Consider the following 71,433-nt stretch of genomic DNA (forward strand, 5'->3'; position numbering starts at 1 on the left):
GGTTTAACTTTGGCATAACGCCCACTCTGATATTGCGATAAAGTTTATCATCAATCCATGGTCCTTGTTCATCATGTTTGTTCACCTTCACAGGTCCCTTCTGTCATGCAGTGCATACACTCTTTCTGTTTTGTATCATGTTATTTCATAGATACACACACCTTGCCCCAGTGTGTGTTTAATGAATAGGCTGAAAAGTTGCATTTTTAATGCTCTTAGTGTTTCATATTGACTGTGTTATTAAACATTGCACTTACTCGCTTTCCTCTAAAACTGTGCGACGCATTCACCGCCAGCTGTGCCGTTGCTTTTCTTTGTTTTGTTTTCCTCTTCGTGCATTTTTGGCCCATATGTCCTCTCTCTCTCACACACACACATGCATACACGATTACAAAGTGAGGAAAAAAGACCCTACTGTGTACAGCAGAGCATTTGCTTGCTTCAGCTGTCTAACTTTGAAGATGATGTCAGAATGTGACAATCACCACTCTATCTACCAGCTTGTTTCATAACAGGTGTTATACATACAAAGAGAAAGTGTGTGTGTGCTTATCAGTGTGTAAGTGTGTGTGTGTGTGTGTGTGTGTGTGTGTGCATTTGCCTTTCAGCCTGGCTGTGTTTTGGACTGCAGACCACAAACAACCCTGAGGTCTGAGGATTGTTATCTCATTGGCGCAATTATCACACTTGCAGGCAGATAGACACACAGAAACACACACGCACGCCACTTTCACCCCATTACTTCGAACCACACCCACTGGACGGGTGTGTATCTGAAGGGGCTGTGTGAGTGTGTTTTGGAGGAATGGAGGGTGGATGTAGGGCAGATTGTACTGATGGCTGGGGCACCCCCGTGACAAGTGTCCTAAATCGGGGCAGTCAGGCATGATCGTGCCATTGTGAATCGACTTGTCAGGATCGCTTAGAGACAACAATGGAGCGGACAGACGAGAGGCGAGTGTGTGTGTTTTATCGCATGTTGGATTAAGGAAAAATTAAAATGTGCGTTCGTGGCCAGTTGCAGTGTTGGGAAGTGATGGCAGGAGGGGAGGGGCTGTAGCGAATGTAGCGGGTGTGCGCACGTGTGTTTGTGTGTGGGTCTGTGTGGTGGGCCCTATTGAAAGGCCCTTCCTTCTGCTCTATTTACCCAGGTGAATGGGGAAGCTGGACCAAGGCTGGGCGGGAAAACATGTCATTTTGTGCCAAGCAAATTTGTGTGTGCGCCTCTGTGTGTGTGAGGAAGCAGGTGGGGAGGGGATACTTGTTACTGTAGTTAAGTAGAAGTTGTCAAGACAAAAAGTTAGCCACACCATGACCCTACACCCTCAATCCCTAACCCAAACAGACCGCTCCAAGCACACGCACGCACACACACGGGGACGCACATAAACCATTGTAAACATAGCAGTTTCTACATATTCTTGGATTCATAGCGTCAAAAAATTGCTTTCAAGTTTCTAAAGCGTATCATTTTTTTAGTCACGCCTTACTTTGTGTGTGTTCACATGTGTCTGTGTCTGTGTAATGAAAAAAAACCTAGACAGAGCCAGTGTGAAAGCAGACAAAATGGGCTCTAAGAGGAAGTGTCTGCCGTGTGTGCGAGTATGGCATGTTTTTTTTGGTGGGGGGCAGGAGGGGGTGTTGCTGGGAAGTCGATAACCTGCTGTCAGGCTGAGAAATTTGACCACACTCCAGCACCAGAAGCCTGCGAGGATGTCAGCGTTTGTGCGTCTGCGTGTGTATGTGTGTGTGTGTGGTTACCTATAAAGGCCCTGTTTGATACAAAGATTCGAGATCACGCTTGTCTCCAGTGTGACGGATTGTTATGAAAATTACAAAGAGAGACAGGAGCGTGGCACAGACCTGAGCGCAGAGTATAAATGGTAGCTGTGTGTGACTCCCTGATATGAATGATTGGAAATCGACACCAATTACAGTTTGCAACTTGCAAATGTGACACTAAATTCAAATATCTGCTGTGCTGTAGTGTTATTTATTGTTTACAAGGCATTCTTTCTCTCCTGTTTATTCAAAATTTCACGTCCGTTGACAGCAAAATTACATTTATTTATACACTTTACATGTTATGAAATATAGCTACAGTGGGTTAAATGACAAGTTGCTGACTGGGATGATGTCATTTCACTAATGTAATGAACTATTTAATATATTAAAGTTGAAACAACCATGGACTTTGTTTTGATTTCACATAGTATTAGACCAAATATTAGAGTGATTAATTAAATCAAACAACTTAAGCTCGTTAGCTGATCCATAAGTGAATCCACAAGTGAAGTCCTATTTCAAATTTAAACTTCATGAGCCTACAGTTTCATCATTTCCGTAAATAAACTGCCCACCTCTCTGTTGCCATCTATTTATTTATTTACTCGACTCTTTCAGTCTTTTATCTAATGGCCTAACGTCTGTTTCTTGCTCTTTGACCTCGTTGGCACTGCTTTAGCAGTACTGACCCACTTTTTCAAATGTTTACAGTTATTGTTTTTGGCTATCTGCAGCAGGCACATTGGCCTATACATTTTTTGCTCCTGAAAAAAAACAACAAACAAACAAACGGCCTAACGAATGGCAGCCAAATCTGGGAAGACAGCGACTTGCAGACGAGTCTAATCACCTCAGCAGCACTCCCCATCTCTCTCTCTCTCTGCCTCGCTCACTCTCGTACCCGACTATCTCTTCACCCTCAGTCTCTCTTTCCACGTGGCAGCGACTATCTGCTCAATCTGTGTGTTCTGGTTGCATCTGAACATATGCATGTATGTGCGTTTCGTGATTGTGAGCGCGCTCGTATCATAGAGCATCCATGCCCGTGTGTTATGGTCCTCACATCCTCACCTTTGACCCAGCTTATCCAGGCGGTACTCCTTGGTGACCGATTAAAGTTGCACTAGTCAAGTTTCCTTTTTGAAAATGTAACATGTCATTTTCAAATTAATGTTCATTGTATATGAAATGAATAAACACCAAGGGCGTTGTGAAAGTAAGACACAAAATACAAAATTTTTGGATGTGAAATTTTAGAATAACATAAGTACACACTCAAAGTTTTTGATTTTTTTGAGAAAAATAAAAATCTCAAATTGACCCCGGAGTTGAAGCTGTGTTAAGGCCACTTTCGTACATGCCAGTGGGGCACATGCACGACTTTTCACTACCGGTGCACTATTTGAACAAAGAGCGGACTTGTTGCCAAATGCAGTGATCTGATTGGTCAGATCAGTTTATTCGCAGGTGAAAAATAATGGAAAAAAAATGGCATAAATTTGTTTTGTGAAATGACTTGGCCAGTGTGAACTGTTTCATTTAGAATAGGTGGGTCCATTGTTGTTTAGGTTGCCACAAATGGAACAGTAATTTCCAAATTGAACGTCATGTTGTATCAAACAGAATATGAAACTATCAAGTGAGACTGCACACTCATTAAGAAAGTGTTTGCTGAGGTCATAAATCAAGTTAGAAGTCGGGTCATTTTCCCATCAATCAGACTTCTTTTAGCAACCTGAAAAGTCACCCACCTTTGACCAGTAGGAGGAATGCAGATTTAAGGCACACTAGCTTCATTTTTCAGACCCAGAGGCTGCATCCACATTTTATATACAGTCTGTGCATATTTGGGACAAAATTGTCCCGTTAAAATGAAGTTATTAATTCATTTATGTGTCTACACATGGATTGTTTTAATATTTTCTATGCCTTATGCGTGCTAGTAAATTGTCGGATCTCTGCTGACCTTCTCCAAACAAATAACCACTAAATAACCTGCTTTAAAGGCCTTTTTCACAAACTACATTGTGACATTTTACATACAGGTTTCAGTAATTCTAGGAACTCCTATTTCAACTTCATGGAGCTTGTTTTTTGCTCTCTCTCCCCCCCTCCATTTTTCTCCTCTTCTCTGTACCATGGATGGGGGCGGTAGTTATCAGGCCCAGCCAGCACAGCCCTGCCCTTCTACCTGACCACTGCCAGCGGGGAGCGGCTGCTCTTGCCTGAATATCTCCGACCACAACAGCAACAAGGGAATGAGGAAATCAGGCTAGAGTAATCTATGCAGACCCAGAGCACGCTGGCCAGCATGTGAACTAGTGGCATGTGTGTGTTTTTGTGCATATGCACGCGCACGTTCAGGAGCCCGCCATTTCTGCAACATCCTGCTATAAATCTATTGTGACACACAAACCGAATTTATGAGCCAATCTGCTTGCGACAGACATGTTTGATTTGAAAAGGGAAAGGAGGATGGAATAAAAAAAACACTAGCACTGAGAGTAAACTTCTGCTTTGACTTTTAGAGCTAAATACCTTATAAAAATATAAAAGTGTGACTCAGTGGCAGGTGAAACTCTTAAAAATGCAAATATAATTCTAAAATATGACTTTATAATTACCCAATAAAAACAGACCATGGAAAAAGGGTATAACTAGAGGTTGCTTTACTTGACCTAAACAGAACCAGGCAGAAACAAGAGCAACATTATGACAGCAGCTTTTGCCCCTGTGACCCACATAAACAGCCAATGAGAGCCTCTTTGAGCTTAAATGAATGTAGGTGCACATGCAATGATTTACAAGCCACTTTTGCATTTTTCACAAATGAAGCTCCTCTTCTGTTTTACATGATTTAAACTACATAAAACTCTGTTTCTCTGTGTGAGGGGACAGCAACCCTGACGTGAACCGAAATGAACTCGGAAAAAAATAAAATAAATAATTATTCACTATCAACAAAAGCGCACTGCAGTCCAGTATTTTGATGATGTTGTGCATTACCACAACCTCTTCTGATAGTCAGCGCTGCTCTGATAACAGTCACAAGTGGACACTCAGTTTTTCATTTATTGAAATAAGCAGATGAACGTAAAGCCTGGTTTGTTTGTTTTATTAGTTTAGTCAATGAGGTCTGTTGAATGGTGAAGCGGGGACTGCAAAAAGAGTAAAGATACGTTGTGTCTTGGATCTCTCATCCCAGTATATATTGGGTTTTTTTATTATCAGTAAACCACTACCATTCAGTATACACACAAGCAGCTGCCTTCTCACTCAGTGGAAGCAGGTGTCTGTGAATCCTGTGGGGTTTGGGGTTTGGGCTTTTTTCTGGTGGGGAGGTCTAGTAGAAGATGGTGAAATTCCCAGGGTGAAAGTCTGCTTCGTGCTATAGCCTCTTTCCACAAGACACCCCCACCCACACACACACACACATAAAACCACACACTCTACATTTGCTGACAGGAATTGTCAAACCCGTCGTTCAAATTCAAGCAGCCCTCATCAGGCCTTTGCTGTCATTTCTTTGCTGTCTTTTCGGGGTTTTTTTTTTTTTTACACCACTGTTGTTACAATAGCTAAAAACCACAACATTGTGAACATGTGGATGGACTAAGCATGCTTACGCCCACAAAGAAACTATTTCTGTTTGCCCCTGTCTTAAATATCACAGTTCCTGTTAGATATGTCCGTCTTGATGACTGCCATTTCTGTTTATGAATCCCTCTGAGACTGCCACTTGAGAGATGGGAATCTATATTTAAGGGCAGTGTGGTGGATCAGGGTGAGGTTGGGAGGGGGGTGCAGGTGGCTGAAGGTGTTGTGGGGGATGTGAGAACGTGTGGATGGGGAGGGGGTGTAAATATAGCTCCTGGTCTGAGTCTGGGCCCCTTAGCTTGCTAAGGCCTCACAGGAAAGAAAGTCTCCTCAAGAGACTGAATGTGGAGCTCATACTTACATGCGTTTTTTGGCGAGCAGCGACGAGTAATAGAACAATTTTCACATTGCCCACAGTCATGTTAGTGCATATGTCTGTGTTTAAAGGAGTTGATAGCATGTTTATGCAAAGCCCAAAAAAAAAAAAGTGAAAGCAGTCCAGGACAAAATGTTTCTTTGTATTTCTGGGACATGCACCTGAGTGGTCCCTGCTTATCCACGGAAAAAGAGGGAACGGTTGGAAACATTTGCTTATTTTCTTTGCTTGCTGATAAACTCTATACTCACTTGGTGAGCGGCAGATGGGAGAGAAGGTTTTATGATATGATATGGTCTGCACAACTTTATGACAACAAACCTTTGTATCAGTTTATGTGTGCGTGAAAGCGAGGGCTATTTGAATACTATAATCCGCAGAGGAATTTGAATACTAGAGATAGATTACACTTTGCAGAGGGTAAATAGTTCATTCAGTTTAAAAGGCAGGAATTACTCTATATAATGGTGCGGCTATTTGGAGCGCTATTTACACTGACACCGTAGGCTTCTTGGGCTGAACTTTGCACTTTACAGCTTAAATATATGAAAATGTTATTTCCATATATTATTGTCCACGAGTAGCCGTGTTTGAACTGCTATCAACTTTAGTACGCTTAACGTCAGAGATTAAACACTGAACACAAGGTTGTTATAAAAACAGCACACTTTATTGAGTAGGCAGTCAAAAGTAGAAGTATAAAAACTTGGCATGTGTAAATGCTTTTACAAAAAGTGTGCTAAGTGTTTGACACGAGTTACTGCAGTTTCGTTAAAGAACACAAAATGCTTGTTGAGTGTACTTTTACAACAGTGTAAATCCATCAGGAGAAATGTTTTTCTTTCTTTCTCTTTTTAAAAAAATGGGATTTTGGCTGTAGCATTAATATCAGTGTTTGCTACTCTCACAGTTTTAAGGAGAATATAAAATTCAAGTGCAGCTTGGTCTTACTCTTACTGGGTGAAGCTCAGGTTTCAAATATAAATGCATTTCGGACTTTCAAATGTATAAATAAATTCTCTCTCTTTCTGTAGATATATATATATATATATGTATCTAAATTCTAACAATTGCTTGTTCATTGAATCTTTTCCCGGTTGGGGGGGATACTGTAAAGGCCAGAAATAAATCAAAAGAACTTGAAATGAAAACTCAATTCCTATGAAATAAAGGCGCCGATGTGGTTGTCAGGTAATACTAAAAAGGCTGGCCCCTTTCTGTTGTATAAAAAAAGTATAAAAATTGTAGTTGCATAGTGATGCGAGAACAGACCGAGCAGTCCTTGTTCAGCAGTGGAGTGTTTACATGAGGTGGCAAAGACCAAACACTTGAAATTCTCAGTAGACCCATTAAAAACCCCTTAATAATTAAAAAAAGGACAAAAAAAAGTAAAAAAAAAAAAAAAAAAAGGTAAAAAACAAAAAAAACAAAAATAAAAACAGTTTCATGTGTGAAATACAGAGGTCAGTTAGAAAATCATCATTATGACTTTGGATGTACGATAATGCTAAAAGGGCTTAAATACTCTGAAATACAACACTGCTCCATTGGCCAATTGTAAAACAACAGCAACAAAGTCATAATGTAAAAAAAAAAAAAAAATCAATAAATTAATGAGCTTGTTCTTTATATTACTATCAACATGTGTAATTAATAATACAGCCTAAGGCATACATGGTCACCATTTCCCCGTTTGTAATACAATAAAACCAAAGAAAATTTAAAAAATTTAAAAACTTTAAAAAAGTCACCCCCCCTCCCCCCTTAAAAAAAGTCTTTGGTTGGTACAAATCCAACAAATGTAAGTGTGAAAAAATCAGTGGCATATAGCCTCTCCCAATGACTGTACCACCGCAAATATGTAACCCTGCGATGCTGTATCCGCCCGTCTGTTCCAGAAGTGTAGGTGAGAGCGAAAACTCTTTGAGTTTTGAACCCAGTGATGTCGTAAACGCCTGTGTTCTGCTCCAGAAGTAAACAAGTAAACATCTGCTTGATCCATCCATTGCTCCAACCATTTTCTACTGCTTCAGCTGGGGGGCTAAACACCTTAGCCTGGTTGAGCTAAGGGCTTTTTTTTCTCTCTTTTTTTTAACTCCAGTGCAGGAAAAGTTGATGTGTTTGGATCAGCATTTATCTCAGTCTATATCATCAGTGTCCTTGAAGGGAAAGCACTCAAGAACTTGTGTTCCGAGGCCAGTATGTGCTCCTCTGTTTTCCCGGAGGTCAACAGATCCCAGGAACCCAGCTGTTGCTGCTGTAAGAAAAAAGAAGATGATCAGTTTTTATGTTAACATGCAAAGCTATTTTATATATATATATTTATGATTTAATTACACACACACACACACACCTGTAGTGGGTTATTCAGGCTTCTGTGAGGGAGCTGGTAGATTTTGTGTCCGTCTTCGTTCAAGAGTGAGCTGGTAAGTAGGTCCTAAAAGAAAAATGAAACAACACATGTTAACAACATGATAATTACAGTACAATGACTGAAAAGGGGTGCATAGTAAAGGATCTTAGGGTTGATCCTGTGCGTACTCATTGATGGACTCACATAAAACAAAACAAAAACACATAAGAAGGTCAAACATCAACTTACCGATACTTCCTGAGCTGGGCGACTGGGGGAAAAGAGCTGCCTGTTAAGTTCTTGCCCTGCCCACTGCATGCAGTGGCTCCTCTTGCATGGGAACTCGACCTAGAACCCCCCCGAAAAAACACAACACGGTCATTTAAAGCACCACATTTTCCTCTTTTTGTAACCAAGTCACACAAGCTTGGCTTACAAAAATTAACCTCAAGCTATTCTTTAAGCTGATGTCAAACGTGTTGCAAAATGTAACTAAAAAACAAAACAAAGCACAACATGTTTGTCACCGCAACATGCAAATAGCTGGGTTTGATATTTCACCCCTGCCCGCTGTTTTCTCAAGATACAAACTAACACTTCTTATGTCAGTCTCACATCATATGCGCATGCTCTTTTTTTTGCATATGTGTACATGCCTATGTAGGGTGGAAAGTACCTCTTGCTTTATCTTCTTAAATGGAGGCTGCTTAATGGCATCTTCCACTGGCTCCTGCTTGATGGACCCAACCATCTGCTGCCCCAAAGTGGTGTTCTGGAAACAACGCAAACCTCCGAGTGAGTCCCGAGGACAATGCAGTGTGCACAGCAGCAGTTTGCATGTCAAATTAAGCACCGAGGGATATATACACACATTAAAGTCTCTCACCATTAGTTTAACGGGGCCATATTTGATCTCCTGATGGGTCGAGGCTGATCTCAAAGGTGTGGGTGTACGTGGGGTTGACTCCAGAATCGACTCACACATATTGGGAGTCATGAGCCTGAGGATAGAGGAAAGAAAAAGCAAAACAAAATAAGAGTCAGCTGTTAAAAAAAGGCTCATATAACAATAACAGGTTTGCATAATAAAAGTGATGAGAGCAAAAGCTTCTTACAATTCATTATCGTTTAGGAGGCTTGCAGGCACGGTCGAGTTAAAGGGTAGGTTGTCTGAGTGTTCTGGGCTCACTGGCTGGTTGAGGAACTGTGAAATAAAAAGGAAGAAAACATTAAATTAAAGACCCCTGACAAGGTTTTGACAACCAGGCAGATCGTGTAGCACGCTAAGCTCAGAACACAGAAATGGAAAGGAAGGATTGGAGCTTTAAACAATGGGACAAACACTAGTTTTGAGTGGTGACTGCATAAGCTCGGGTCATGTGACCTGTGAGGGTGAACAGAGTAGATTTGTGACTTCACATGGGTTGGCATTCGAGCGGAAACCAGTCAATGATTCCTTAGCAGTTGCTGAGCACCGATTGGGCAAGACCCTGTCTGCTTTAAGAGCGCTCCTTTCCAAGAACCCACTGCTAACAGGCTCTGGGAAAAGGGTGGGAAATTCTGGGTCAAGGCCCGCTATTCTATCTGTGTTTCTAATTTATAGGGCATCTTCTTCAACTGGTTCCAGTTGATCACGACAGACAAAAATAAAAACATAATATAGCACGACGCAGTGTAAGGCAGATACTTACTGAGTCAATCATGGATTCCATAAGCCCAGGCATTGGATTTGAGAACGCAGGACTGCTGTGGGGACTGTTGTTGTTGTTGTTGTTGTTGTTGCCGTTAATGCCTTCGACGGGTGTTGTGGGGGCGCTGTCCTCAGCTGAGCTGCTCTGGTCAAGAGGCAGTTCCTGGCCGGCTGCCTGGTGATGAGGTAAAGGCAGAGCAGCACCTTCTGAGCTGTTGGACATGGAGCTCTGGTTGGTCCAGTTTTGATAGAACGAACAAATCTGGAGAGGGGAAAAAATGTTAAAGGCTGGAAAAGAATAATCACCTGAAAACACAAAAGCACAGAGGAGCAAGTGCAAAGGAAGCAAAGATATAAGAAGCTCAGGGAACGCTCAACCGTGATCAAATGAGAAGGGGAACTTTAATGTAAAGGCCGACAGAAGAAGTGTTGAGTAGAGAATTGCACAAGGGGTCATGCAAACCCAAAAGAAATGGTGATAAGATCCTATTGCATCACTTTTTGCAGAAACAGACCACCCAGATGTTTCCTCCTCCTCCTCATGCACACACAAAAAACACACGTCCAACCACTGTCCTTAAAAAGCCAGGGTCAAAAAAACACCCAAAAAACACATAAATTGTGCTGTCACATGTTTCACTCTCCTGAATCCAGACGCAGACCCGAGTGTGACTCACCGGTAGTGACGGCTGGCCCCTCAGTTCATTTTCTGTTGACATGAGCAGCATTTCGATCTCTTTCACCCTCTTCTCCTTCTCAGGGTCCTCCTCGTTATAGTGTCTCTGAAAGAGCAGAAGAAATGCGTGAGCACCAATTCAATCCAACCAACTCATCTTCACCATCTTTCAATCGCCGCTCGGGTTTGCGATTCTTACCTGGACTTGGGGAATGTTGAGTATGTTCATATTGAATGCGAGGGTGGAGTGCCCCTGTTACAGAGAAAGAAGAAGACGTTAATAAATGCAAGCTCTTGCAGGGGGGAGATCTGCCTAAATTCTGGTTTAAAGCCCACTTACTCTACGTGCGTCAGACAGGTAGGTGGCGTAGCTGATCGGCAAATTGGAAGTCAACTGCGTGTGACCGGGCTGTTGGGGAAAGCACATGATCTGATTGTTGGTCTTCACGTAAGTGCGGCTGGCGGGGAGCGAGGGGCTGCTGTTCTTGGCTGTGTTCTGGAGGTAGCCCTCCTGTTCCACCTTTCTCCTCATGGTGGAGTTCCAGTGGTTCTTTATAGCGTTGTCGGTCCTGCAAGTCATAAGGGACACGTGTTAACTTAAAGGTGATGTGACATCCTCTAGCTGCGCACAGCAGCTTTATCAATACAGGCGCATGCACATGCTGAGGCAGATAGGAAAAGTCTCAGTCACACACATACACGCATACTTAAAAATGTGCACAATTGATAAGGTTATCAGTGCAAAGCAATTACAATAACCACATATTTATCTGTCTTTTCTCTTCTCCTGCCATTCTACACCTCGCCCCCACGTCCTAACTTAGCCTTTTAACCTTTCTTTCCCAGCTTGCATTATGTGTCCACAACTCCATTTTCTCTCATGCTCACTTTTATTGGCGTGCCCTCCCCTCCATTTCAGCCTCTTAACCGCAACATTGCGCAGCTAACCAACAAGGTTTCAGTGATTCATCTAGCTTCTCCTTTTCTGCCTCTTCTTCCCTCTCTCTCCACCTCACCTGCCAGGGAGCAGCTTAGCGATTTCTGCCCAGCGATTGCCCAGCTTCTCGTGCGCCTGGTAGATTATTCTGTCCTCCTCCTCCGTCCAGGAAGTCTTCTTAACCTCTGGGTTCAGGTGGTTGTGCCAGCGCTCGCGGCACTGCTTGCCAATTCGCCCCTTCAGGTGCTTGGCGATCACTGACCAGCGTTTGGCGCCGTATTTCTGGACCAGCTCGATCACCTGGGGATTTTTAGGGTTGTGAGGGGTGAGAGAAAGAGGAAAGGCAAGAGAGGAGGAGGAGGAGGGAGAGTGTTGAAAAGGAAGAAGTGAATGGTAGTAGAGGGGCATGGGGAAAGAGGAAGGAAGGAGTAATAACAGGGAGGGGAGGGAGAAGTAGAGTGGCACAGAGATATGAAAACAGGAGGGAGAGAAGAAATAAAACAATGATTATCCATAAAAATCTCAGAAGTTTTACTGAATGCACCGCTTTTCCTTCCTCCTTCTCTCTCTTTCTTGATCTTTCGCTTGTGTAGGTGATTGAGAACACCTGCTGGTGAGCAGTGAGGGAGTTTCCATTGGAACATTAGCCACTCTGCTAATCATTACAGTGGCATCTGGGTGGAAATATAACCCCTAAACGCGTTATATGTTGTGTAAGTGTGAGTAAAAGTGTGCAACCACAGTTCAGGAGTTGCTACAGAGAAGTTGCTTTAAACACAGGAACACAAAGTAATTGTTGATCTCAGTGGTATCCAGTTAGTATAAAGCCCACTCTAACAATTACACTGTAAGGTCACCAGTAATGGCTGTTATACTGCTATAACATAACCCATGGCTAAAGCACACTACAAACTCTACATGCAAGTTAATCTTGCATTTATATTCACAGTTTTCCATGCCACCCCCCCCCCAAAAAAGTACAGTGTGCTCTTACCCTTTGGTCCTCCTCTTTGGTCCACGGTCCTTTAATGAGTTCTGGGTTGAGAACCTTCTGCCACCTGTGTTGGCACTGCACATCTGTACGGTTCTGTGTAGAGAGAGAAAAACAAAATACAGTTTGTGATCATCTCCACACAATGGGAAGTTGCATGCAGACAAATCAGGGACTCATGCCTGCTACTTACAGTTAATAGGCTTGCAATTACTTTCCAGTCTTCTGCTCCATGATGTTCAACAAGTTTCTTCAACTTCTCATCCTGAAAAAATAGAGTACATTTTTTTAAAAAATATGTCACTAATATTTAGTATTGAACAGCAGATTGTGAACTGTATTGACAGGTGTGTGTGTGTGTGTGTGTGTGTGTGTGTGTGTGTGTGTGTATACCTCTTCTCGTGTCCAGCGTGTCTTGCCGAGCTGGCGTTTCCCAGGCTTGGGCAGTGATCCATCATAATCATGTTCATACATCTCAGTCTCCTCCTCGTCATCCTCACTGCTGTACAGACTGCAGACACACACACACACAGGGCAACATTTTAAAAAGAGGTGGAGTCTGCGTGGAAAAAGAAGAGTGTAGGATAATAGACAGGAGAATAATAGGACAATAAGTACCTTACTTGTTCTAAACTACTCCCTATTAATCTCTTTATGAGGTGCATTAAAAAAACTCAGCCCTCTCTTTTACTCACTCTCTTAACTCCAACACAGACAGAAAACCAGTCATTCTTGAAGGTTTGGCTGCAGGCTTTTAGCCAAGACACCCACAGGGGGTGTGCGTGTATGAGTGTGTGTGAGACAGAGAGAGAGAGAGCGAGACAGAGGGGGAAGGAAGGGGAGGACGAACAGGTTCCAGTGTTTTTAGTTTCCACAGATACCTGGATTGGCACATGCGATCATAATTTTGTGACCCTGGCGTGTTCAAACTTGCACGGGGCATTGTACAGCGCAGCCATGCACACACGGAAACACACGCACACGCGCAGACACAGTCCACGCGTATACACATACACACACACACACCGATGCCATGTGGTCAACCAATCAGAATGCGGGACAGGTAGAACGAACAGGTAGATAGTTGTGCTGTCATACAGTGCAACAGGTGAAGAGGAACCCCACTGTGTGTGTACGTGCGTGTGTGTGTTTGTGTGTGTGTATGTGTACAGAAGGATATTTACACGCCATTATCTTCCTTATTTTCCTTTTGCCCAAATGCGTGACTACTGTCGCAGAGGCGAGCAAACATACAACTTCTCTCAAATTTATCCAACAACCTCTGCGTTTGAGCGCAAATGAGATAATTAGCGTGAAACAAACAAAAAAGCAAGCAGACAATAGAAGATGATTACAGCGCTCTCACAATAAGAAGAACGACTAATCAGCTCGATCGGCTCTCCCGAAGTGATAATTACTCTTAAACCAATCAAATTAACTCCGGGTGCAGTTTCTTCTAATTACCATGAGAATAAAACGAGATAAAAACACGTCTGTAAACGGAGGTAAACGGTGGCTTTGTGTGTGTGTGTGCAAAAAAGCCGATCTCAAACATAAGATTTACACACTAGACCTAATGTGTGTAATTTAAGGGAGAAAAAATAGCATTGGTTCTCCGCGGAACAAGTACGCATGGAGTACAAAGTTAGAGCGCAGGTTTCCAAAATAACAGCCAGCGCTCCTCGCGGAGATGCGGGGAAGCAGTCGTGTGTGTAGCGTGTGCAAGTTTCACCGAAAAGAACCGAAATCGGTGGCAGATGAACTGCTTTGCAGCGTGTTTTTACTATCCGCGAGTTAAGACACGCCAGAGACGAGAAGCGTGCACGGCAGAGCACTGTCACAGCCGAGCGATGACCAGCCACCTGTCATTGGCGCGAGCGCTCCTCAGCTCCAACTGGAGAAAAGTAAAGGGCTCGCGCATAGTACAGGCTGATCACAAATATATATCTATACTATATATAAAGTAAAAAATATACATATAAAAAATATATATGAATATAAACACACACGCGCGAGCCAGGACAAGAGGATGCACTCTTCGCACTCGTCTTCACGCCGTGTCCAAGTGAAATAATGCTTCACCAGAAAACTACAATAATAGCTGCAAGTCTTTGAGAGACAGAAAGGGAAGCTTCAAAGCTGCCCAAGTCGTTGCTCGTGTTTCTCTTACCTGCTTCTGGACCGCCGAATCATGCTTAAAGTCTGCTGACGGTGTTTGGTAAACGCGGTAAGCACCTAGCCGACAGACAGCACTGACTTGCTCTCGCTCCTCACTTTCAGCTTCACTTTTAAAACACGACCGCTGGTACTACGGACCCGCCCCTTCCCGCCCCTTTGTGCTCGCCCTTCACCAATACGCCGCGCCTCCCGGCTGTATTTGGCGCCTCTCGGTCGTGGCCTGAGGCTGTGGACCCCCAGGCGTTTCTTAAAGACATTTTTTTTTTTTCTCTCTCTCTCTCTCTCTGTCAACAATTTGAGCAAGTCCGAGTTTTAATGGACAAGCAGATGCCTCCTATGAGAAAATGTGATGTTTCTCGTAGATATATCCTGAAAGCATGTTGAGTTTTGCAGTGAGAGACCCCGTGCTATCAAAACCACAACTGGCTTTAGTAGACCCCAAGTATAACATAAAATTAGGTAAAACACATGCTAAGCTAACTGGTCACGTTCACTCTATTTTTTAGGACAAATTAAATACATTGGATTTAGGTCTGACTCTATTAATGGTGTATGTGAGAGGTTTCCTCTCCTTTCAGGGGGATATGAAAGTCAGAATAAATTACAATATAGCCACAAGATAACGGCAAAATATATCAGCTTCCCAGTGGAGAGAGTATAAAGTAAAGTAATGAAAATATACAGGATTTGTATGACATATCGTCCTGCCAGAAGATGCCTATTTGAAATGTGCTTTGAATAGGGTTCACAATTGAATGCGGTATGGGATCCACTTTGTATGATAAAAAAAGTGATCTCTGACCTTATTTTTGTAAGCCTGCACTCAAATAGTACACATGAAACCTGCCTAATCACGCAATATCTCGGGAGAGGAAGTTTAATAGCTCTTTTATTAATATAATTCTGAACAGGTCAGGGTACAATGCAGCAGAGAATCCAAAAGGAAAAGTTGCCATGAGCCTTACTAGTTATTGATTTGATCGTTTCTTCTATAGAGATAGATCAAACTGGGAGGCAGCAGGACTCCTTAATAAGTGCCCAATATAGTGTGTGCATGTGAGAGAGTTGGTCCTGTCTTGTAATACAAGTTCCTGGTTGATTTTCTCAAACGTGTCCTTAAACGCACCAGCCAGGTCACTCAAAAGGAGAAGGAAATGCATCTGTCTGAAGAAAACAATACAAATAGGTTTATGGCATGCAAGGAAAGTGAAGTTACAATGAGCCCAGTGGTGATTGCCTACCTGTTTGTAGGGTGCCTCCTGGTGCCACAGATGTTTCTTGGTGATAAAACATAGAACAGGCCTCGTGTTATTGTTTGCCCATAAAAAAGAAAAAAGTTACAGAACTTGCAATTGCACTAAACTTTTTTGTGGTACTTTATTTGCACTTATCTCACAGGATAGGCGGCTTTAAACCACACATGACTGCCTCTTTAAGTTGATTTCTTGTCTTTGAATTTTCTGAAAATAATCAATATTGAAACTACAGACTGGATGAGTTTGCGCTTATTAATGCCCATGGCTTGTAAAATATTGCTTATTTCTTAGTAATACCGCAAAGCTTCGGAATTATTCTTTATTTAACCAACTCATTTGTCACATATTGTGCGTAGTTTGTTTTGGTGAAGCTTTGAATTGCTAGAGCTGTCTCTACTCAACCATTCATTTCATGAGGGTTGGGGGGTTAATGCTTTATTGGTTTAAATGTGTCTTCTTATTGTTCCTACATACGCGGCCGTATTGTCCTAATCACTTGTGATTACCATCACCCGATACCAATCTATTGTTCCAGAGAAGTAATGATAATAACAGGCTGATGGAGGCTTATGCACACACACATTACTGTAGACTAAAAACTTGCCACTTAATGCAGCCTCTAAAAGTGCTTATACGGCTCAGTGAAGTGAAGCAAGTACAATTTTTCCAGTTTATAGCTTTAGACATGAGTCAAATGGGGTAGACTACAACTTCAAAGTTATGTGTGCCCTACTAGATTGCTTAATCTAAAGATGAAAATTTTTTTCATCTTTTTTTGTTATGAAGTTTCACCACCCATTTGATCCACTAAGCTGGAGGCAATTGGTTGTCCTCATACGTCGCAGGCAACTCCTGAGTACACAAGTTATAGTCCTGTCAGTTTTGCCTCAAGTACCTGAACGACCCGCAGTGTTTACACAGCCAGTGATAAAACCTAAAGAATCGTTAAGCTCTCTAATTTCTGGGATTACTTCGAAGCTGTGTTTGTTTGCATTCAGGCTGAAGAGGAACTGAAGGATCTCTAATACCAAAAGGGAGTGAGAAACAGACAGCTATGTGTGGTAAAACAACATTTATATGAAAATATATGAACAGCATTGGTCTTAGATAATGTGCTGTTAGATTAGGCTTTATTGTCTCCCTCAGGAGAAATGGAGCTTTGACAAATGAGGGAAAAGTGGCATATAAGACAACACATGTACAATTTCACCTCTTACTATTCAGTAATTTTTAACTGATAACGGCACTAAAGAAAATTTGTACCTATTTAACTTACTTTCCTGATGGGATCAACTCATAGTGTTACCATGGGGTTGCATGTCTTAATTGAGTGAACAATGAGCCCAGATAAACCATTTGGTCAGTTAAGAAAAAGGGCAGAAAAGTATTCTCAGGTGCTTATAATGCATTTTTAACTATTTACCTATTAAATGGCAGGACCTATTGTGCTTTGCTAATGGAGAGTCGTTTAATCACTTTGAGATGTAGATGCAGCCCCTTTGCTGTTGATCAAAAACTTAAAAGGACCTACTAATGACCCACTAATGGCCTCCCCAGTGATATGTGTAAGTGTGCTTTGCAAATGCAGATTATTCAGGCTCATTCTTGTTGGGGTTTTTTCTGAGCACGCATAAGAATGTGTGGGTTTGTGAGCCTATGCTCGGTGTGGGTGTGTCCACCATTATTATCGTCTGAAACTGGCTGATTGGTGTATCAGTGGACAAAAAAAATGGTTTGGTTAGTGGCCCAAAGCATGCCACTAAGATTGTTTTTCACACATAAAACTTTTACTGTAACTCACCTGTTTCCTGTCTGCAACATAATGCTTTACTGAACATATAATAAAAATCCCAGCTATCGAGGATTATCTATATACAACCCTTTCGGGACGTAATCTTGCAAAGCTGCTGGAAGGAAGCCGTGTGTTTGGAGAGTGTCTTTGGAGAGCAGTTGCTTTCTGCTTTCATGCCTTGCTATACACATCATGCAGCCACAGTGTTTCCAACTCTTCTGATTGTAGGCTTGTGAATTTGAACATCACACTAAGTGAAAGAGGCCTCAAGTCGCATGAACGCAGCCCTTCTGGTCTTCTCTGATTAACTTCAACCATGTTAAATGACACAAAATAAAGGCAGAGTGGATAATTTCAAATGTGTGTACCACAAAATGTGTTATGTATAAAATTCATAAATTTGATGCATTGCACTGAAAGTCATGGACATTTAGAGGGATGTAGTCTTCTTAGCATCGGGCTACACATGTTGACTTGAGGATCAAAATTAGATAAAGATTAAAATAATCACTTAAAATTGTCTTTAAATTGCTCCCCAAAAGAATTCTCAAAGGTTTTTTTTAACTAAAACACTAAAACACATTTTCTAGAGCCAACTTTCGTTATTAACAAGCAAGGGCTCCCTATTAATTCCCAGTTTTCATAGATCTTTTTGGAAAGGGTAAAATGAGGACTGCTTTAAGTCAGCTGATTACATCGAGCTGAGGAGAGCAAAATGGTCATAATTACTGTATTGTAGTATATTATTATTCCATTCTATAAAACACATTTTGCTGCTTGTCCTCTACCCGATCTAGCAAGCTCAGTGTCCACTCTATTATTTCTTAGCACTGTGTACAGCCATGACGTTTTGATCTATTCAAATTAAACTTTAATTAAATAGCTGTTATCATGTAAGACTGCAATCCAAGCCCACACAAAAATATAAGTGTAGTTGACCTTTAAGTTTTTATATTTAACCATTCTTTGCTGGGACAAACTGTGTGCAGAGGGCTAATTTTTTGCTACATGAGCCAGAATGGTGTCATTCCAAATTCAGCTTTCCCTGACACTAAAAAGCATCATGTTTCACAGATGGAAGCAGCAGTGTCCTCTGTGCAAACATAACACTTCTCCACTGTTTTTTTTAACTAAACATTTTCCACTGTCCCCCTGGCTTGTCTTGCAACCTGCAGAAGCGGTGGCTGTCTCCTTGGTGTCTGTTGTTGTGCAGTGTTCTCCTGACGATCCATTAATAAGGATTAACATTAACTAATGCAAAACAGGTCGTCAGATCTTCCTTTTACACCGTGACACACCTTGCTTGTGATGAGATCTTTTGTTTGTTGATCACTGCTGTTGAGGGTGATAATGGCCTGGCATTTTTTCTTCTTCTGTCTGCATGACTTCCTCTTCTTTCTGCCTGACTGTGAAGTGAAGAAGTCCAGAGATGGTTGTGTAACCTTCTCTGAGCATCAACAGATCCTTTTAAAGCACAATGATGGTTTGAGGATATTTCTGCAGGAATATATAACATTCTGTAGGACACAGAAACTTTCAAGTACCACTCTAGGTTAGTAAAAGAGGAACATCAGTAAACAAGCAGTCTTCATGTGAGTTTGGGATCACTTGGAAGAAAAGACAGAAATTAAAAGTGAAAGTGTGTGTGTGTGTGTTTTCTGCACAGGCCCCAGATGTATCTTTTTCTTTAAGGGTAATATGTAAAACTACCTTGGGTCATCTGAAACCAAACTGAAAGAAAGGAGCAGGGGTATATGAAAATTCCTTTGTAGAAGGCTGAGGAGGAAGCCCAAAGCCCATTGACTCTTTAGCTGGGGACATTTGCATGGGTGCTATTGGGCAGGTTAAGGGCAGGTATTGTGATAGCTACCCCCTTTGCAAAACAGTGTGTGCACAGGGTGGTTCATTTGAATGATTTTAATGATGGCTCATGGTCTCATCCTACAAGATTCTGTGCACAGTGTCAGGAAGGCCACTTTTTGCTGTTAATAACTCGGCATGAGTGTGTGTGCATGTGTATGTGCTTGCATTTAAGTGAGCACTGGAAACATCAGAAAGGTTAACGTGATTATGGCTGGGTGTGTAGCCACATATTTACTAATTGTTAACTGGGAATAAATGTGTATTTTAAAAAATATATCACATGCCAAAAACCAGTGGGAATTTTTATTTTTTTAATTGATTGTTAGATATTTCATATTTTGGGTTGTTTTTTTACATAAACCACTATTTCCTTCAGGATTTATGGATTTGAGTGTGATTATCTTTTAACTTCTCAACCTGCTACTTTAAATACCTTTAAATACCTTTTATATATTATCTCTGTGTACTTTAGTTGTTTGGACTGCTTGCCCACCTGACTGCAAAGGGTGTATGTTTTGCATTTTCCCCGAGGGTGAGTTCCTGTGAAAATGCACTCCCACCATGTCTGGGGCCCTTGGAAAATTATGTAAAGTGTTCCCCCGGTACCTACTGCCAACCTTTAAAGGGACCTCACCCCCCTCCCCACGCACATGCACAGAGGCTTTGTCTTCTACAATTACAGCAGGCTAATCTGTTTGCAAATGTACATGTTGTTGTCACCAGAATTTGCAACCCTCTGCTTTCACTTGACTCCACAGACACCACCGTGTTCCATTTCTCCGCTATCATGCGGATCCTGTGAAATGTTTGGTAATTCATTTGGAGGTGATGTGACAAACGCAAACATCTTTATTTTTATTTTAATCAAAAATGATATAATTTACAGGTTTAAAAACAAACAAAGCAATTATCCTCTGATCCCATCATTCTTCCAACAATCTGTCCATCCATCTGTTTAATCCTTTTAATCAGCGCAGAATCCATTCTCTCAGAAATCCCACTCATCTGCCACTGATTAATTGATCAGACTTTCTGTAAACTCTGCGGCAACAGAGATTTGTCCGGCAAGTGCTCAAAAGCCATTGAAAGGAAACAAGTGTTCAGATCCTGTGTGAAGGTGTGAAATGATCACACCTTCTTGTTGCAACACTAACGCATGTTTGATTCATCTCTATATGTGATTGCATCAAGGTGGCAGAGAGCAAATAAAACACACACACACACACACACACACACACACACACACACACACACACACACACACACACACACACACACACACACACACACACAAACAACGTATTTGGCATAGCACTGTGTCAAAGACTGGTTGGTTGAAGTTGTGGCGTTTTTTCTTTTTTTAAACAAGTCTCTGTTTTGTTGTGAATCTCAAAAGGTTATGTTGACCAAGGACAATGCAAGAGAAACACTGCAGAGACCAACTTCTCTAGTTTCAATTGACTTCTTTTTCTTTTTTTGGCATACATGTCTTCTCCCTTATGCAATATGTTCCATTTCCATCTTGCATCAGGTGCTGTTTGAAGCGTTTAGTTTGTACAATGTCCTAGAAACATTTTGATGTAAAGGAAGAGTTCCCTCTGTCACCTGTGTGACCCTGTAAACTGAGCAATGAACAACAACTGCATATGTATGCATGTGCAGTTGTTTATTTTGACATGTAGATGTGCACCTAAAACTTCAAAACGCAGGAAGTGGAATTTTTTCTTTTTGTAAGGGGAAACCTCCACCCACTCAGGGTCACACATGCATGCGCAGGCAAAGGCACACACACACACACACACAAGGGCAAACTTTTACGTACAACAAATGATCATCTTCTACACTGACGTCCCCCTCCCAATATGAATCCCCCCCCCCCCCCCACGTTGTTCTTACCAACCTCTGTCAATCTGATCTTCGTCAAACTGCCAGTTGCAATATGAGCCATCACTCGTGAAAAAAGTCTTTACAATTACCTAAGCAGGAGCTGTTCTTTATTCTGATCTATTTTTAGCAAGGGGGAGACACGCCAGACCTCATATTTCATTTCACCTTGCAGATGCATGCTGTAAATTTCACCTGCATCGCTGCTATCAGATTATTGTCTGACATTTTCATCATCCTTCCTTTCATTGAGGCAATAAGATGCATCAAAAAAAACAAAACATGCATACATCTGCAAGCATATCTGACACCAAAAAAGGGGCATGTTGCAGACCAGTTCGCAGATAAACAAGCACACGAAATGTTTCTAAAAAAAAAGGGCACACAAATACACTTCTCGCTTCTCCCCCTTTGTGGTAGACAGGCTATAGATTTCTTGTGGTACAAAGATAGCAGGAAAATATGATGTCACTGAGTGTTTGTTCGAGGTGTAGTGTGGGCTCAGATGGGTTGGCCCCTAACCATAGGCGATAACCTTTGACAAAATAGTCATTCACACCCCAAAATCAAAGGTGGGATTCAAATTTGTATGCGCATGGTAGTTCATGTTAGCAGGCTTGAGTTCTTTCAGTTCACTTTTTTTTTTCTTTTTCTTGAGAGAGTGCATGGTGCATTATAACTTTTAAATTAAGTTTTGGTTTGCTTGTTTGTTTGCTTGAATCATTATGGTGTTTCCTTCGTATGATTTAAAACTAGAAAATCTGAACACCTGAGCTGGGTCAAAGAACCCTGTAAAAAAAGAATGACGTGACTTCATCGGTGCAGAGGAAGGCCAGATTCAGCTGTCAGCCCAACAGGCCTGCACGGGATTCACTGAGGATTCTGACAAGTGGAACCAATGTGGTGTTTGGGAACACCGCGGGGAACGAGAGGAAATCTGTGCAGTAAGTCATCGAAACTACAGGGACAGTCATCAGCCTTCTCCACATGTGTACACTGTAAACACAGAGCTGCGGGAGGACAAGTTCCAGCACCATCCGGTGCACAACCTATTCGGGGGGAAGCTTTGAAAATATTGGCACTGGACCCAATAAAATGGCACAATTGTGGAATTAAATAAACCAAGGTTTGAGATTTTTATATATTGGTCTTTTAAGTGTTGCCTCGGAAATTGAAGAGCAAATGATTGAACTCTTTCCTCTCACAAAGATGACATTCGACAACTTCCCCCTGTAGCCTTAATGATGAGTTTTGACACCTCAATGAATCATTAAAGATGTGACTGGACAACAATTAGAATTGTTCCGTTTTTGGGGTTTTTTTTTTTCAAACGTAGCCCTAGTAAGCCGTAAAAGCAGAGATCACATTCACTACTTTGTGATGCACACCCAGACATTATACTCTGAAAACAGGTTAGAAATATGACATAAACTACCCATTTCAGAAAAGAGAAACAAGGGTTACCCCCTCGTAAACATCCAGGTGGGAAACATTTAAAATGAAAAAGACTAAAAAACTGCAAATCAGAACATTATTTAACAACATTTGGTCAGTCCTCTTTCACAGTCAAAGGTCCACAGATCTTAAAGGCCGTGCAACTAGAAATAAAAAATTTGCTTTTGCTGTTACAGGAAAACTATGCCAGGTCAGTTATTACTGATATGAGTCACAAAGGCACCCCACCCCCCCGTTTCTTTTTTTTCTGATTTTCCTCACCTATTTGCTTCTCTGTTTTTGTGACAGTGTCCTACCAAAATGGAAAACTTCACTCTGCTTCAGTGCAGCAAATATTTACAAGTATTGTTCCTCTTAAACGAAAAATATATATAATTCAAGCGCAACCTGAGAAACCACAGGTCAGTGAGCATCACCACATGTGAGGCCCAGCTCTGCAACATTTTTTCTTCTTTCTTTTTTTCAGCCATTGCTATATGTGCCTGATGCCTGGTGGCAAAAAGACTATAGGGCTTAAAGGAAATGCTACACCCCCCACCCTCCTCGCACCATGGACGCTTAACACCTGAGAAAATCTAACACTTTACAGACTGTATTTCATACCACCTCACACCTCTCTTATTTTCCTGTGATACTCTTATCTCTGTCAGACAGAGTCCTCTCCCAGTCATTCACTTTGTTTTAAAGAGTAATTTTATTATAACGTTTCCATTTTACACAGATGGGTTGTTTTCTCTTTCTTTGCGACATAATTTATTTTCTTTCTCTGTTGTGGTTTGTTATTTCTTATTATTTACTGTTAAACTCGTCGTGTAGTGCAATGTTTCTTTTTTATATGGGGTGCAACTTTTATTACTATTTTAGGCTTGCAGAACTTTACTCTGACGGATGCACAGAGTTGAAGCTGTAAATAAATCCAGTGTAATCTAGGTCTGACAGCGCAAACGTTTTGAAACCCATTGAGATCTTATGCCAGGCTGAAGAACTACAAACGGAAGTTTCGTCAGCGAAGAAAAAAACTTTTTATTATTATTTTTTTTTTAAACTTTAATTATGCAAAAGCTCGGTGTCGATGAAATGACGTAAATACAACTAATACATTTATTTTCTTTTTTTGTTTGTTTTTTTGTGTTGTGGTTACATTTATGTATTTGCGTGACTGTCGAATCTATTGTGACCTGCCTGCTGAGGTAGGCTAGCTTCACACAGCAGCAACTGCAGGAGCTTCGCTGGGCAGTGAACACATGTCCGTGAACCGAATTACATAACAGTGGCGCCGAGAGAGGAGGCATAATCAACATGTCTCGTCATAGAAATGTTCGAGGTTACAACTACGATGAAGGTAGATGGCAAAAAGGGTTCCGATTTAAATGCCGCGGCAAGGCCTCAAAGAGCTAAACCAGTTAGCTGTTTACAGCTAAGCTAAAGTTTACAGTTATTCAGTAGCTGTAGCGGCTAATGCTAGGTCGTTTAACTGGCAAGATCACACTGATGTCGTGTCACTTGGCACCTAGCGCAAGATAAATTGTCCCATAACGACAGTAATTACTTATACCCACGCAAACCCAGGATTTTAGGTTAATGTTATAATGACAAATTTTGATGTGAGGTGTGTGTAGCTACTCAATTTACTAATGTTTACTCAGGTTATTGCCAGCTACTTGCCTAGCCTAGCTTGCTAACTATCCAATGTTTTGTTTGTGTCAGTTACACCAGATTCCTTACTTGCTCTTCTTTACATTCACATCTCCCCATGTTGTTAACTTGCGAAATATCTCTGTAAATAAAGCTTAGAGTTTAGCGATTAGAGGAAAATCTCCAGGTTTCCAGTGTGCAGTGGCATTCATAAAGTTGCTGACAAAGCAAAGTCACAGCTGGCATAAAGGGGCTTTACTGCAACTGTGTATACGACTGTTTGTGTGAGGCACAACTAAATGAGCAAAGGTATCCATCTAAGTGTTGTTTTTCTTCTTCTTCTTCTTTTTTCAGACTTTGAAGATGATGACATGTATGGACAGTCTGTGGAGGATGACTACTGTTGCATTTCACCAGCAACAGGTTGGTTAGCATTGATGCATAGTGAAGATGGAGCAAACTAATTTGAATCTGTCTGAAGTTAAGCATACACTGTATTTTCAAATAAATAACTTTTTTTCATTACACTCATTGATAACAATAGTTGCTTGCATTTCCAGTTTAAGTTTGAAAGTATGCAACATTAAGTAGACATCATGTATGATAACGTATAATCTACTATTAAAATTAAATGGTTTTGGCTTATCTAGCAAATCAGTTCATCTACTCGCGTCAAGAAAGACATGCACCAAGGGAAGAGCCTTTAGAGGAGGAAGAATTTGAAGATGAGGCTGTCCCTGTGTCCCCTACTGTCAACCACAACCTCAGCCCTCTTGATCAAGGTAGTATTTTTAAGCACACAACTGTGGCTCAGAATATAAAAATTTCTCAACTTGTTTTTTGTGTTTTCACAATTAAAGGTTCCATGCACCAATTCCTTTTGTCCTTTAAACTTTTGTTTGAAATTGTGCATTTTTTTTTTTTTTACTCTTTGCTTTTTGTATGGATCACAAATCTATTGTGTGTGTCCAATGTTTGCTGTACTCTTTAGCCAAGCTGTATTCCTGTCTGGACCACATGCGGACTGTGCTGGGAGATGCAGTGCCGGACTCAGTCCTGACCCAGGCAGCCATAAAATGTGGATTTGACCCACAGAGGGCACTGGACGCAGTACTGTCTGAAGACACTAAAACCGCTCCAGTTACCAGAAGTACAGCTGAAGAGATTGGTACAGTAGAGCGAGCTAACCAGGACAAAGCGCCACAACCACAAAGAACCAAACAAGAGGCTGTGGCTGACAAAGGTACACCTTGAGTGGGTCAAAATAAAAATGTTTCAGTGATTGAAAACTGTTACCCCTGAGTGATTCAGTGTAGTAACACACCGGGAGGACGTTAATTTGTGGCATTTAAAGGGTTGTATAACAGATTTGGGTTTTCTGTGGAGTTTCATAGCTATGAAAAATTTTTCTGTATAGGTGGGTGTTCCAAGATAAGTATTTCCCATTTCCTCCTCAAACGCAGTCAACATAAGTCACTGCTGCTAGTACTTCTATATAAATATGTGTCATTATTGGGTGTATGGAAGCCTAACAGCCAGTAGTGTTCTTGGTTGATTTCGCACAAATTTGTATAGTGATACAAATGTTTAACAAAGTGCCTTCTTTCTGTCTTTTTTTTTCTCTCTTTTGCTACATGATTGATTTGACTTCTGCTCCCCCTCACCCCTACTCTTCGACAACTGCACTTGGCTTTTGTAAGGTAAGGAGCCTGCTTGTCTGCTTCTCACACAGACACGACATCCAAGGCACATGAAGCCAACACACATGGGCACAAACATGAACATCCACATGTACCTGAACTAAAAGCACCCAGCTTATGTGAACTCTTATCTCAACCAAATGCTGGCAGCTGTGAAAAGCAGGATTTTAGCCTTAAAAACATTAGCCCAGGTGTTAGCAGTGGTGGTAGTCTGGCACAGCTCATCTCTGAGCATGAGCAAAAGAATAAGGGGTCAGTAGTAGCTGACACAAGGCAGGGTTCGGACGTTTCCTCATCCAACAAAGGACTAAATGCAACAACATCAGCATCCATTATGTCTAATCAGAGTAGTATTTCACTGGGAGCTTTGGCATCTTTAAAGACGTTATCAGCATCACCAGCCTCTCCTCCCTCCATCCTTTCAGTTTCACTCAGTAGTCTATCGCTAAACAACCCCAAGACAGCAGCTGCAGGCTCTTCTATGGCTGCTCCTCCTGGATTTGGGAGTCTCAGCTCTGTTGTGCAGAAAAATCAGCAGTCTGTTGAGGTTGGAGGCAAAGCCATGCTGGGTGGTTCAAAGGGCAGCCCAACATTGGCCGATTTAATCCAGGAGCACTCAAATCGAAGCCCAGCTTTCAGTAACTCGCTCCTTACTCCTCAAAGCAGCATACCTTCTGTGATGTTTCAGGGAATGGCTGCACCAGCACAAACACTATCCCTGTGCGAACTTGCTTCCCAGCACCAAAACAGAAAGAGTTCCCCTCAATCACAAAGCACTGAAAGACTAGTGAACGTTCTCTCCTCATCAAAAATAACTAGCATCACTCCCCCATGTCTGGCTGGCACTGTCTCATTGTCCCAGCTTGCCTCGCAGCATTACAGCAACAGTTTCTCAACTTCCCCTAAGCCTTTCAGCTCTGAATCTCCAGAAAATGCACTGAAGCAACCACCTGGTCTCTCTGAGCAGCTCTCTTTGTCACATATGGCATCTGAACACAAAAGCAAAACCTCAACCACCTCAAATGGGTCACAGTGCTCCCTCACGTCACTCTTTTCACCAGCAAAACCAGAGAAGACTGGCATGTCAGAAGAGAGTGCTACAGAGGGTGGTGCTAAGTGTGAACTCGACCACAGACCATACCACCAAATCTTCAGACAACCTAAACCAGGTCACACTATTGATCTGACTTCACTGATGGCCCAGTCACATGGAGAAGGTCTCCATCAGCTTGAAAGTGACCTCCCATCACCCATGTCTCCAGCTGCTTTTGCATTGGGGTTGGATGTTTCTGTTTTTGCAAAACCGTCAGTGTTTGCGATTACTCTGTCTGTTCAGACTAGCAGAAGACAAAAGAGGATGAAAAATGTACTGAAGGGAAAAATAAAAGGTCAGAGGACAGGAAGTTATTACAAGGCCTTCCTCTCTCAGTCGCAGGAGAAATCCAAAGAGCAGCTTCCCACACTTTTGCCGATTGTACCTTTCCGCTTCGACACCCCTTCGCCTGACGACATCGTCCGTGCTAATCAGCGGAAAGCTTTCACCAGGTAGCCACAAGGAAAGCGCTTAATTCAGTTGCATCTACCTTGGTGCTAACTTGACTTGCTTTGAATGAGAACCCCACTTCTTTCTGGACCATTTTGCTCCTATCACTGAACTAAACCCAGAGATGCAGCACTCAGGGTTGCAAGTCTGCACTCATGTATGGGGAGTAAAGGAACTTTTGGGTCCAATAAAATGACATGATCACTCTGATCACTGCTTAAAAAAATAATAGAAATAAGATTATTAAAGCATTTATGTATTGTTTTTAAGTGAACACACACAGAACAAAGAGAAACGAACTCACTCTGGCAGCTTAACAATAATCTTAGCTAACCCGAGCAAACTTTCAAAGAACAATTTAAGTATTTTAGGAACTTTTAGAAAGATTTTTCTTTCTTATTGCTGTAGTTAGCTTTCTCTCCTTCATTTTAAATGTAGTCTTATTTTTGTATGCTTTGAAGGCCAATGGCTTTTTAATTTTTTTATGATCACAGCAAAGAGAAAATTCACGTATACTCTAGATGTGACTTTTTTTTTTTTTTTTTTTAAGTCTGAGCTGCATGAACCCTCAAAAGACAAAAGAGGTTGACTTTGTTTGCAGGTGTGCTGCAGCTATTGGAATATGGATCAGTTAACCATTGTACTGGTTTACTGCTGCCTGTGTTTGAGATCATGGGTTTGACTTTTTGGTTTAGAGGACACCTGGAGATTTTCCCATGAGGGAAGAGGAACACATACGCATATGCGCACAGACACACAAATGCATACACAAAGACAAGCAAAATCTTTTAACTGTTAAATATTGAAAAACTGAGGTTTTTTGCGTGAAAGCACTATGAATAATACTTTTACTGAATTAGTCAAAGTGAATGCCTTCATACTGTAGTAAAAGATTTTAATTTCGTTTTGTACACATGGGTTTAATTCACACTGGGTGTGTCTTCGCACACTGCCAAAGGTTAATTTGTCTGTTTTGAAATAAAGATGATTGAATTTATGTACTCTGAGTGAACCTCTGTCTAGTCTTCTCCTTCAGTTTTTGCGAATGTGCATGTGTTAAACACGTTTTTTGGCTTATTGTAAGGAACTAATTCTACATAATGAATTAAAAGTGCTCTGTTTTAATGTAAAAATCTATAGTAAAGTTCTAGTACAGGACAATAAACAGTTGGTCACAATAGTATCTTTACCAGTTAACAGAACATTTGCCTGTTTTTAAAGAGACATTTTCATAAAGAAAACATTATTGTTTATCTGCAGTAAAGCTTCCATTTTTTAAACGGTTATGCTAAGGTGTCTTAAGGCATTTTTGATTTTGACACTCTTGTTTTTTTACTCCTTCAGTGTTTTTTTTAAGTGTGGGAATTCATGTTGGAAGAAGAGGTGTAAACGTCATGCAGGTGCAGAGAGTAAACTGGACCCCTGGGGTGTCTGCCAGAAAGGAGAGCCTGAGGGAGATGATAAATGATAAAGGACAGTTAGTGTTAACAATAGCAAGATAAACATTAGAGGTGAAACAGGTTTTTCAGTGTACAAAGCTTGCAGTCCTTGGAAAATGGTGTTTGGAAATAATTAGATGCACTGGATGTGTTGTGGTCTGTTTTGTGTGAAAAAGTGCAGGTCCAGAGTGTTTTTATAGTGTTTTTTTTCAGGGAATCAAGAGATGAACGAGTTGTTATTAGTAAGTGGTTTTGTCCAGCAGCTATTTGTCCTTTTTTCTCAAGGGGAGCCGCTGTGTGGGTTTGTGCAGGAAGCCGCACTCTTGGAGAAAATGTCAAGCCAAGCACATGTCAACTCTGCACAGCCGATAGACTGCTGTGCCTCTTATACACCACCTACGTAGGAAAATCTGATCAAGCCTCTCAACTTTCACAGCTTTCTCAAAGGCTGTGACAGATCAAATCCTTTGTGTGTCTTTACAGGCTCTGCATCTTTTGCAAGGCATACATGTTGCACAAACTATGATTGGTTTTGAAGTAGTGCCAACTCTGGAAAATACTATTGTTCTAACAAGTGGTCAAAAGTAAGCAGATGCACTTGGACTTACATGCGTCAGTATTGTGTCTTTTTTGTGGTTTGTGTTCTGTTAAAGGGCAAAATGGAAAATTTTGCATTCAGAACATAAGAAATTCGCGAGTTGACCTCAGTGCTGTGGTTGAATGCAAGACACATCCTAAATGTCTTTTTTTAAAAACCATGCGGCTGGCATGCACAGTAGTTCCCCAAATTTGTTAACAGCTACACTTTCCCAGGAGTTAATGACATGCCAGTCCTACTACTTCCTAATACCAATTGTGCAAATATATATACTGTACTTAGTAAACATGTAACACATTTAAACGACCACATATTACTTATAAATAAAGGAATCTTTGTAAGCAATATTTGACTTACAAATCAAGGAATCTCTCTGTTCAGTATTTACTATGCAATCATTGTCACCCAATGCGTTTTTGAATATGAAATTGTTTGAGTGAGTGGTTCTCATACTTTGCCTGAAAGCTGTTTAGCTGTTTCCAGTAGCTGAAAATCTTTGGAGGCACTCACTAGCTCCTTTCCTGTCCCAAATATCAGCTATTAATATGAGCTGAGACAGTAAATATAACTCTATTTTAAACTTTTCTCGGGGTCCAGGCCGTGGTAAGATTTTATAATTAGATTTTATTTGTGTCTGGTGGAGGGTTGTGTATATGCATGCACGTGCAACGAACAACCTAATTGCTTGTGGTCCTGTGTTTTTTCCCAAGCAGTGGGGTTGCTGTCCAGGTAACAGAGTACTCCTCGATGCATAGGCCCATATCACCAAGCCTTAGGTTACATCATTTTCTGATGTGCACATCCCAGAATTGTAACAGTATGTTGACGTGACACAGACCTCAACAACTGTGATAGGTCTGTGTGGTAATAATGTATGTTGCAAACCTAGTAAGCGGATTAGTAAGATTATAGCACTGTAAAACAAGATATAATAGGCTGTAATTATATCTCACTTTCTTATATTGCTAATTCACAATTCTGCCAGTGTAAACATACTGTTTTTTTTTGTTTTGTTGTTTTTAATTATACATGCGTAGACTCTTTAGTCTTTCTTTCTTCCTGCATTTCAGTAAAAGTATCTTGATCACGATTGGATTTTTTCAAGTCTGATATTGACAGCTCAGTTTGACTCTTTGACTTTTTAAATTTAATATAAAAGTGTCATGTTGTGATATAATTGCTTTTGCGATGGCAGGCGTTTATGTTTTTTAGTGCATCCAACCAGGGGACAAACTCGGGTATTTCTTAGAGCCACATGTCAGCTTTTGATAGCGAGTTAATATTTGAAAAGGAGCTGCTTCAACAACCCTCTAACAAAGAACAGTACTTTACAATATCTAAAAGAAAACTATTCCAGCTAAGGGTGGAAGCAACAAATAAATGTGTTTTCACCACTTGAGGTAGAAACAACCCGTCAAGTACAAGAAAGTTCTACAAAGGAGGAGATGCTAGCAGGGATGATGCGTGCCCCAAATGTAAGCAAATGACTCCACCAAAAACTGCTTGAGCACTCGCTAATTACACTCCATATGACAGTAAGAGCAAACGATGGATGGAAATTACTGATGTGGTTACACAGTGGAAAAGCAGGGCTTTAGGCAGCTGGTTAAAAAGCTCAAACCAGGATACAACATCCCATGTAGAAAATATGGTTGAATTTGTTTGTGTAACAGTGCTGTGCAGCTCTTGTAGTGTTAGTCATTGTCAAAGTGTTAAGTGGTTATTTTATACTTAAATTGTCCAGGGAAAAACCTGATAGGTTACTTTTTTGCTTACAGTTGAAATTCTGGGACAGACTGTAGTATGCCTGGGCGACCTGCCTGGACATATCATTTGCCCAGGCATATATTGGTAACATGCCCAAGCAACGCACCCAAGAAGTCAATGCTATGTGTTGGGGGAAAAACTGGATAACATGCCTTTCAGTGAAACCATCAGCAGCAGGGAAGTTTTTAGTCCCATCTAACTGCGGTTACCTTCGAAAGCACGACCAAGTGCTTCTTTTCAAGTTTCTGATCTCATTTAGTTATTGCAGTTATTGTTTGCAGATAGGGAGTGTCATATAGTAAATCCTTAACCTACTAATCGCCTTGCTTTAGCAGAACTTTATTTTTATGCCAAAGTCTGCTTAGCTGCATGAATTATTAAATGACATTGATATTGTTTGTTTTCCATTCAGACATGCTCTAAATTTGCAAAAAATTAGATAAAATGTGGGAAATTTATGTCTACAAGGAGGTGTGTATTAATAATTTAGCTGTTAGGCTCTATGCATTCCCGACTGTGGCAGAAAAGATTACAGTCCCCGCTGTTTTGTTTTTTTTCATGTTGGCAAAACAGTTCAGCCTTAAGTTGTGTGCAAGCCCTTGCATATTATTCAGAACATACAGTCCTGTTTAACTGCTCATTAATACAAATATTTAATCAGCCAATCACATGTTATCAACTCAACGCATTTAGGTATGTAAACATGATTAAGACAATCTGCTGAATTTCAAACTGAGGATGAGCAACTTGAAATAATCTCAGACTGGTTTCTTGAACATCAGTTTCATTGTAACTCTAAGGGCCCTGCAGTCAACAGATCTCATTCCAGTAAAACACCTTTGGGATGTGGTGGATCGGGACATTCACATCAAGGATGTGGATTCAACAAATCTGCTGCAACTGTGTCACACAAGCACGTCAATATGGACCAACATCTCTGAGGAATGTTTCCAGCACCATGTTGAATCTATGCCATTGAGAATTAAGTTAGTTCTGAAGGCAAACGTGGGTCCAAACCAGGGCTAGCAAGGTGCACCTTGTAATAAAGTGTTGTTAAAACCATATTTTAGCAGCTTGTTATAAATGGTACATTCAGATTTCTAGGCTCCCCCGATCACCATCAACTTTTGCTAAGTTAAGACGTCTGTAGTTTTATTCTTAAACCATGTAGTGTATGACCCTTTAACCTTTTTTGGTGGTGGGGGGGTTGTTAAGTTGTGGTTTTGGGATAACTTAACAAATATCCACGAAAAAAAGAGTCAGATTCTTAAATTAGTTAAGATTTTAAATGTTTCTCCAACTAGTTTTATATGAAACACTTGTGTAGTAGAAAAATAAGTCATCCAATGGGAATTACTCTATAATGTAAAAGTGCAGAAAAAAGATCCTGTATGCATGAGCAACATACAGATGACAGACATCTTAATGTATGAATATAATTATGACTCAAAATGTAGGTTTGAACAGGAATAAGGTAAAAGCCCATATACAGTAAGCCTTGAGAATGTGGGTACTTGAGTCCAGCCACAGTACAGTGTGTCATTTCAAAACCTCACTATCATTACTATCATTACCCTGCTTGATGCATGGTGCTGTTAAAGTTGGCATAGAGACTTGTTTATTTTTCCATGCGGGTCTTTTGGCGTTCTTTCTGCAGAAGGCGCAGATGTGCAGTCATGTCCGTCATTAAAGAGTTCACTTCTAGATTCCTCAAGCAAGAAAGCACTGAACAGCAATGCCACTTAAAATAGATTAACGTTGTTATTTTTTTTTTAGACAACAGTGTAAACCACAGTGTACATTAAAGTTATAGGTTGTCGTGCTGTAGGTCAGAGACATTAGTCTCTTTTTAAACCTGTTTTGAACTATAAAAACACATTAGGTGAGAATTTCAAGTAGCTTCTGTGACTAAAGGTTAACTGCTGAGTAGGTGGAAGTCGCAGATGCAGAGATATATTTTATGAAATCTTCACTTGTGGTACTGACACTGTGGGTCTGTTATGACTCATCGTGAAAGGGGTCAGATCCTACTCATAGTTTTTGCCTCCACCGACAGTCTCTTTTTCATTCATGTTTCCATCTATTTTTCAAACATGAATGAAGTTTGACTCCCAGATTGTCTCATTGATAATAGATCCGCAAGTTTAGGGTAGAAGATTGACTAAATTTAAACCGAACAACCCCATGGATTTTTATTCCAGCCTTTATGGTTGAAATCATGTTATTAAGAATAGATTTAAACTGGTTTAAATCTATTCTTAATTACGTGATTTCAATTTCCCTTTTTTCGGTTTTTGTAACAATACAAATTAGAGATGAAACTGGTACACTGGCACAGATTCAGAAATGTTAGGTGACTCACTTCAAATATTCCCCTATTCCTCCCCACTCCCACCCCTCTCTCTCTCATTAGATATTTTGACATAAAGTCGACACACCTTATATGTCTCATAGGCTCTAGCGGCCTCAAGTGGTTGGTGTAGTCTTTGCCCCACCCCTCACCTTTTCTTTTGTCTGCACTGCGTTTGTGTGTTTGGACAGACGAGGGAGGGTTGATTTGCATATCCTGGGTGCACTCCCTTTATTCTGTCATGAATAAGATGACTCACTCGCTCATTCAGTCACACTAAGGGTCCCCTATAATAGAGAAATCCTGGATAGAAGGATACCATGTGTTTACTTACCAGTCCAAACAAGGTAAAAGATCCTGCTCTGCGCCTTGGAGCTATATCGCGCCGAATCATTTTTCTCATGTTACCATCCTGTTTGGAAAAGTGTTGCAGTGTTTTGACAAAGCAACATGCACAGTTAATAAGGGGGTTGACATTTGCTTAAGACCTTGAAGGAGTACAGCAGAATGCTTGGTTTTTCTTTTTCTTTTAGCAAAAACAAATTTAAAAAAAGCAAAGAACCCTTCACATACTTTAGAGCATGATGTATTTTCTTTTAATCACAATGTGTATTGGTAGATTCATTGGATTTTCCCAGTTGTTGTATCATTCTTACTTGCTCTAATGAAGTCGTGTTAGCCTTGTTTTCAAAAACAGTTGTGACTCTTATGTGAAACATGAATAAGAATGAAATCAGTTGACATAATTTGAACTATTTTCGCATTTGAAAAAATACAACAACAAACTTTAAAATTATATTAATCGATTGATTGAATGAAAAATTATCCTGGTCCAAAATCTATATATACCATTCACAGCTGTGCCGGTAATCCAAACGCACAAACCCACCCCGTCTCTGTACCATCATGTTTGCTGGCCTTTTTTTAATATACTGACAGACTGTCAGTGGATGTCTGTCAAGGACCCTGTCTGAGGGCCTCAAGCTCAGTATTGGTATTTGTAAATTTTACATTGTCCACAGTACTTGGTGTTCTGCATATAGACAGCAATAACATTGGGTAGATGTACAATTTATAAAGCACCCCTGCACTACAATGCCACGCCCTTTATTGCTTGAAGATCACAGCCTTGCATATAGAGATTCCTCTATATTTTGTGATTTTTTGCACTGCTATCTCAACTATGTTGCTAACATCTATATTTTAAAAGGCAATAACATTTCCCAATTTGACCCTTAATGTTTTATCTTTGTAATGATTTCAATTAATAAGTAGGTTTTGGGTGATTTGCAATTGACTGGATTTTACAGAGGGCTCCAACTCTTTTAGATACAGAATTGTAAGTGATTTTCAAGTGGCCTGATGTCCTGTTGACACAGGTGGTAGAAACCTCTGTGTCTCTGAACGAGGACCAGAAAAGCCCCCAGCTGCATGAAGAACCAAAATTCCCCAGAGAGTACTTTTTCCATCTCATGTTGCTGCTTACTGCAGGACAGGTGAAACTGAAACAGTAGATTTCATATGATGGTGGTGTTTTTAAAATTGCTGTAATTTAATCGCAGCGGTGGTACTTTTTTAAAAATCTTTTTCTTTGGTCGATTAGGTTTACCTGTCATTTCTTAAGCGTAGTTTTCAGTTTTTTATCTCAGTTGTTGCAAGCTCTGCTTTGGTTGTCCCCTTTTTCCACATTTAAGTAGATATGGATATGTGTGTGGGAATCAACAGTATGCAAATGCCATTAACTTAAAAAGCCTCACTTGAGTGTGGTGAGCTGACTTGTGCGGCAGTGTTTCTGAGTGAAAGGGACTTTTTCTCTAATGCAGAGCAAGTCATTCAGAGAGTGTTTGGTTAGAGAAAGTCCATTAATATTCTGTTGAATCGCACCTCTTTCCTCTCATTTTCCCTCAGGGTATTTTTTATGATGAATAAAAGGTATAAACATGTAAGGATTGGCAGAGTTGTAGTATTTTCATAAAATTCATGCTAAACAAAAGCTAGAAGATGAAGGTATATCCACTGCTTTATCACTCCAACACATTATAGAAATGCTGAAGGAAGGCAGTGGGTGGTTGTGTGGGAGTTTATCCTATTTTGATACAACAAGGAAAGGAACATAAAATGAAGACTAATAGAAGTGGCGGTTTATTAGATCTTAGGCCCTTTTCACCTTGTAGCAGTTCAGGCTTTCTGTTGTGCATATATGGACATATTTTTTTTTTAATCAGTCGTGTGTGCGTGTGTGATAATGGATGCATTCACTTTCAGTGCTGCACTTGCTGAGGTGACACCTTTTCAAAAGATTCATTCTGCGAAATGCTGTGTCACACTGATCTATTTACGTGGAGACGGGAGGCAACGGCCACTTCTGAAATTAACCCTTTCTGAACCAGGATGTCACTGCCGCGCACAGACGCACAGTGTGTGCAGTAGGCTTGGCTGTGCAGCCCAGTCTAAATGAATCAGAAACGGGTTGATATGACTGGGACCGGTGGCCATTTGGGACTGGGATGACAAAGCAATGACCTCAACAAGTCTCACTGCTGCATAATATGAACTAGCAATCAGATAGATATGAGGCTCAAAGTGCAACTTATTGCAATCTGCACTCTTACTGCTCTCAAGAATATGCCAACGTGCAACTATAACCAGTAAAATAGTCATTACCTGAATCTGTTGGACATCACTGATGTGTGCATGGTTGTTTTAGACTGTTGTAAAACATTATCTACTTAATAACACAATAAATATTTACATTATTTGTCTGGACTGGTTAGACACATTGTGAATCTGAGGTTTGAGGCTGCTCCACTTACTTACTCTGACTAATTGTTGAAAGATTGCATCTTAATGTCTTTTAGTTTAGCTAATATTTCTATATTAACCTTGATCTTAGTGCATGCCAGAAAAGTCTAGATGTAAGCAACCACAGTGGAAAAAAAACAAACTGAAAAACTTTTTCTCCTTGGAGAAAGTGTGAGTCATGGAGGCCTTTGTTTGCCTTTTTGTGTCTCTTATTTTTCTCAGCTAAAAGCAGAGATGCTTCTCACAATAAACTGGACTCTGAAGTTTTACCCAAAGTGGCCCGCATGACCGTCTCTGGAAAGAAGCAGACTATGGGTTTTGATGTTCGAAGGTAACTTAACCCTTCCCCTGTTGTCATGTTCAGATTGTTCTCTTAAAACAGTAAAAAAAGGAAAAAAAGTTATTTGACTGTGATTTAACTGAAGTCTTTAGCCTTTAGCAAAATTGTGGTTTCATTTAAAGCAAAAGCTAAAGACTGATCTGGTGGTTAGAAGGAGATTAGAGCTTGCGAGACATAATTTTCACGTGTTGCAAAGAAGCGTAATCACACTTCAATTTCTCTTCTCAGCACAGGGGAGAACGGTGTTGTCGTCACAGCTACAGAAGCTGCCTCCAAACGCCCCGAGACTCCATCTAAAGGGTCCAACGGGGACGAGCCCGTCACCGGTCCCACCCCGAGCCGTTCATCTGGGAAGGCACGGCAGGCCATCAATATCAAAGCTGAGCTGGAGAAGCGACAAGGGGGAAAGCCTCTGTTAAATTTGGTAGTTATAGGTAGGCTGAAAATACTAATATTAATGCTCCACCTTTATGAATTACTTTGTGCACCACTCAGTTAAATAGTACTTTAACATTTAATGCTTTGGGGTATTTTGAATGCATGCAAATCCAAGTTATAAGTTAAAAGAAGAGAAAGATCAGCAGTCACAGTGCTTCGAAATTTGGGAGTGTACACAATAGTATGCTGAGTGGGAGTTCCTTTTTTTTTTGTTTTTTTTAATCGGGCCCTTCTTGCAGAGTTGGTTTTTCCCCTCATATTCTAGAACTGGTGTTCAGTGTCTTGATATTTCGATTTACAGTTGGGCAGTTAATCATATTGAAGATCTCTTCTTGCTGCCCTTGTTTGGTTGGCTTTGCCTATGTCACAGTTGAATGTAGTAAATGAGTCGAGCTTCAGACAGGCTCAGTTGCTCAATCATTATTTCTCATTCTCAGTTACAGCAGAAAAAGTGACTTGGTAGTTTCAGAAGTGCAGATGATTCTAGTTTCCCACAGCCTATGAAACCTTTCGTTTTACCACGATACCCCCTCCTCCCCCCCCAGAACCTTCGATCCTTCTTCCCATTTCTTTCTACCCCCCTTGCCACTTGTGCAATTCTGCTTATTTCCTTCTCCCATCTGTGGCTTCCCTTTGCTGTTTTATCATTTTCGGTCCTCCCACCTGTCTTATCATTCTTAGCACATTCTTCCTCTTTTCCTTATCTGTCTATCCCTCCCTCCATTCCTCGTCAGAGTCCTTTAACACTCCCCGCCCTTAGAGCCCATTTTCTTTTTGAATGACTTTCTTCCTCAACTCGGCGCTATCATTACATTGCTAGTTATCTCTCTACAGGTCACGTGGATGCGGGTAAGAGCACACTGATGGGCCACCTGCTATATCTGCTCGGCAATGTCAACAAACGCACCATGCATAAGTACGAGCAGGAGTCGAAAAAGGCAGGAAAAGCCTCCTTCGCCTATGCTTGGGTTCTGGATGAAACGGGCGAGGAGAGAGACAGGTATATATTGACTATGAAAGTGCGCACAAAGTGAAAGATGCATGTACAGTTATTACATAATAGTCAGCAAATTTATATTTGCAGAGAAAATGTGCATTTATTGTTTTTAAGGACATATTTTTATTACATAACATTATATTTATTGCTCAAAAAAATGTTTGCCTATACATGCATTCCAATTTGAGGGTAGAAATCAGATTTATTAGCTGACAGGTAACTACTATTATGCTAAAAGATGTGCGATGCAACTTGGAATCTCTTTTTGCTGCAAGCTTTTTTAGATTAGAAAAGCCTTGTTGAGTTAGGTCAGTAGGTCAGTCTTGCTCTGGATGGATGAAAAGGGTTAATTTGTTACAAGAAAGCTGTTTTTCCTACGTGACATGGAATTTTTATTTCTTACAAAAGGCATTTATCATGAAAAAATATGTTGTCCCTGCTTGCACTCTGTTGTTATTATCAGAGTGAAACGGAAGCGAAATATGGCAGAAACAGAAAGTGACATGGGTGGGAATCCGTATTCAACTTATCACTAAGTTCTGAAGCAGATGCGTAATACTGACGAGCCTCGCCCACCAGACGTGCAGTTACACAGGAAATGACCAGGACTTTAAATCTGGATTCCCTTATAAGGCCTTCCAGCCACTTTAGCACGCTATAAACATTTTCTCATATTCAAGTGCATCAAATGGTTAAAAAATTAATTGTTGGCTTTTTTCCCCATTTTTTTTGTGCTTCAGAGGTGTTACAATGGATGTGGGCATGACAAAGTTTGAGACAAACTCTAAAGTGGTGACACTGATGGATGCACCAGGACACAAAGACTTCATCCCCAACATGATCACGGGAGCTGCACAGGTATAACATGAAAAGCTCTTCAAACAGCCTGATCAGTGCATGTAAATCAAGGCTGTGAGTGAGATGTCGCTAGATATTGGTGGGCTGCACAGTTACAGTTTACGAATGATCGAAATGGACGTGCCTGATGAAATTTAAGTGCTGCAAAAATACAAAATCAGACCTCATAAGAAGAGGGTACAGATGAATATGGATGAGTATAAGTAATGAAGTTAGAAAACTACATCTATGTACAGGTTAGTAATCAGATACTTGAAAAAGTAGATTGAATGTATCTATAATTTATGAGATGAATAATAAATATAATGTAATAATATTGAAGAGGATACAATTTGAAAAATACCTATTTCAGTAACCTATGTCCTCAGTAACCTATGTTCTCAGTAACCTATGTTCTCAGTAACCTATTTCTGAAAAATAGGTTACTGTTTATCTAATCCTCTGCTGTACTCTACTCAATCCATTGGTTAGCTGCAAATATGAGTCAACCATTTAAACATTTCTAACCGATCCTAAAACATTTTTCTGACTCTGAAAACTTCTCGATTAAAATGGCCGCTTTCCCTCCTTCCGCACCCCGACATCTTGAAATAACTTCGGTGGTTTTGGGTGTTGGTATCACAAGGTGTTTTTGCAGGCATGGGTGTGCTTGTCTGTGTCTGCTTTGGGGAGCTCGTGTAATTTCTCTTTTACCATATGACTGTCCTCACATTTACCTCTTCATGTAGTGACTAAGGGGTTTCTGCTGTAAGCAAATCAAGGTGACAGTGTGTCATGTACTTAAGAGGATATTTTTCAATGTATTTTCTCCAGTAAAGCATGAATTTCTAAGTCAAAATGAATAGAAATTTCTGTAATGCCACCTGCTTATACTTGTATATAGTATAAAAGTATAAAATATTTTGTGATGAAACAATCGGGGCATTCTTTATGACCAATATCAGTAATAGGGCTTCCCCCATCAGTCAGCTGATTTAATTATTTTTATTTAATGTGCTTTAGCTATAAATTAGGCTTTCAGGGCATGCTCTCTTTGCAATTTCTTCCTTGCCTGTTCAACTTGTGACTGTTTTTCTTTTTGCATAAGATGCTGTGCCATTTTTACTCAGTTTACTAAAGTTTAGAGGAGAGCATCCAGTTGCTGTGACGCATGTGTTCAGTGCAGCATCTTAATGCTGGCTCACACTCGACATGAAATGTCCAAACTGTGATGTAGAACATGGCTTCATTTAATGTTAAAACAAAGAAATTGTGACACAGGAGGAAGCACAGCTAGAAAGATGAGCCAGCAGGCAAAAATCTAAATTTTCACACAATGTAAGTAACTCAGCACTCAGCTATCCCACTGGTGACATTAAAAGGTTTACACAACATGCACTTTATGCAGTTCTCTAAAGTGATTTTCTCAGGAAGTGCATATAAACATCAAGGGTTAAGTTGGTGCACTTTTGCTGCTGAATCTTTGATACATCCCTTGATATACATGCTCAAAACAGATTACAGGAAAAAAATGTGGTGAACAAAAACAAGATTTTGGGTTTAGATTGTGATGCTTGGAGTGGGCGGAAAGCTGATATAATTGCAGTTTTTCACAGGTTAAATGTTTTCCAACACTGAGAAATTTCCTGGGCCTATGTTTTGGTGCTGTAAAAACTCAAAAAATGCTGAAAGAAAAAATAACAACAGAAAGTAAAAAACGGAAAATGTCATTCTTTCATTAACTTGGAAAATATTCATAGCGTGATGATAAAATTTTACACGCGATAATCAAATATTCTAAAAAATAATTGTATGAAAACCCCCCCGTCAGTGCTCTGTTCTGTATTGGCTCCCTGCTTCTCACTTTCCTTGTGTGTGTTATTTGTGTATGTGGAAGGGCAGGGAGGGCTCAGAGAAGAGCCATGCTTCCTAATATAAATTACTACAAGCAACAACAAAAAAAGCCCCTAAAACTTGAAGGTAGTTTATGCACAATATATAATCAGGACCTGTTCTGAAGACATCAGTCCTGCTCATGTGAAAATCTGATAGCATTGCAAATGCTTTCTAAATGTAGAAACATTAGCAGTGGTTTATAAAGTTACAAACAGAATATATTTTGGACAATTTAAAAGTGTGTGGTTTTTATTTCTAAGTCTGCCTCTGCAGAAACATATGCATGCCAGCCTCAACACCCCTTCGCCTTTCTCTCTCCAGGCTGATGTGGCGGTGCTCGTGGTGGATGCCAGCAGAGGAGAGTTTGAGGCAGGCTTCGAGGCAGGTGGTCAGACCAGAGAGCATGCCTTGCTGGTGCGTTCGCTGGGTGTCACTCAGCTGGCTGTAGCTGTCAACAAGATGGACCAGGTCAGACCTTCTTCTGCACTAAAACGAAGCACTGTGGAGGCATTTTTAAGACAGTTTTTTTTACAGATGAACAATATGAGTGACAGTCTGTTTGTTTTAAACAAATAAACACACAGTCCTGCAGGTATGTTTAAAAATTAACGTAAAAAAAAAAATGTTCAGCTTGTCCACTGTTGGCTGAATCCAGCAAATCCTGCTAAGGTATCTTTTTTCTTTGTTGCAAAAGGTGTGCCCAGAATCTCCCTTTTCTGTTCAAGAACAACATTGTGGAGATGTCCAGATTACAGGAAACAATCAGGGAAAGAGCAGGTCTGTTGGAATAATAGTATATAGATGGACAAATCAAAGAGTTGATTGGTCAGAATAACTGCATAAGCATGGTCATCATTGCTGTAGGTACCAGGAAACTCGAAGTCAGTGTCCTGACTGTAATAATTCTGCAGTTTTGAAGATCAGTGTGAAAGTTGACACTGCAACTTTCAGTGCTACTGAAAAACGATGAAATCTAATCTATCAAGAAAAGGCCTGGTAACAGGCAGATTTTCAATCCCAATGAAATATGGTGGTGTGATGTTCAGTAAGAATTACATGAAAGTATATTTAAAAAAATCTAACATCTGGCATCTGAAGGAATTTTAGAAAAGTGGGTCGATATTTTAGCCTATCATTGTTGTACTAGTACTGCCCATCTTCGGCTTAAGGTGGTATTTCTAACCTGTGAGACTGCGGGTGTACTTGGTTGACACCATATGCAGGACTGCATATGGTGTAAAATTCACAGGTTGTGCACTGCAGTCTCAAAGAAGTTACTCTATTTAAAGTTTTTTTTATTTTTATATATATACACCTTCTGAATGTTGAAGACCTTAACAGGAGAGAATAAGGCCTTAAGAAACTGTGTATGTGTGTGAGATTGTGTTTTTGTTTTTGTTTCCTATAATCACTGGCATGTTGGTGACACATTTCCATATCAAAGCAGTGCTGAAGGGGAAACTCTGTTTCTTTGTGTTTTTCCTTTTTCCTGTATGTTCGTTTACACATCAGGTAAACTGGCAACAGGAGCGTTTCCAAGAAATCATCTCGAAACTTGGCCATTTTCTCAAGCAGGCAGGATTCAAGGTGAGCCGGCATGAAGTCTGAGGACATAGCTCTGCATCTGTATAATATTTTGGCTGTGAGTAAATATTTGCTCTCTTTCTTTGATTCCGTGTTTATCTGCTCTTCCAGGAGTCCGATGTTTTCTACATCCCCACCAGCGGCCTGTCAGGAGAAAACCTTGCCACCAGGAGCTCAGTGTCACAGCTCACCTCTTGGTACTCTGGGCTGAGCCTGCTGGAGCAGATTGGTAATACACTGTGGCACGTCTTGAGCTGCCGAAAGCGTTTATTGCCTTTTGACTCAAGCTACATTTTCACTCTCTACTTTTCTAAATGTGTGATCTGACGTGATGAGTCACGAGTTTTGTTTCCTAAGAAGGTTGACTGCACTACCAATGCCCAGCTATAGTTATAGAGCAGGATTAAATATTTAAAAAGCTTTATTTAAATTGGAAGATTAACATAAGTCAGTAGACTAAACTCATGCTAACGAGTTAACTGTCTTTATGTAAATCGAAATATATTGCCTTGAGAAAGATAGTCCAAATTTAAGGATGTTTCTCTTAAATCTGTTAAATCCTGGAGTGCCTGTTGTTTGCAGCACTTATATTTTTGTCAAAATAAGTTCACCCCTTTGCAGTTCTGCTCTCACTGTTTTTGAAGGTATGCAGAAAGAAGAATTAGTCATATGTAGATCATCAAGTTTGACAGCTTGAAATTCATCTTGCTGTTAACTAATGCAAAGAAAACACCATAATGACATTAAGAGCTGCAGGTATTTACTGTAAGTTGTTTATTTCCATAGGCCTCAGTCACACAGGTCTAGAGAGTGGTCCTGTGAGCCACAAGGAACAGTCTGTTTTACCCAACCAGTTGGCCAATAGTTGCTAGAAGTTGCTAGGTGCCTTACTGAAAACCCCTTCTAATTGCTTTGAATGCTTTGATTGCGAAGAGATTGTCACGCTTGCCTATAATTTGCATGGAAGATGCAGACATGACTGCAAGTACTCCCACCTACACCGACTGTGGAGACCGTTTGTCTTTGATTTAAAAGCTGTGCTTTCCTGCTGCACTAACTTTTACTTTGACTGTGAATATTTTCTGTTTCTGGTTTTTGTCACTTTTTTAACTTATACTATCACTTGGTGTTTGGTTTGCGAATGGTTGCAGGCAAGTTAACATCTTCCATGCAAACTAGAGAGAGAGCAAGAGCGGTAATCTGCCAGCAGCTGGAGGTAAAGCGTTTATAGTGTAGTGTTGGTTCATTAAACTTACAAGTGAAAGATCTCTGGTTCAGTCCCAGGAAGGTCAGCTGGTGTGAGCTGAAAGTGTTTTTTTTTTTTTCTTTAAACAAGAAAAATGACTGAATATTTGATTACATTTATTATATTTAATTACTGAATGACTCAACTTCCTTTCTTTGGGTTGGCATGAGTGTTAAAACACCAGATGGAATACCTAAGACGCTTAGCAGCATCGAGTTAGGTTTAATGATTTTAGCACTGAATGTGGATTATCTAGCCAGCTTGACACGTTGCAGCTGCAGCAGTGTGTTTTTTGTGCAACTTTTTTTCTTGAAATGAAAGCTGCAGAATCCATGCATTCTGACTGTAAGCATGCTGCAATAGACGTGACTTACTTGAAAATGATTCACGCAACACCGCCTGACATGTGAAGTTTAGCTTCCATAGAACTGACATCTGTTTCAAAACATTCAACATCCAGTCTGTCCGCTTACAGAGAAGATGATTCACCGCCAATGGTCACTGGACAGCTCATGTTATTTACCAGCATTTTACCGCTACTCATTGTTTACTTCCTCTTTGTTTTTTTTCCCCCTCCGAAGATGCTTTCAAGGCCCCTCAGAGGTCTGTAGACAAACCTTTCAGATTGTGTGTCTCCGATGTCTTTAAAGGTAACGTTAAATATGGAAATGGGCCCTTGATGTCTATTTTCTTAATGTCTGTTTTCATTTCTCCAATTTGTGTTTGATTGCTGAGATTTTGCTGACATTGCATTTTCTCTTCCCAGACCAGGGTTCAGGCTTCTGTGTTACAGGAAAGATCGAGGCTGGTCATATTCAAACTGGAGACAGAATACTGGCAATGCCTCCAAATGAAACCTGCACTGTCAAAGGTATGCACTCATGTGCTTTTTTCCCTCCCCTCCCTTTCTTTGTTAAATGAAATGTCATCGGGGTGGGCTGAAAAATAAAATCCTTATACGGCTCGGTTTTTAGTATCTGTACTAAAAACTATCAAATGAGAGCTCAATTATTTTTATCTCAAAGACTGTTAGTCATAGTTTGACATTAATACAAGAAAGCATCACTCAACACCCACTGCACAGGTGGAAAGTTTATTTTTGGCAGCCATACAGTGAATTTCTGTAAACCTGAAGGGAAACAGATTGATAGCATCTCACCAAAACAATAGTTTGATATTAATAAGAAGTAGAAAAACGTGTACATTATGCAAAATCACAAAGAAAACAAATGTAAGCCTAACGTCTGCTTACATATAGACCTTTTTTGTGTGTGCGTCTGCTGATGTGGATGAGTGGTAAACACTGCCACCTTAAGGCAAGTTGGGGAACAACACTGTGCTGCTCTTTGCACTGCAGGAATTACTCTACACGATGAGGCTCTGGACTGGGCTGCAGCAGGAGACCACGTCAGCCTGACACTCACTGGCATGGACATCATTAAGATCAAGTAAAGAATTAATTGCTAAAGACTTCATGCACCTTTATGTGCTAATGTAAAACTGAATGAGTATTTTGGAATATTTCCTAAGAACGGTAATTTATCATTTATGTTTTGTAGGACATGTAAATATTGAGGTCTGGTTTACAGTGTTTTAATTAAATACAGACTTTATTTATTTTGCTTGTAGGGTGTTTTTTTGTTGTTGTTGTATTTTAGTGTACTTTATTTTTCAAACATATTTTTCTGACTGCTTCCTTCTAGTATGGGCTGTGTGTTCTGTGATCCCAAAGAACCTATTCGAGTTTGCACTCGATTCAGAGCTCGAGTCCTCATTTTCAATATCGAGATCCCCATCACACAAGGCTTCCCAGTAAGTGCCAACAAACCTCTGCTTTTATGCACAGACACACCTAAACAATTCTGCCAAGATTTTAGTGATGACAGTTGCATAATTATGTTATGTTAAAACGGCTCTTTGCACAGTTGTATGTGCTTTAACTGTAGAAATGTCTGCACGCTTGGTGTAGGTACTGTTGCACTACCAGACAGTCAGCGAACCGGCCACCATAAGGAAGTTAATTAGTGTTCTACACAAGAGCAGCGGCGAGGTCCTGAAGAAGAAACCAAAGTGAGTTTGGAAAAGGATTTATCATCATTTTCTATCCAATTATGCACGCCAGCATTTTTGTTTCTGTTTATTGTGTTGTTAGGAGATTGTTTTTATTATTTCCTTCGTTTATGGTAGCGCTGAAGCTTTTCTCTGAACTTGGAAACAATGAATAGCCTTCAAAATAAAATGTTCATGGTACTGCCTTCCAGCGCCTTAATGTCAGTGTGTGGGAAGATGTGGTTAGTTAAGTAGGACATTTCTTTTTCCTAAACAAAACTTTACACGAACAGTAGTTTGGATATTTACTGTAGATGCACATACACTGCTCAAAAAAAAGGAAAAAAAATCACCACAACATAACACAAAGCATCATTTTTAGCTGCTTTGGCGTAAATGAAAGTGAGAAGAGTTCAACTGGAGCGGAAACGACAAAACGGGCCCCAGAAAGGAGGTTTTGCAGGTGGTGGCCATAGATCATTGCTCTTGCCTGACCCCTCATGACTGATTTTTTTTTCTTTTTTTTTTTTTTTCTTTTAGTTGTGCCTCATGCTAGCTCACCCAGGTTGGCACAGTCTCAATAGTGTGGAGGAGATGCTAGGCAACGGGCAGTTTTACAAAGAAGGCCGTTGAAAGGCCTTAACCCAGCAGAAAGTCTGGTTTGAGGGGGAACAGGAGGAGGAGCGCTGCCGGAGTCCTACAAAACTCATGTGCATTTTTTTATCACAGACTCCATGAGGGTGACATGGAGGGCATCCTGTAGTGGGACCTATGCTCATAGCTCTGTTGCCTCTGCACCTGTTGTCATTTTCATTTATGTCAGAGCAGATGGAATTGATGCAAAATGGTTTATGCTTCCTAACATCTGGACGTTGAGTTTTCAGTGCGAGAATCATTTCACCAGTCATCCAAGTGACTTCTTTAGTCTGAGCTGACTGCAGGTTTCCCCAACTTTATTAAGTCGACTTGTACCTCAAGCCAGCACATATAAATCAGTATTTAAGGTTTTACTCTCATCATCCACTGGAGCGCAAAATGGGTGTTATCAGGACGCTACAACACAGAGCGAACACGATCCCCAGAGACCCAGTGAAAAACGAAGCAGATGAACATCGTATCAAAAAGCCCAGAGTAAATGTGGTTATCCCAGCTGGACATTTGACAAAACTGGGAAAGGCTTTCAAATCCCACCACAAGGATCGGGCTCCCAGCTGCGAACAGAGGAATATAGTGTACGCTGTTAACTGCCAGGAGGATTGCTGTATATATATCAGGGAAAACAGGTCCTAAGTGGACCTACAGGCCAGTGGACACTGTTTCAATGATGAGGATGTACACATGCTGGACAGGGGGGAACGCTGGTTTGAGCGCAGAGTCAAGGAGGCCATTTACGTGAAAAGGGACCATCTCTGAATCGAGGAGGCGGCCTAAGGGTACATATTTCACCATCTTACAATGCTGTGATCGCAGCCATTCCCCATCTCTCTGTGAATAATACTGGTGGCTATTGGTCAATGGTCATGACAATTTGCATATTAATGATCATGAAACTGACCTCATGACCCATTGTTAGTCATTATTAGTCAGTAGTGCTACTTTCAGTCATTATGCAAATATGCTGTTTATGATGTTGGGAAACCTGAAGTCAGCCGAGACTGAAGAAGTCAGTCAGATGAGTGACAAAACATTTCTCCACTGAAAACGCCACCTCAAGATGGCATCATATTAAACCCCTTTTCGCCATAAAGTCAAGTTCTTGTTAGAATATTCAAATTCATGTCATGCTGCTTCTTGTGTGTCTTTTCTGTTGAGGTGTTTGAGTAAGGGTATGAATGCCATCGTGGAGATCCAGACCCAGAGGCCCGTGTCATTAGAGCTGTACAAAGACTATAAGGAGCTGGGCCGCTTCATGCTGCGATATGTTGGCTCCACCATCGCCGCGGGGGTTGTCACTGAGGTAATGAGTTGGATCCTGTGGCAAAATAGTCCCCCTTCCCCCGTTTAATAAAGTACTCTTACTCCATTTAATTTTTCTTTCCTGCAGATCAAAGAATGAAGACCATTTCCGTCGACACAGAGCCGACTAGCCGGACCTTGCTCTGGAGACTGCATGCAGCCAGAGACAAAGTGCAATTCAAAGAGATCAAAGAAACGCCGCTCATGGAGTCGGAGCGTCTTATTCATCCATCCATTTATCCAATCAGTGTAGCAGCTGCTCCACCCGTCTGCCCTCAACATCAGTAACTGCACAGATATCAAGTGTGTGGCAAGACGTCACAAAATAAACTCCCAATGCATCCGCCAGCTCTCACATCTCAACTCAGTGTTGCTGAGCATCCTCATCAGTCATACAGGCGCACTACCCAGCTCCTGCTCACTCCACCTTTATCTGTCAGTAAAGCCTGTTGCTCTTAAATTGATTCCACTTGATTAAACCAATGTTTTCTTTAGACTCTGAAAGACTGGTACTACCCTGCTGAGCATCTCACAGTGATGAGTTTAACTATGTTCTTTTTGAAGGAGCTGTAATAACACTGGCTTTTATTTAAGGAGTGAAAGAACAAGTCCATGTTTTTCCCCTCTCTGCTTCTATGCATGAGGGGTCAGCACTGGGTTTACACTGCCCTGTTTTCCTTGATGAGGCTTTTCTAATCAAAACTAAAATTTAAAAGCATGAAAAAACTAATGTTACATTATGTGGGACTCTAAAGGGCAAAATAGTATCTTTTTTCTTTTAAACTAGAACTCTTTTTTTAATTTTAAGTTCAATAACTGAAGGGATGAAGTTTAATGCATTCAAATGTTTACTCTAACCAGGGTAGAGTAGTTTAAGAACAAAAAAGTGAAAACCATGATTTCCAATTGGAGAAGGCATTTCTCATTTATGGTGAAACGATAATAGAATTATAACGGATTTTCTTCTGCAAATCAGCAGGAAGATGTTGTTTGAAGACCTGATCTGATTTCCCTCTTTATTTCTTTTTCTTTTTTTAAACAAAGGCTCATCTGAGTGCAGTTTGGAGTTCAAAGAGTTGTATCATTTCTGTGCAAAAAAAAAAAGAAGAAAAAATGCTAAATGAACATCAGCAACTTGTGGTTTGAGTTTTGTTTTCTGCATCTGAGAAAATTCTTTCATCTAGTGACTCTTGAGATTATTATCAACACGTAAGCCAAGAAAAACAAACCTTTCTGGAAGGCCATCTTCAGTAAAAGTGAGTTGCATGTGATGTTGAACAAAGACTTAACTTTGGTCCTGACAGTCTCACAGCTAGAATGTAAGGCACCCAAAAACATGCCTCTGTTATGCTTTCATTTAGAGGACAGATAAGGGATTCTGAAAGTAGATGTGAAATTATTTTGCAAAATGCTCACAATTGCCCCCCCCCTCCCAACTTTGTTTTCTTGAAGCTCTGACGCATGTTGAACAACCTACTCATTGTCACCTCTAATTGCACACAATTTAGGGTGAAAGTTCAATGAGAGTTAAGTTTCCATTCTCCTTTTCTCTTTGGAAAAAACAGAAATATAGTGGTTATTTTTTTTGCGTAGTTCCATTGCCAATGTGACGTACCCTGAGGTAAAACGGCTGAAGAGATGCACTATGAAAGGACGAACGTGTCCTGTAGAGTATACAGGAATTCTCCAAAAACAAACACAATGATTCATCAGATCGGTCAGCGGTTTTTGTCACTGCGTTAACAAATGCATGCGGGCCATGACCACTTCTTAGTATCTTCTTTTAGTCGATTCTGTTACATTTTCTTGTGATTTGTTACCAGCTTATCGACCATAATGACATGATAGCATCACACAGTTGCTGCAGATTTATCAGTTGCAAATCTGTAATGCAAACCCATTTCCACCACATCCCAAAGATGCTCTATTGGTGTGGTGTGCTGCTGCAGCCCATCTGCTTCATCGCGTGAGTTCAGAGATGCTCTTCTGCAGACTTTGATTGTAACATGTAGTTGAGTTATTGTCATAAACATCAGCAAGACATTTTCACCCAAAGAACTGCTTCTTTGGATATTTTCTCTATCAGGCCATCCTTTGTAAACCCTGGAGATCAGCAGTTTCTGGAATACTCAGACCAGCATGTCTGGCACCAACAATCGTGCCCTATTTAAAGTCACTTAAATCCCTTTTCTTCCCCATCCTGATGCTCAGTCAACTTCATCAACTTGTTTTGATCATGTCTACATGAGTAACTGTACAAGGTGCTGCCACTGGATGATTGGATACTTACATTAATATAAATGAATGTACATAATTATTATAATGAACGACATAGGTGGAAACTGTATATGTATGCTTTGGGATTTAACTTTATGGAACTGGTGTCCATGTCAATAAGTGATCTTTAAGTCATTCACAGGCCTCAGGAAGAAATCCTGCACTAGTGAGCAACTCAGCGTGAAAGTTGCTTAGTTGCCACAGGATGTTAGTGGTCATTACGCAGACACGCTACTCACCTTACAGGAAAATATATGTGCTGCAAAAAAAAACCAAAAAAAAAAAAAAAACAGGAGTAGGAAAACGATGAGAACTTTTGTTAGTGGTATGAGTGTGTTGGCTCATATCATAATAGTGAATCACGTTCTCTGTAAGTAGATGAGTAATGTGATGGCTTCATGGGCAGTCACCTTTGAATCAGCACTTCCTCAAGGAGTTGTGTACACAAATACAGTGCAAAGGACTTTAGGTGCTGTAAATTATGTTCAAGTTTTTTGTTTTTGTTTAAAAAAACAGTTATATCTTTTCATTGAGGTTCAGATATTAGCAGTGTTGGATTACAACCATGTACAGAAATATAGCCACAGTTATAAAGGTGGAAAAATGTCCATCTGTAAGGCAAAATAGCAGAGACATCTCTTCTCCAGGTGCAAAAGTCCATCAATAAACTCACCATTTGGACTTGGCGGTTGACTGTGAACCAGCACATTTCCTTTTCCTTTGCCATTTGTGAGTAGGGTCATACTTTAGAGCTACACAAGCTGATGAATGACCTCTTTTTAGTTTCAAAGAGACATGAAGGGTATTTCCCAAAAGTCTGACCTGCATAGATCCATCCTCTTGGTCTACTCAGTCATACCAGTTACATGATTGCCTCAGAAACCCTATGCACTAAACTGTGAACTGAATGATCAAATTGAGCTACCGCTGCAATAACTTATGAGCGATGTGGATGTTTTATTTTTTTTATGACCAAAAAGTATGAATTAGTGTAATTTATAGTTGAAGTATATCAGTAGAATTCAGCTAAGGGGGTACAGTGACATCACTGGGCTGCCCTGGACCTCCAAGGCCCACCCAAGATTGTGAGGCCATGCATGCAATGTCCATTTAAACTTATAGACAAGAAAATGGTGTAATGCAACACATACCTAACGTTTGTTTCTGTCTTTCTGAAACAAAACGGCTTCACCTCATTCATTTAACCACCAGCAGGAGTAGTTCACCCAGTTTTATGATATTAAAAAGCAGCCTGTGAGAATGAATATAAAACTTTTCAGACCTCTGCAGTTTTTCTAAACACACCTAAAGTCACTCAGATGCTTGAATATTGTCTATGAACACTGGAAAGCCACATTTATCTTAACTATCTGAACTTTGTGGTGAGCAGACATACTGCCATGATATTAATTAAGGTTCTCTTTAAGATACTAGGTGTAGAAAAAGTGTTTATTTTTTCAGGCTCAAAGATCTGTGTGAATAAGGTCTGATAAAGAGTTAGGCAATAGGATCGTCAGAGAGTAAGCCCCTCCTTTGGAGGGCCAGTGTTTGTCTGGTTAGCAGTACATGCAGTCGTCGTTTTCTCTGGGAAGTAAACCGGTGTTAATTTGGCGCCTGTAATTAACAAGCATGTCAAAAACTTCAGAAGAGCACTCACTTTTGGTTCTGGAGAACTACATCGGAGGAAAGTTCGTCTCTTGTCGGAGTTACATCGACTCCTATGACCCATCAACTGGCGAGGTCTACTGCAAAGTGCCACACAGTGGCAAGGAGGAGGTGAGGATCAAGTTACTTGAAACCATCTGCAAAACCTAGAGGTTGAGATTTGAATGAATCCTTGCATAGGTTTAGACATGTTTGTATAAGTCCTGCTGTGTGTTTGCATTAGGCCGGACGGACAGCTTTCTGCAGAGCTGCTGCAGAAGTCTTATTTAAATACAATTTCTTTTTTCTGCTCTAAGCTGCAATATCACAACATTTGCACAAGAATATTTTTGCATTGAGTTGGATTGCTTGTTATTACAAATCCTGTTGTTGGATTTAAAGGCCTCTGACTCAGCAATATTAGTACATTTTAGTGTATGTGTTTTGATGCGTGCTCAATCATCCAGGTAGGAAAGTCCCAGAAAGTTTATTGTGTTCATCTAGACATTGCATTATCACTAGGAGAAATTTTTGTCACTCATCCGAGGGACTTCTTCCGTGTCAGGGACTGAAGAGATGAACAGAACGAACTTTCTGAATGAGGTTTGAGGTTTCAGGTTAGTGCGTTGCATAAAATGTGGTTTCAGAAAAAGCCACCTTTGAGCTTTGCAGAGCAAGCCATCAAGTAATCATTAAACACATCAGTTAACTTCAGCAGTTCATGTTTGATCTTCTTCAAAAATGTAGTGATTTGTTGAAATGCATCCGTGTACATATTATTCTAGTTAACAATATTCTTAAATCCTCTGAACTCCTTAGAAATTAACCTAAGGGATCAGCTTTTTAAGATTTTAAGAGTGTATCAATAAAATGTCACTTAAACAATCCTGCGTATTCTCTTAGAGGGCCAAAGTGGAATCAAGCTCTATTCTTGGACGTGATCGTGCTAATTGTGCAGTTTGCTTATACCTCATCTCATGCCTGCAGGTGGATGCAGCAGTGGCAGCAGCTAAAGAAGCGTTCCCAGAATGGTCTGCACGCAGCCCAGAGCAGCGAGCGAAGATCCTCCACAAACTGGCTGACCTTATTGAGGCCAACCTTGAGGAGTTTGCACAAGCTGAGTCCAAAGACCAAGGTTGCTTAGACTGTCTTATATTTTGCCACCTTAGAAATCAGGTCACTAATGCAGGAATAGAAATGAGTGGCTCAGAAATTACTTTTTATTAATCAAATACTGATTCATGAATGTCTAATCTTGTAGGCAACTGCTTCATTTGCCCTTAGTGATGCTCACTTCCGAATCTTCTAGGTAAAACGATAACAGCTGCACGGACTGTGGATATTCCCCGGGCAGCATACAACTTCCGCTTCTTTTCGACATCCATGCTTCACCACACCACCGACTGCAGCCCAATGGACCACATGGGCTGCCTGAACTACACTGTCCGCTGCCCCGTGGGAGTGGGTGAGCGCTAAGGCTTCTTGAAGTGAAACCTTCAGATGATCCATTTGTCCTGTGTATGTGCTCTTAAATGGCCTTTGGTGTGTTTTTTAGCCGGTTTGATCAGTCCCTGGAATCTGCCCCTGTACCTTCTGACCTGGAAAATTGCACCTGCAATCGCTGCAGGCAACACAGTGGTGGCCAAACCCAGCGAGATGACCTCTGTGACCGCCTGGATGCTCTGCAAGTTGATCCAGCAAGCAGGTAGGACTACAGAACCCACAGTGCAATGTCATGCAGATGGGCGTCAAAGCAAAGCAAAGCAAAGCAAAAAAACAAAACAAAACAAAACAAAAAACGACATAACACAGTTTTTTTTCATTTGCACATAATGAACAGATATGAGTACAGTGGTCTCTCGTTTATCGCGGGAGTTGCGTTCCAAAAATAACCCGCGGTAGGTGAAATCCGCAAAGTAGCCAACTTTATTTATTTATTTTTACAATTATTATAGTTGCTTTGAGGCTGTAAACCCCCTCACTACACACTTTATACACTTTTCTCAGGCAGACATGAACATTTTCACACTTTTCTCTCTTGTTTAAACACTCTCAAAGTTCAAACCTTCGTAGAAAAATAAGTCCAGTATTATAGAATGAAACGTTTCGTCGAAATTTTTGTGTTTGTTGGGGAGAAAACTTACAAACATACTATATATACATGCTAACGAGCGAAGATTTATGTAAATTTTACAAGCTGAACGCATTCTGTACTGTACAGGAGACACGGAGGAACGAGATTGATTGAAATTGTCTTCAGCCAATCAGGACGCAGAACACAATGCGCTGAATAACAAACAAACAAACAAACAAACAAACAAACAAAAAAGGAAAGTTGCACAAAAAAACAGCGAAGCCGCGAAAGATGAACCGCGTTACAGCGAGGGACCACTGTAGTGAGAAATTAATCAGTGGTCTGCAATCATCTTCATCTTTTTAGGTGTTCCTCCCGGTGTCGTCAACATCGTATTTGGCAGTGGTCCAAGAGCTGGTGACGCGCTCGTTAGTCACCCTGAGGTCCCTTTAATCTCCTTCACTGGGTCCACAGCCACTGCCCAGCGCATTACCGAGCGGAGCGCCCCCTACTGTAAGAAGCTCTCACTGGAGCTGGGAGGCAAGAACCCAGCCATTATTTTTGCTGATGCAGACTTAGATCAGTGCATCGAGACCACCGTCCGATCCAGCTTTCTCAATCAGGTGAAGACAAAATTTGACTGATTTGACTTTTTTTCCTTTAGGACTGTTTAGCTTTATTTATTTTATTTATGGGTGCCATTACTTTTAGTTTTTTCTTTTATATATTATAAACTCAATTTTACACTGACAGGACAGCTGCCCGAGAGTCTTTAGAGCTTCTGTGTCCACAGACTGTTATTTTAACAGGAAATTTGTTGGGAAATCTGCAGCAATGAAGAACATTTTTACAGAACGAAAAATTCTGAAATCATTTCTTTATTACATCGTTATTAATCTCATGCTCTCCAGATCATAGCTGGACATGTTTGTTGTCAGTTTAGAAGTGTTAAAGTTAATCTTTTTTTGTACTGAAATGTGACGGTGGGTGTTTTACATATACGAGTGCAGAATCCGTGACAACCTAACATGATGAGTTTGATTTGATATGTATAAATTGCCGGTGTGCAGAAAACTGTAAAGTAAAGCCCAGAAGGTCCATTTTAATACATACTTAAAAGGGGTTTTTCAAATTTGCTTTCATTGCACTTCTTAATGCAAATGAAATGAAGGTGATTATCTGTAACAGGAGCTTCTGTATGTGTTGAGAATGTAATAACATAGTTTGTCCACAAGGGGGCAATCACAGCCCAACTTTTTGTCCTAAGGTGGGTTGTCAAAAAACAACTTTCTGAAGTCCTCCATTTTTATCTTCTCCATTTCTTCTCCTCTTAGGGAGAAATCTGCCTGTGTACCAGCAGGATTTATGTAGAGAGGAGTATTTACTCGGAGTTCCTGGAAAGGTTTGTGGCTGCGGCTAAAAAGTGGAAGACTGGTGTCCCCTCTGACCCCAGCAGCAAAAATGGAGCGCTCATCAGCAAAGAGCACCTGGAGAAGGTGCTTACATGTAATGCAGAATGTGACTGAACACTTGTTGTTTCATTTTCTGATGTGCTATAGTTTGAAATGTCTCCATTTCAATCCAAAGGTTCGTAGCTATATAGCCCTGGCCAAATCAGAAGGCGGCATAATTCACTGCGGTGAGGGGCTCGACCAGCTGGACCTCCCGGAGCACAACAAGTCTGGATACTTCATGCCGACGACGGTCATCACAGGCATATCTGACAGCTCCCGTGTCATGCAGGAGGAGATCTTTGGCCCCGTCACCTGCATCAGCCCCTTTGATACTGAGGATGAAGCTGTTGCCAGGGGCAATGGCGTACGTTACGGTCTGTCAGCCACAGTGTGGTCCAAGGATGTGGGGAAGGTTCACAGGGTGGCCCAGCGGCTGCAAGCAGGTCTGGTGTGGACCAACTGCTGGCTGGTGAGAGATCTGAACCTCCCATTTGGAGGAATGAAGAACTCTGGTGTGGGAAGGGAGGGAGGAAAAGATTCCTATCACTTCTTCACAGAGGTGAAGAGTATCACTATCAAGCACTGAGAGAGGAAAGTAAAAGTAGAACTTGTAGTGCAAGAAGTACATGGATATGTATCCTGTTTTCCTTCTCTCACCCCAACCGGTCGCAGCAGACGGCCGCCCCTCCCTGAGCCTGGTTCTGCCGGAGGTTTCTTCCTATTAAAAGGGAGTTTTTCCTTCCCACTGTCACCAAAGTGCTTGGTCATAGGGGGTCATATGATTGTTGGGTTTTTCTCTGTATGTATTATTGTGCGATCTACTGTACAATATAAAGCGCCTTGAGGCGACTTCTGTTGTGATTTGGCGCTATATAAATAAAATTGAATTGAATTGAATATATGGGAGGCCTTGTTTTTAGCTGGTCTTAGTGTTCATCAACTGTCTTTCAACAACAAATTTCTCCTCTCAGTTTCCCCAGTTTGCCACCATTTCCCAATAAAGTTGCTGAAATTGCAGTTTATGTTCATTATTTATGGATGAATTGTCAACAAGCTCAAATTTGCAAATGAAAACAACATAAACTGCTCTTGAGCTTCAGAAATAATCTGTGTCTGTGTGCGCTATAGCCAACCAAAACTTAACAGTACAATTTGTAAATATAGGAACAGCCATTTCCTCAAAGACAGTTTGTTATGCTTCCTGCATGATGACATAAAGATATTTAAAAAGAAGGCAAAAAAATGCAGTCATCTTGTTATTCACATTTACACATATCCATGTGCTTCAGGTTGAAAAACCCAGTGACTGAATACGTATAGCTGAATCTCGTCAGATCAGTGTGTTATGATGGCAGGTTGTGGAGTTCAGTTTGTTTTTAATCTTTACATTCAATGATGTCATTGTCTTGATAACATCTGTAACACGGTCTGTAAAAAACGCTGCATTTTTGGTCTGATCGAACTGTTAGAAACAGTTTTACTAACAAACTTTACCGCTTGTGAAATCATTGGTCTTTATTTTTCTAAACCGTTCAAACCTCAAGGTATGCAAACATACTCATAAGTAACTGTTTGACACAGACATGTTTTTATCTCTTAGCTGCTGACGTAGGAGAGGTGAGTAAATGATGAGTAGACTCTCCTGTGGGGTTGTTGGACAACATGTTTGAAGATAGAAGCTGGCTGATGGAGACGATTGCTCTTTGCTACTCTACCTGTACTGTATGTGTGTGTTTTTACATTTTTTAAAGGATTATGAGACAAAGATGAATACAGATACCCTTTTACAGCGAAGGGAATGTGAAATATTGTACTACACTAAATATTTAACTGGCTGCTGCATGTCACATGGCAAATGTATTTCAGTTTATCTGCTGTGCACCACGAAACTGCTGGGTCCAAAGTTGGAGGCACTGACGTCAGTTGAATATGGGCGGGGCTACTGCAAGCATTTCACTAAGGATTGGCAGATAAAACCCAAATGTTCCGTTTGACATGATTTTCTTTTATGGAAATGATCCCAGCTGCTTCTGCTGGCACAGGTGGTTCTCCAAAGGTACAAATACCTCTGCAATTGTATGAAAATATACAATATACTGTCAGAAGTATTCAGTCACCCATGCAAATCATTACATTCAGGTGTTCCAATCCCTTCCGTGGCTGCTTTCAGGAGAAAAAAAATCACAGAGTGGGATCAGTGGTGCACAGAGGTCAATAACTTTCTGCAGAGTCAATCGCTGCAGAGCTCCAAACTTATTGTGGCCTTAAGATTAGCTCAAGAACAGTGTGTAGAACACTTCATGTAATCGGTTTCCATAAAGGTCCATAAAGACATGGATGAGTCCTGACCACAACCTCTGCGATGAATTAGAGGACAGGAAAGTCTTCCCCGAAGAGTTGAAGCTGCAAAAGGTGGGCCAACATTATATTAAACCCTATGGACTAAGAATGAGATGTCACCCAAGTTCATGTATATGTATGTGAAAGCAGCAAATCGAATACTTTTGGCATATAGTTTATCGTGTTCACTCATTGTGCTTACATCTATTAATTCACTATATAGACCCAACTGTAGTACAGCTGAGGGTGAATAAGTCAGCAAGGGAGATGATCAGCACTGTGGTTAAATTTTAAAGTTCCACAGCAGTGCATCCAATAAGTTTCCAGAATTTGAATGTAACACATGCTGAAATAAGAGTCTGAAAGTAAGTAGAGGCAAGGCAGAGTAAAAATGTGTGTGTGAATGGGAGTGAGGTAGGTGAAAAGGAGAGGCTGCAAAGAGTAGAGGCAATGATGGTGGATAAGTTTAAATACCTGGTGGTCAACCATTCAAAGGAAAGTTTTGAACAAAAAGAGAGGCAGCGTTGGTTTTGACATCGGCAGAGGAAGGATAGTATTGGGCAAAGCATGTTGACTATGGAGCTGCCAGGTAGGAGCAAAAGAGGAGAGACAGAACCAAAGCTCCATCTATGACATCTAATCCATGCTTTCTCTTTGATATATAAAATAATACTAATAGAAACTTAGAAAGGTAAATTCTGGGTATCAGAAACTTCACATAGCAGGTAACTAAACCTGAGTGACGTGACCTCCACTACAATTAAGATTATATAATAATATCTTTCCATGTTAATCTTCTGATCAGTGGTGCAGCGTATATGCAGATAATTACGTGTGATGTTGCACTTCCTTTCAATTCAGCCGTGGTGCCAGTATAGGAAAAGTGGGTACACTGGAGGAGGGGGGGGGCCTATCCGTTTAGCAAGTGTGTACAATCACGTCCCCTGGAGAGCTCTATGTGACACTTACCACAGAGCCAGGGTGTGGGTCCCACCCTCTGTGTTTTGGCTAGGGACCGGGTATTGTGCTATGTCACGCTGTATGCCTGCACACACACACTCTGATGCCTTCCTAGAACATAGTGTGTGACAAAGTGGATACCATCCAAAAGTAAGGCTAAGGTGTCAGAGGCTACTTGCTTTCCACTGGCACACACTCCCACCAAACGGGCGTGATGTGTGAAACAGAATGGGAACGCAGTAAGTCAGCATTTATTTCATTTTGCTCCGTTTCCGCCCTTTTTGCTGGATTTATCTTTCATCTTGCCTTTTGTGAACGTTTCATTGAGAAGGAAAGGCCCCGCTGTAGGAGGACTCGCCCCACTGTACGTGACTTTGAGAACGCTGCCAATGCCCATTTGAAAAAAACCAAAAAACCAAAACAAAACAAAGGAAATGTTAATGTCTGTGTTGACTGATTGATACTTAAACATTATAATTATATTACATTTAAAAAAATAGCAAAAATGGGCTTGTTTCATGAGTAAATCATTGTTTAAGACGTTATCTATAAATTTTTACTTTTATAGGGAGTTTTTAATGTTCACTTTAGTTGTTGGGCACTTGAAGGAACGACGGTGGCATCCTTCCATTTTATATCCACAAGTTTTCTGCAATATTTAGCCCCGCAGAATATATAAACAATCTGTTTTCATGCTGCCTGCAGGGATGTGAGAGGCCTCCTGCAGAGGGGCTTCGCAGTCATATGTATGTGGAGAGAACAGTAACGGCCAACAGCAGTTCTTTCGCCTATTCTGGCCCAAACCCAGCGCAATAAATCTGTGAAAACGTCTCTTAACTTCTCTGTTAATAATTAAGACACAGACACACACACAAAAATAATTCAAGTTCCCATTTGAAGAGCAGAATGTGAATGTGCGTGCATGACAAAATCAGAGACCTATTGCAAGAGGGTGAGAGAGACTGACCTGGGATTATTGCATGCCCCAGATTTTGCAGATTAAAAGCTTTTGGTTTTCCTTTTGTCTTTGATTGCCATGTTTCCCACCCTGTCGATAAAAGCCTTCTGTCACGTTTGGGTTTAGGGAATTTTCCACCGCCTGGTCGGCTTGGGTTTTGTGGTAGATAAAGCCCCGAGATGAAGCCGAGTCCTGAGAAAATGCTGCAGTTCAAGCAGGTTAAGCAAACTCAGCCAGCAAACCTCATGTGTATGTGGAGACAGTGGGAGGGAGGGTGTTACTTGGCTACAGAAGGCTAAATGTTTGCGCTGCATGTCCGTCTCCATGAAGACTACGCTATTCACAAGCAAGACAGGAAGAATAAGAATGATCAGCAGTTATTTGCTCTTCATGTGACGCTGAAATCTGAATGCTGCTGGGACTGAATGATGTTTTGTTTTAAAAATAAGCTAACCCGTATACCTGTGTATTGCATTCTTAATTATATATAGCACATTTTATCATATACCTAAACTCAATATGCTTAACATGCACTTGTATTCATTTTAAACATCTTTAAAATGTTACATATTAAAATATCGACCATGATTCCATGGGATACGTGGCTCCATAGTACAGTGGTTTGCCCGGTTGAGTCTGGAAGGACTGCCAACCTGAAAATCTGCCAAATCAAACATATGGAGCGACCTGCTGTGGCTTAGACCTGTTCTTCTTCTGGACAAATTCAGGGAGCAACTGAAAGTAGCTTCTACTCATCAGCTGAAACTCAACCCTTTTTCTTAGCCTACGTTTGTCCCAGTCCAAAGTTGGTGCATATAGTTATCAGCACTTTACACCCAGATTTTAATGCTTAATCAGATCAAGCTGCCATGGCGACAGCGTCTTGCTGAACTACTACTGCTCAGATAAATGGTACTTCTTGCTTTGGCGTTGTGCTTTATTTTCCTTGATGTTGGTAATATTTCCAAAAAACCTGAAATCGAGGTTCCTGCCACGGTGGCTGGCAGGAACGATGTGGCCTAGATCTATTCTTCTGGACGAATTGAATTAGTGATGTGTTTGTTCTGATTATATATTACAGCATTATGCTTTATAGAGCCAGTATGTCATTTTACCACTGAGCACACATCCGCTTTGTACTTTCTTGCATTTCTTTCATTGAATAAAGAGATCTTTTTTAAAGTATGCTTTCAGCTCACATCTGCTCCTGGACTTAATAGTAAAATTAGACCATGATGTTATTATGAGCACAGGAACAACCAGGATGTATTTTTCAGCAGTGAAAAACAAAACAGGTAGGCAGTGTGTGTATGGCCAAGACTCTTGCGAGATCATGTGCACAGAGGTTAAGAAGTAGGCCAGGACTTTGGGTCTTTGTACATTTGTACTAATAACTGTTTTGGATCTCTGACTACAATCGTTTGGATAAAGTGTGTTGAGCACAGTTCAAAAATTGCATCTAAAGTAGTTTGGCATTTATGGTCCTCAGACAGCTATAATTCTTACCTTCAAATAGCTTCTGCTCATTATCACTGAGATTTCACCACTGGGAATCCTAGATACTCATTTTAGAAGATGAATTAGCATTTTATTCTCCTAACACCATAATACAAGAACAAATACAGCACTCTGTGGACAGCAGAAACAGCTACAGCATAACTGCAATTAGGCCTGCCTGCTGATAAGGCAGACGTCTATCATATTCCTGAGACTTTTATGCCCTTGCTGGATATCACTGAATGGCTAAAGTTGTTTTCACTGGCATTGTGTAACCAAGGCAAGCATTAGAGGACACCGACGTTTGGGTCAGCTGCAGAAGAGCAAACAATAAAAGGAAACCAGGTCAGCACCGAAATATTAGATGTTTATACAGGATTTTAATGTATTAAAAAAGTGCTTGAAGAGCAGAAAGTGTTCATAAAAGACTGGATGGGAGATACTTAAAGTTCCTGCTTTGACCTATTTAACAGGAAGCTTAAAAAAGACCTTTTTACTGTTTTTCTGACATGATGACAAAAAAAATGTAAATATTACGCACCTTTCTCCATACTCTGATGACATATGTGGGTCAGTTTTTGAAATTTGGCACTTGGACTGGGGATCAAACTACCCACTCCATGATTAGTGGGCGACGAAAATCTTTGGGTACTGATCACCAGCTACATGTTTTGTTGACTGTTCCTCTGATCTAAAGAGTATAACAGTTTAAAAAAAAAATCAGATATCCTTTATCGCAAGTTTTGAAATTAGTCCTGTCAATATTAGCACGCCACACGGTAGGCAGAAGAGTGAGAGGTCATCAGTGCTGTAGGCTGGCGTTCCCGATGCTGCCCGTCTTTCAGTTACGCGAAAGCTCTGAGCGCAACATGGAAATAAAAACACAAAGCATGTTGTCACTCATATCATGCAGGCACTCAGTCGTGTTGAGTGAAACTGTGTGTGTATGTGTGTGTTGAGAGTGGGAGGATCTGCCCCAAATTACTCATGTTCAGGTTTTGATGACATGATAAATATTTTTTACATAATCCCACACTTAGCCTTCTTATGCTTCTAGACATCATTTATGTATTTTAGGTAACCTGTTTCGCACTGTATGATGTGTTTTTATGTTGAAAAAAACATAGTCACAGATAGTGCCAGGGGTTTTGCGTCTTTCCTCCATCTGGCATATGCCAGGTCTGGAATAATATCCTCAAAACCCTATCCTAGTTTTGTGCAATTTTTAGGCCGCAGAGTACAGGTGCACTGACACTGCAGTGAATGGAAAGTAACCTATTGTGCCTCATTAGTCTCCTGAAATCTTAAACCTAAATGTCTTTCTACTTATACTGCTGTAGTAAGTGGGTTGATGCCTAATGCGGACTGTTAATAGGAAATGATCATTAGTCTACAAACTGGCAAAGAACCAGGAAACGATGCAATTATTTAAATCAAAACACAGCAGTTAATAACACCATCAATACCAGGAAGTTAATTGACTTAACACAAGCATTTAGGCTGTCTGATTTCAGAGAAATAGCCTAAAAAGCTAATGGACTAGTAAGTAATCACCCTGCTGTCAGGCTCATGTATAAGTAGGATGGAAATTAAGAACCAGCTTCATTTAAGAACGGGTAAGAATTGATCAAATCATCCAAATCGTGCCCCCTGAGGCTTATCTATTCTTCTTAGTTAAGCAACGATGTGTTTGTTTCAGTTGTGCATTGACATCAAGCACCATGCAATCTTTTTTTTTTTCTAATCTGTATCTACTCTATATTCTGAGTTAGTGATGATAAAAACAGTTGCACTGTCACTGAAAATGTGTGTAGGCCTGTGCCAACCCGACTTTTTGTCCCCATGAAGGACTGCCTGGGACGTAAAAAGTGACTCAGTACTAGTATCAATAAAATCTTCTTATTGTGTCACATCATAATGAGAAAATTTGGCAAGGTGAGCACCTGAAGCTGAGGCTGTTTAGTATTTTGTGTGTAGTTCCTGTAGGTGTTGAGGGCATCAAGTATATATGAGCACTGTTTTCAGCAGAGTCGAGTTACTTAGTACTGAACGGTCTCAGCAAGAACATAAAGGCATGTTACCCTGAAGAGGAAAACATGCCACTCAACTCCTGAGCTGCTTAAAGCTAAATTTAAGTGGAGCACAAGGAGGGTAGTGGAGACTTCTGTGTGTCACAAACAGGGCTGCACAGTCAGATGACAAGTCAGACAAACACACAAAATGCTAATTAATAAACAGTTTATTTCATGTAAGGAAGCATAAGAACAGAATGGCTTGTGTAGTCAGTGCTTTCAGTGGTATAAGTGAGTGTATGAATGAGGAAATGGTGAATGAAACCAAACAGCAGCCAACATCCAAAAGGGAAGAGGACCACACAACAACAGAACTCTAACAGGGGTAATTTATACTTCAGTGTTAAATCCATAGGTACGTCACAACTGCAAACCCCTCTGAAACCCTACAGCATAACCTATGCATTGAATTTATCAGTGAGAGCATAACAATTGTTGCCTCAATTTAAAGATTCACAGATGTCAGCAAACCTCTGGTACAAAAAAGTGGAAAAACTTGAAGGGTAAATTTGTTTGCCTCTGACCACAACAAAAACTGTGGACCCAGGATGGAAAAAAAGTCCCGGCATTTTATTTGTTTCTATCGTGGCTGGCACCGCGTATGAAACACTGCAACTCAACCACGTTGTAACTGACACATGAAACACCACAGAAAAGTGTGAATGCTGGTGAGGGAGGCGGCCTCTCACGTAGGTTACGTCGTAGGATCTACAAAGATCCACGGCAGTGAGGGCTTTTGTTGCGCTCTAGCACACTGGGCACAGGTGCTGCCGGTGTTGCTAACAAACCGCCCCTCCTCCAGACAGGCAGAGAGAAAGGCCGAGTAAGAGGGTCGTCACCCTCACCACTGTCAGCTGTGAACTCAATTTGTATGGAACCATTAAAAATACCCAAACTAATTAGTGTTTTTGTTCATGTTTGGTCAGAATGAGCCAGAGACAAAAAAGCCACAATAGATGTTTGGCAGCTTTTATGCACTTTGTTGGCCTAGGTCTTTAGTTGAAACGTAAGCTGTAAGCGGTTAGCTCAGTTAAACATAAATGCTAACACCATCACTAAATTCAAAGGGTGCAACAATAGCTACGTCTCGCATAGAGATTATTTGTGTCTATGCAAGATGTTATGACTCTACACCCACTAAATGCTGGGTGTAGAGTGCACTGAACCAAGTGCTTTACACTCGCTCCTCGCTAATATGTGACTCACATTGTGTGACCTGTTATCACTGAAGAGTAAATGTGTCTTACGGTCGGCATGTTTGTTTTCTAACCGATTACAGTGTCATTAAATGTTGTTTAAAGCTATTAAATTTAAAACATTTAAGAAACATTTAAGAAAAAAAAGCAAAACATTATCCCAACAGCCCCAGCTCAGTCGAGCAATCACTGTTCGTTCGATTAAGATGTCTACTACTACTTCTCAAGAAATCCTGTGATACACTTACCAGATAAAAAAAAAGTGCAGAGCCAACTTTTGCAAGTGTCTTTCAGACAGTCAGTCTCTATAAGATGTAACAGTACGCGTCTGTCACTCACTTTCAAGCTTTAATGCAACATAAACAGGCACACTGGTTTCCCATTGTATGGTGTTTATACAAGGAAAAGTTAGCTAGAGACTGAAACCATGGTTTCTATCAGGCTCCTACCTAAAAGTTGGGCACCCTCAACCAGTCGCAGCTGATGGCTGGCCCTCCCTGAATCTGGTTCTACAGGAAGCTACTTCCTGTTAAAAGGGTGTTTTTCTTTCCCACCTTCGCCAAGTGCTTGCTTAAAGGTGATCATCTGGTATGTGGGGTTTTCTTTATTATTGTTCCTTTTCAGTATTATAAAAGTGCCTTTAGGTGACTGACGTTGTGATTTTATGCTATATATAAACTGAATTAAATTAAATTGAATATTAGAGTATGTTGGGAGTATAGACAGTATAAAAGTTGGACGTTGCTACTACCATGTCACCCGTTGGTTTCTAGTGTTGAGGTGAGCAACTTGGTAGCAGGAAAAAACCCCAAAAGCAAAACCAAAAATACAGTTTTACACTGTTGAATGCATTTGATTAGACCAGGCATTAGCTATTATTATAAAATGTTGCAAGAATTTTCATACAACTTGGGTTACAAGCTAATCCAGAGAATCCGGTCCAAATAACAGACATTTTACATTTCATACTGGAAAAAAACGATACAGGATCAGCACACTGTAGCTTCAAAACAAGTCTTGACCACAAAAGACAGTTAGCCTCACCCAGTCTCAAGTTGTGCTGCATACTGATAAATTTGAATCCATATTCTTTTCAGTCTTTTTTAAAATAAATCTCATCATGTTAGTGTCTCACTGGAAAAAATGCTCACAAAGCCTGATTTCATTTTTCACGCAGAGGAGGAAGGATGACACCAAATCCTCCGCTGAATGGAGAAATAACGAAGCCAGCATGTCACAGTGGAGCACTAAGCCGGGCCTGTTGCCTCCAGCATGGCTGCTTCACAAAGGCCATCAGAGCTCCACTGAGACCTCACATAGCTGAGGCCTGTCTGTCAGTGCGTGGGTGGATATGTGCAGAAAGGGGGAGAGAAGGGAGAACCAGAGAGATAGAGAGAGACAGAGAGAGAGAGCTGTTGACTTAATGCTGACTGGTCAGTTCCAGGCTGTAGGACCAGATGGCACAGTTTGGCCTCTGATTCCTCAGGCCATTCTCCAGGTAGACATTTTTCTACACTTACAAACAAACACACATAAATACACCAAAATATGCATATGGAGCGTAAAAGACCTCATCCACCGAGCTAATGCTTTCAGTTTCATTTCTAATCTTCCCACTTTTAAAGTAAGTCTATGAAAAGTGTGCCTGTAAAATGGAAAAATGACAGAAAAAGAAAACTTGACGGAAATCATATGGAACTGTATGCCTATGCACGTGTGAACAGAGGGTGACAGGAGGAAGGAAACACATAGGAAGCTCAACTCAGATGTGTTAATCAGGTGCAGCTGACAAAACAGCCACAGAGGTAAAACTCTATGGTTAACATGTTCTTTAACCCCTATTATCAGCCAGGTATATATAGGTCTATAGGTACAGTACTGTGCACAAGTCTTGAGCCACCTCTTGTAGCTAATTTTTCATCCAGATCTTGTACCTGAGCATTTAAAGAGGATTGTCTCTGTGTGTGTTTGATTGTTTTTGCACCTAACTCAATGAAACAACCAGTAAATGCAGACAACTCATTTTAAAATGTATCCTAGTCATGTCCTTTACTAGTTTGTGTTTGGAAATCTACACGGAATAAAGCTGGAAATCATGGACGGTTGAAATGATTTCAGCTGGAATGGAGACAGAACAGATTACAATTGACCAAGGCAAGAAATTACTATTAGGCCTGATTACCACCGAAGAGGCGAAGACAATCTGGAGATGATCTGCTGCACACTACATGAAAAGATACAGATAAGGTGTGAGGGAAAGCATCCAAGTCCCAGGCTCAGCAATTTTCAGCAAACTGCTGCAACTACTTCCTATTTCCCTAAGAAAATATAAAGAAATGACGGGAAGCTCAAGACTTTTGCACAATACTGTATGTATATCACATTGTCATAAATCTATTTGCTCAGTTATCATGAAACTAAATGCATAAACCAATAATTAAAAAGGATTGCATGCTATATTGTACAAGAACACAATGTCTCTTTTACTGCATCCTACTTTTGTTTGAACTTCTGTCACATCATATCATTTTTTTTTTGGCACTTGTACCTTTTCCTGCCATTTTATTGGATAGCTGGTGACACACCACCTTTTGGGAACACAGCCACAAAAGATCAAACATGCCTAACTACACAACCAGACCCTTCCTGGCACATGACTGAAAAGGCGCCATTTGTCTGTCTGTTTACATTTTCTAAATGTCACTGACCGACAGTCTGAAAGGACCATCCAACCTGACCGAACTCATCCCTCATCATTTCGCTGACACACGGTGTCAAACACAAACCCAACTTAAACTTTTGATTATTCGCTCAATGAATCATTGAATCTTTTTATCATTTTTTTGTGGATGAATTGGTTCATTACAAATTTGTGCTCAGTTTCACAACCCATAGGCCAAGTTTGCTTCATAACTCCTACTATTTACCTGTCACAATCAATGCAAGGTTTATCCAGCTGGTCAGACAACTCAGATTCAGTCCAACAGCATTAAAAGTGCATTGACCTTACACGGACACACACTCCTTGCAGCTGGTTTTTCATGACAATAGCTCCTTGTCTCGGTGCATTTCCTGAATCACTGCGCAGAGAAAGGGAAACTTTCCGGGGATTCTTCTGCTACACTGACCTTGTCCATGAAACACACTTGTTTAAATACATGCACACACATTTGTGCACAATGTCCAATTAAGCACTCCCGGGAGGGAAATAAAATGAATGGTCCTCATTCCACTAATTTGTCGTCTACAGTCACCAGAGTGGCGCTGCTTAGGCAGACAATAAGCATTCTCCACTCATGGGTTTTTTGCCTGGAGTGAATTTCCTCACATGATCGAAGGTTGCGTGCATTTTTACGCAAAGCATTCCTGCAGTGACCAATTACATTTTCTGCTACTCATGATTTACATCTTTAAAAACAGCTCACATATGTTGTCACTTTGAAAAGCAATGTTTTGATTATTTACTTAGCCACCAAAAAATACTCAGTCGTTAACTTGTCATTAATTTTCTTTGACTTTTTTGCATTTGTTTTTATCTATTGCTATCTTCTCCCCTCCTCTTCTTGAATTTTTTTGGCCTTAAGCATTGTTTGTGTTTACTAGCCTACTCTGAGTGTGTATGTGCTGACTGTCGTGCATTGCATAACCCTCTGTTTGAGAAGTGATTGAAAAGGAAGCCAAGTACTTTTCCTAGGGTGCCATCAGTTGTGCCACTGAAACCAACTGTGGGTTTAAATAAAGAGAGAGCGAGATGGAGAGAGAGAGATGGTAATGAAGATAATCAAAGGGAGACACACCAAGAAAGAGGGTTTTATAGATGCACAGCGGGCCCTCACAACAGCTGTAGGGTAGACATGTATTGGCCCACTGGGAGACTCTGCTTAGGATACATCAGGACCTGCTGGAGAGATGGCAAGAGCAAGCGGAAGGCATACAGAAGAGAGGAAGTGCCAGAGACAGAAAAGAGGGAGCTGAAGACTTCTGAGAATAGAAGATGGATAGTGAATGTTGAATAAGTTTCTGAAACCAATGAATCAGCATTAGTTTTCCCAGGAATATCATTCTGAAATATTTCAAAAATGGTTTCTACAAAGATCACTGCAAGCTGTAATATAAACTGGACTGATCTGTTTTGCAGTGAAGAGAATAAGCATGGTTCGATTTGAAATAGGATTTTTCCACTTGCAGACTTTTCCTGGAACATGACAGAAATGGCACCATATGACCTTTCTGTCTGTTTACAGTCCCTGGACATCTCTGACCAACAGTCTGACCAGGACCGTTCAACCCGACCACACTGATCCCTCATCATTTAAGTGACAGAGGGTGAAAATCAAGCTTTTGATTGTTCACACAGTGAATTATTGTATTTTTTTAAGTCAAATGCTCTGTGTATTAATGGATCCAATATGAACCCATGCTTGAGTCCATAACCTATAGGCCAGGCTATCGATTCAACATCTTTTAGAAGCTCCACAATAGTTTCAAAGTCAGACAAAATGAAACATATGTCTTTGGATAAGGAGCTTTTTGACATTCAGTTCATGTTACTAATAAATAAGACAGTTAAAGAAAGTGATATCCATTGTTACGTGTCATTGTGACTTTGTAACATTATATTACATTCATCCAACTAAAGGCAAAAGCTGCATAACATTTGTAACAATTGTAACATCTGTAACATTTTTCCAGCCAGATCTCAGTAGATTACAGATTGCATTGAGCTGAGTTGTTTTCTCCTCCCAATCCGAGTGCAGAATCCTAGCTTGATGGCTGTTATAGAACATATATTTTTAAGTGAGCCAAGAGATTAAAAACTTTAAATTTAGAATATACCCCATACCACTACTACTATTTGGACCGGATCTGCCCCGTAATTTTTTCCTATTTGTGGAAGGCTGTCAGTCAACTGTTTACCTCAGCTGCCAATGTCAGCCATACTGAGGTAAGTTGTTGAGGATATGCTGAACTGTCGGTAAGCTAATGTTAGCCTATGTTAACTTTTGATCACCAGTGTTAGCTACTGTTAGCTGCTGTTCGGTGGCATTTATAAAACTATCATTGGAGTGGGTGTACTCTTAGGGATACTTAGTGAACAAACTGTCATATGATGTAAGAATATGATCAAACTGCTAATCATAGGGAAAGTGTGACTTTTAGGACACTCAAACCTCACATTAGCTGTCACAATGTTAGCTTATAACTGGCTGTTATTTTTGTTTAGTCAGTAAAAACTCCCTGATGAGGTAGGCCTGTATGTCTGCTGACAATGAGTAACTGCAAAAATATCAGGAATAAAGCATGTTTTAATATTACATGCTTATATTACAATAAAGGCATTGGCCTTTATTCGATACAAACGGTGAAGACAGAGAATAAAGTAGAGACAGAGAGGGGAAGACACAACAAAAAGCTGTGGGTCAGACTCAAATCCAGGCCTCTGCTATCTGGCCATGTGGCATATGGGCGCCTGCTCGCCCCCTGAGCTAAACCAGCACAATTTATGCACAATTTCATATGTTAGAGCCTTCAGTTCAGAAAAAGAGGCTTTAGGTGAAGGGAAAGAGGATGACATTCTATTAAGATGTCGGTGGCATTGTCTCTTTCCTTTGTGTTTTTGTGTCTTTGGTAAAGGGGACCCCTTCTCTGATGATAAAATGTCAGTATGATGCCTCATATCTGGAATCTGTAGCTTCAGGCACGGATTTAAAGGTCCCTCAATGGCAAGTTAGCACCTGCAAGTTCTCTTCTCCTCTACCTTTGGTGTACAATGTATGGGGCCAGTCTCTAGCCCCATACAGAAATCACAATTAATCGGAAGGAAGATGTCCTTCCTGGTCACTATTCAAATATGCTTGGGGAACATGGCAGCTTCCATGAACCACAAATCTGACCACGTCACGAACACCAACACCCGAAAGCGGCTGGGCATCGTGCCGATCACGGAGAAGATGCAAGGAGCGCGACTGCGATGTTGTGGGCACGTGGTCAGAAGTGACGAAAACTCGGTGGCAAGAACAGCACTGCGACTCAGCCCCCAAGGCCGGCGACCAAGAGGCAGACCAAAAAGGCAATGGATGGACCGAGTCAAAGACAATGTGAAGAAGATCGGCGCCAACCCGAACGACACCCTTGATCGTGCTGAATGGAGGTAGCTTTGCAGAAAAGCGGACCCCACAGAGCGGAAAAAACGCTAGGAGGAAGAAGAAGATATTACTGCTAAAGACTTCAGAATTCACTGTCAATATATGTATAGTGTTATAGAAAATCATTGTTTTTTAATATTTACTGGAAATTTCCTTAGAGTCAATGACTGTCTCAAGTTTTCTTGACTCTTGCTTTTTTCTTTTTAATTGTTGTCAAATATCCTTTAGTCAGTAAAGGATACTTGTTTGGGATTTATGCCCTTATGGATAATAAAATGCTCTCGAGTTTTAATGCACTTTTTAAATCTGAGCAGACAGAATGACGCTGCGAGTGAGAGATAAATCATCAATAGAGCATCAATAAATACAAGTGTGCAAATGTCTTTATTAGCTATTCCTGCCATGGCATAGGTTTAGCACCACCAAGTGTGACTGATGAGAGGAAAGACTTTGAGTGATGAGTTTCCTCTCCATCCATCGCTGTGTTTCACCCACCCATTAAACATTTCACAACTGCAGCCTGACGTGTTCTGTTTTCTGACGCTCAGCGGGGGGCTGGCTTCTCGTGTTCTCAGAGATCTGAGATCTTTTTTTTTCTTAACTCAGTTTTAAGAAAAACATCCACGGCTCTCCCGGGAAGCGCTCTTGACCTGCTGTGAAGCCATAAATTGTGATTTTTCAATTTTTCAGCTATCCAAAACATTAATTCCGCTTCTTCTACCATGTTATTTGCAGCTGGTTCATTTGACTTCACTTGTGAGTAAACTCAACCTGAAACAACACCAACATGTTACCCAAAATGTTT

General features: G+C 40.7%; 3 protein-coding genes across 5 annotated transcripts; 2 read left to right on the forward strand and 1 right to left on the reverse strand.

The window, feature by feature from the left end:
- Positions 1-6,406: 6,406 nt before the first annotated feature.
- Positions 6,407-14,729, reverse strand: myb (v-myb avian myeloblastosis viral oncogene homolog). Of its 2 annotated transcripts, none has more exons than XM_003440724.5 (15): positions 14,576-14,729; positions 12,799-12,916; positions 12,599-12,670; positions 12,409-12,501; positions 11,494-11,714; positions 10,818-11,046; positions 10,677-10,730; positions 10,479-10,583; positions 9,803-10,063; positions 9,227-9,315; positions 8,998-9,112; positions 8,788-8,883; positions 8,361-8,459; positions 8,112-8,195; positions 6,407-8,012 (listed from the first exon to the last, which is right to left on the reverse strand). In XM_003440724.5, the coding sequence occupies exons 1-15, from the start codon at positions 14,596-14,598 to the stop codon at positions 7,902-7,904; spliced, it is 1,770 nt and encodes a 589-aa protein (XP_003440772.1). In that variant the 5' UTR covers positions 14,599-14,729; the 3' UTR covers positions 6,407-7,901. The 2 variants fall into 2 exon arrangements, with proteins under 2 accessions (XP_003440772.1, XP_005449630.1); XM_005449573.4 differs by having other exon boundaries at positions 6,407-8,015.
- Positions 14,730-23,868: 9,139 nt separating this feature from the next.
- hbs1l (HBS1-like translational GTPase) lies at positions 23,869-49,140 on the forward strand. Of its 2 annotated transcripts, XM_003440651.5 has the most exons (18): positions 23,894-24,175; positions 24,823-24,891; positions 25,119-25,250; positions 25,460-25,711; positions 36,890-36,998; positions 37,236-37,441; positions 38,280-38,445; positions 39,183-39,300; positions 41,497-41,643; positions 42,688-42,762; positions 42,871-42,988; positions 44,587-44,655; positions 44,772-44,876; positions 45,363-45,453; positions 45,709-45,817; positions 45,975-46,075; positions 47,867-48,011; positions 48,099-49,140. In XM_003440651.5, exons 1-18 carry the CDS (start codon positions 24,133-24,135, stop codon positions 48,108-48,110), a joined length of 2,067 nt encoding a protein of 688 aa, XP_003440699.1. In that variant the 5' UTR covers positions 23,894-24,132; the 3' UTR covers positions 48,111-49,140. The 2 variants fall into 2 exon arrangements, with proteins under 2 accessions (XP_019201507.1, XP_003440699.1); XM_019345962.2 differs by lacking the exons at positions 36,890-36,998; positions 37,236-37,441; positions 38,280-38,445; ... (9 more) ...; positions 47,867-48,011; positions 48,099-49,140 and adding an exon at positions 26,174-28,708 and having other exon boundaries at positions 23,869-24,175.
- A 2,674-nt stretch (positions 49,141-51,814) lies between these two features.
- aldh8a1 (aldehyde dehydrogenase 8 family, member A1) lies at positions 51,815-56,476 on the forward strand. The gene is made up of 7 exons (XM_003440642.5): positions 51,815-52,063; positions 52,919-53,066; positions 53,241-53,396; positions 53,487-53,636; positions 54,372-54,628; positions 55,340-55,501; positions 55,593-56,476. The coding sequence occupies exons 1-7, from the start codon at positions 51,917-51,919 to the stop codon at positions 56,043-56,045; spliced, it is 1,473 nt and encodes a 490-aa protein (XP_003440690.1). The 5' UTR covers positions 51,815-51,916; the 3' UTR covers positions 56,046-56,476.
- Positions 56,477-71,433: the final 14,957 nt, after the last annotated feature.

This window comes from Oreochromis niloticus, linkage group LG15, assembly GCF_001858045.2.
Source record: "Oreochromis niloticus isolate F11D_XX linkage group LG15, O_niloticus_UMD_NMBU, whole genome shotgun sequence".
NCBI lineage: Eukaryota > Metazoa > Chordata > Actinopteri > Cichliformes > Cichlidae > Oreochromis > Oreochromis niloticus.

Excerpts from the sequence above, each read along its gene's own strand:
- myb (XM_005449573.4), bottom strand. The coding sequence starts at position 14,598 with ATGATTCGGCGGTCCAGAAGCAG. Across the intron at positions 12,671-12,798 it reads CACGCTGGACACGAGAAGAG|GATGAGAAGTTGAAGAAACT; the intron begins GTATACACACAC and ends CTATTTTTTCAG. Across the intron at positions 9,113-9,226 it reads CTCCTAAACGATAATGAATT|GCTCATGACTCCCAATATGT; the intron begins GTAAGAAGCTTT and ends CTCTATCCTCAG.
- hbs1l (XM_003440651.5), top strand. The coding sequence starts at position 24,133 with ATGTCTCGTCATAGAAATGTTCGAGGTTACAACTACGATGAAG. Across the intron at positions 24,892-25,118 it reads TTGCATTTCACCAGCAACAG|CAAATCAGTTCATCTACTCG; the intron begins GTTGGTTAGCAT and ends TGGCTTATCTAG. Across the intron at positions 41,644-42,687 it reads CTGTCAACAAGATGGACCAG|GTAAACTGGCAACAGGAGCG; the intron begins GTCAGACCTTCT and ends TTTACACATCAG.
- aldh8a1 (XM_003440642.5), top strand. The coding sequence starts at position 51,917 with ATGTCAAAAACTTCAGAAGAGCACTCACTTTTGGTTCTGGAGAACTAC. Across the intron at positions 53,067-53,240 it reads AGCTGAGTCCAAAGACCAAG|GTAAAACGATAACAGCTGCA; the intron begins GTTGCTTAGACT and ends CGAATCTTCTAG. Across the intron at positions 54,629-55,339 it reads GATCCAGCTTTCTCAATCAG|GGAGAAATCTGCCTGTGTAC; the intron begins GTGAAGACAAAA and ends TTCTCCTCTTAG.